Consider the following 72,089-nt stretch of genomic DNA (forward strand, 5'->3'; position numbering starts at 1 on the left):
CGCAGTTGTGTCACTCCACTGACTTCCACAAGAGGAAGGGAGGGCAAGAACATGAACCTCAGTAGCTACCCTGGAAAGTCACCTGGTACTGGGATGGAAGCTCTCAGATATAGGCCAGCCGCAGCAGAACTAACATGTCCAGGGAAATGCAGCCAGCTATACAATTCTGACATTTTTCATACAACATCTACTGCACAATAGGGTAAAACTGTAGTGCTTCCCGCCCTCCCCCCCCCAAAGCATTTAGCAGGATGTTTTCAAGTCAACAGAAGGCAGCATCATGGTGTCCATTACTGACTTTATAGGTTTTTTTATCCAGGCCAGGAGAATTCAATTACAGCTGGAAAAGACCCACAGAAATAGACATGAATGTCTTAATTTGAATACTCAGTTAATAAAACATTTTAATGGGCCAATAAATAATCCCGTGCACTGCCAGCAAAGCACAGCTCTGTCCAAAGTGTTGCCAGGCAGGCGGGGCTTGGACAATGATTGAAGGACTGGAGGGATTGACTTACAAGGAGAGATTAACGGAACTAAATGGCCCAGATCCTAGGCTCAGTCCCAGGCTTGGCACAGCTCAGGAGGGCGGTGCAAAAGTAGGAACCGCTGGAAAGTAGAGGCACTCCAGCCATATCCCCTTCCCCCCGTCCACCCCTCTGATGCTGGAGGCCAGGAAACAGGTTGGGTAGGAGCAATTGAAGGGGCTTTATGCAACCAGAGGATTTCCTTATTCAGGGGGAATCCTTCACTAACCATATCTGGAGCCATTACAACCAATTGCCACTGGTGGGTTGAGGCAAAACAGCCATGGTATGGCCGAGAATCTGAGCCAACAGGCATAGCTTGGCTGAACAATGAGACTTGGACATAACCCTCCACAAAGCTGCGAAGGGTGTCAGCATTAAGGAGGGAGAAGAACAGTGTTGGGGGTCTGAAGAAATGTGGGATAAAAGTGAGCACAGGAATATATAGCAGGAACAAAGTCAGGACATTGGAGAGCAGGATAGTCTCCCAAGGGAAGGGATGGAAAACTCATTGCTTGGTGCATTTAAAGTCAGCCTAAACAATGCTCTTGATAATACAGTAGACCGTACAGAACAATGAGCATTATTCATCATTTATGTTAGGGTAGTGCTTAGTGGCCTCAACTAAATCAGCTCCCCATGACTCTAGGTGTTGTAAGGACTCAGTAGTTCATGTTCCAAACAGCTTGCAACTTTGGGCACCAGTCAGGTAAATGGATCAAGGAGTGCAGATCCTTGTACCCTTGCAGGGCAGCCCTCAAGTCAGGCCATTTCCATTTCTGATTTCTATGATTCCATGGCTCAGGACTGGCCCATTTCTACAGCCCAAGCTTGGCAACAAAGCTGCTGCCTTCCTATCTCCTGCGCTGATTCTCTGAAGAATGAAATTCTTGGTTTCTGTGGTTGTGACCTTCAAGTAAAGTGAATGCTCCAGAACAGGCAGGAATCAAACTTCACTTTTGCATCTCATTTCATGAAAGAAACAAGAAAAGGGAAACCAAACAATGTAAAGTTCCCTAAGGGAACAGAATTTAATTATAGCAAACAACTGCCAAAAAAAAATCTTAAAATAATTTCTACCAGTACTTGATTTTTTTTTAAAAGTTCTGTGAAAGATACAAAGGAAGAGAATTTATAACCCAGAGGTTCGGAGTAGAATTCAGGAGGCTGTGTGGGTTTCTTTCAAGGTATTGAATGGGCTGATTCCAACTGCACATATTTTACTGTTTCAATTAGAACAGATTATCTCCCCCACAAGTCCACTTTCTGGGCAACCAGGCAGTAGTTATTCCTTGTGATGAGAAAGCTTTGCAGGTTTCCTAATTTGCACTGTGCACACTGACTGAAATACAATAATAAACTACAATGAAATGAAGGAAGATTATTTAAGAGCCCAGCCTCTCAGTATGGATGCATGGCTCAAAAATATATTGTTAGAAATTAATGGCATGCAAGTATCAAATGTATCATAAGGTAAATTAACAAAGCATTTACAACCACATAGCAGGAGGCGATGGTTTTTAAAATAACTTACTAGGGGAGAGGTAATTGTGGGATCAGTGCTATGGCGTATTTGTGTGTGACATACTGTCCTGGCTAGGATGGACTTCAAAGATGGATTTGCACATGACAGCAAAATTTGAGGATGAGAAGTTTCATTTGAGAAGAAGGGTGGGCTTGCTATTAAGACACTGAGCTGGGACTCAGGAGATCTGGATTCGGTTCCTGCTCTGCCACAGACTGTGTGTTCTTGGGCAAGTAATTTAGGCCGTGGTTTTCAGAAGGGCTCAGGACCCATAATTGGGACCAGATTTTCTAAGGAGCTCAGTTCCTATTTAGGCACCTCAATAAGTAGCTAGATTTTAAAAGTGCTCATCTGCCACTGAGAAAAAACAGAATTTTTGGGCTTTCTCCCATGCTGTCCTTCACGTTTGGGAGAAATCCCCTATAAACATCCACAAAACTAACCCATCGGCCTTCAAAACTCTCCGTTGCCGAGATGCCTACAAAAAACTTGACAATGGTTAGGCCACTGGTGTGCTGTGACAACTGCCAATATTGTCTCATTGGTTCCTTGTGCTTCCCCATCTGTCTAATCCATCTGTTGTCTCTTGTCTTATACCTAGGTTGTAATGTCTTTGGGGGCAGGGAAAGCTTTGTGTTCTGTTTGTACAGCACCTAGCACAATATGGCCCTGATCCATGACTAAGATTCCAAGGAACTACTGCAATACAAATAAAAGAATTCCCCTCCTTATGTGACAACAATGGGAGCCTTTGGATACCAGGTCCTTTTAAAATGTGACCCAACACCTCTGTGTGCCTCAGCTCCTCATCTCTAAAACAGAGACAACACTGCCTTTCTCCGTGTCTGGTTAGATGATGTCAGCTTACCAGCACCATGGAGCTCTGCAGACTACCAATAAGGTGTGACTTGGTCCTCTGACTAAGCCCCAAATGTCACCAAGCATTGCCTGGTGGGCCAGGATGTCCTGACCTCAAAGAAAGGGTGTGGAGAAAGGACGCAGGGGTACTTAATAAAGGGGTGTGTCAGTGTTTAGTTTAGCATCATCTACATCCGAAGTCTTTTGTCCCATTTCCCCATAAATTCTTCTATCCCTCAGGCAAGTCCAAAGTTTCCTGGGGAGGCAGGCCCCAGCTGTGCCCAGCTCTCCCCAAACTCAGTAACTTTTCTTCAAGGTGATTACCTCTCCTGCCCCTTTCTCCTCTTGCCACTCAGTCTTCCTCGTGTTTCTTCTCTTTGGTATGAGCTGGGTCTGGCTTATATAGGCCCCAGGCTCCTCCCACTCCCAGCAGCCTCTGAGAGGAGTGATTAATTGGATCAGCTGCTTGGGATTCTCCCCTCCCAGCCCTATGGCAGTTCACACCATCACTCATGAGCCCTTTGAGGCAGGCTGTCTAACTAATATTATTGTTTATTTGTATTGCGATAATCCTTAGAAGCCCCACTCATGGAGCAGGACTCCATTGTGCCAGGTGCTGTGCGAAAGCAGTGAAAAGACTGCCCCACAGAGCTTAAGATCCAAGTGTTTGTACAGCCTCTAGCATGATCCTAGTTGTGGCTTTTAGGTGCTATTGTATTGCAAATATTAATAAATATATATAATCAACTCACATGGTCAATAATTTTCTATGCAGGCATGTCTATCATCGGATCTATTTCTGTTCTGATAAGATCCGAGAAAGCTGAACCAAAACCATGGATCTACACGGCCACAAACTTCAGAAGAGTCGACTTATCTTGGTACAGGCAGGGCCGGATTTCCAATTAGGCACAGTTACAGCACATGCCTAGGGGTGTCTTACCTCTCGAACTGTGTGCAGCATGAAGGTCAGATGTAGGGGGTGAGGGGGACTGAAGATGCTGTGCCTAGGGGCACATAAGGTGTAAATCCGGCCCTGGGGACATAGAAGTCTCGTTGTGATGCTGGTACATGACATGAAGATGCACCTCGTTACAAATGACACAGGCTGCTGGGATGTGGCCAGCTAAGTTCTCTGGTGCTAACCCTTTCTGTTGGAGTTGTCCTCAGCACAAAGCTGGCAGAAGCTTTTAAGGATTAATCTAATTTAGAACCCATTTCCCTCAGTCTTTTAGGACAGGCAGAAGGTTTTTCAATGTAACCTGGAGAGGAGATTGACTCTTTCTCCTCTTGAACCGTGTCAGCTAAACCAAGAGAAAAGGCTCCATTTTCCCACCAGACACACTGCCTCTGGGCACTTAAAGAAAGAGAAACAATTTATCAAATCAGCAATTATCAATTGGCAATTATAATAATAATTACCACCATAGCCATGTGTGTGTCTCAGTTGAGATTAGTATCCTATTGTTCTAGGTGCTGTACAAAACACAAAGTGAAAGACAGCCCCTGCCTCAAAGAGTTAACTAACGAAAGAGACAAGACAGGGATGATTATTCTCCCTATTTCATGGATGTAGGATCCGAGGCAGAGAGATTAAAATGACTTGTCCAAGGTCATGCAGGGAGTCTGTGGTAAAGCCAGGAATGAAGCCCAGATCTCCAACATGCCAGCCCAACATCTTAACCTCAAAACTATCCTTCCACACAACCAACTAAAAAAGGCATGAGAACTGTTCTCAATCTACGGCTTATAACAAATAATGCAACAATCTTGTTCATTTTGCCCCTGCTTTTGGAATGACGCAGATGAAGTATCCTGCTATTTGTGCCATCTCTCTTGAAAGCTCGTCTTTTCTCTGAGGAGTCGGTGAGACACAATTTTCTGCTGTTGATAGGGACTGGAGGTCAGTTGAGACCTCTTGGCATCTGTCAGTCAAGTTAGAACTTTTCTCCTGTCAAGTAGATTCTAGGGGGCCAGACTCTGCTCTAGTTACAGCTGTGTGAACTCAGAGTAACTCCATCCTGGTATAACTATCAGCACAATTTGGATCTATCTTCATCAATATATTTCCTCCCCTAGTGAGGGACAAGGGCAAAAGAAAGCACATGTGACCCTTTCTGAGTTGAAAAACCAGCTGAGCAATGAAAGCTTGCGGCATTCATGAGAGAGAAAAGGCTCCACCTTCTAAACAGAGTTCTGAATCCACTCTGAAACACAGAGGCTATGCAATAGGAAAGCGATTCCCAAGGAGACAGGCCACAGAATCCGCAGCCACATCTACTGCAACTTCTGGCAGACACGAGAGAACAAAAGCAAGTACCGATGGGAGCACCAGCCTTTATTTATGACAAAGACTATCAGTTTGGTATCTAACCTCTAGATCCCTGCTGCCAAGCAGGATAACAAGAGACAAAATCAATCAAGGAGCTTGCCTTCCCTGTTGATATTTTCATAATTGTGCCTTGCAGTGCTGTGGCTGACAAGCAGGGCTAAAAGCTATAAATTCTGGTCCACCAGTCAAATTGACATTTAATATGATGATACAGCAGAAACCTTCCTCCTCCTCTTTTTTTTTTTAATCCACCCTGTTTTGCATTGCAGCTGAAGGACTCCAGAGATGAAGGGCATAATCAAGACAAGTCCACAGCCTTCTGGGGGCATGCATGATGGCATTAATCTACAGAGAAGTGATGTAGGCTCAATGGCTCAAAAATGCCATTGTGGGGGAGACGTGGGTTTGATCATCCCATTCTACTGGATTGTTCCTTGGGGGTGATTTTGTTGCATCCTCTGGGATCTCCCCATCTTCCTGAAGAGTCCCATATCACCAGGAATTAGGAGAGCTGGCTAGGGCTCCCCCCGGAGTCTGCCAATGATATTTGTTCTCTGGGTGGCTAAAGATGGCAGTAGATAGAGCAAGTCCATACACTTTCCCCCAAGGAGTTGAGCTTTGCTTGCTCTGCTACATTCCCAGGTGCAAGAGGAGGGACCCTCTGTCCCCATTGCCCCAGCCTTGGATTCTCTGGGTGGCAGCTCAGAGCTGCACCCCTATTCAACCAGACTAGTTCCTTCATATGAACCTAATGCACTACAGTTACCAATGCATGCAATGCAGCTCAGGAAGTAAACGCCAGTTGACATGCACTAGGCAGGCTAAGCACTGTAGCTCCAGATCTTGCAAATCCCAAGAGAGCTGTCAGATCCTGACATCCCACAGATTAGGCAGCTATTAGCTTGATGTGCCACCGCAGCCCGATGGAGCTTTCTGGTGCATTTTGTGTCACAGCTACATAGTGAGCTGGAACAGTGTGACAATGGAAAATGATGACCAGAGGCATCCATAGAGCGCGCCAGTACCTACTTGACTCCTGTCTCCCACTCCAACAGAGCGCCTTGATCTAGTTTGCTTTCGTATTAAAAGGCAAACCCGGAAACATCAGCGGGATTGGGAATGAAAGGGCCAGAGCCTGGTCTGTGACATTTCCTTAAGAGCTGGGCAATCAGGATAAAATCTGCTGCGCATTTTTAAAAGGTCCGCCAGGCATCCCAGCTTCCTTTGAGAAGGGAAGAAACCAATAAATTAAAGGGGAAACAGATAGACTGGAACACACTCGTATTTTTGGTTGTGTGTACATGCATGGGTGCGTCTATATAGTCCTGGGTAAGGCTTTTATCTTTTAAATAAACCTGATTGTTCTTTCCACTAGTACAATTGGGACTTATTGAGTTCAGTGGGCTCCTGCTATGACATTGTAACCAAACTGACAATGCCACGTGTTCCGGGGCGGAATCTGTGGGGTAATTAATAATGATACTTAGGCCTTGTCTACTCCAAGGGTTCCAGCCACCATTAGCCAGTAATTGGGGTCGGCTGCCCCAATGTAACCCCCGCTACAGAGAGGCACTATCTTTTTGCTCTGGGGGAGCTAACACCCACTTAAAACCTGGCAAGAAGGGTATGAGGGAGGGATGAGGATTCATACATTCATCTCTCCCAAGTATGTTGAGCTCCTTAAAATGGCAGGAACTATGGAAACAAAAATTTTCTCATCAATGAGGGTGATTTAAGAATGGAACAAGCCACCAATGGAAGTGATGGATTTGCCATCACCTGAAACTTTCGTATCATGCCTGGATGCCTTTCCGAAAGACTACTTTAGACAAAGACCAGTTGCTGAACTCAGTACAGGGGTAATTGGAGGAGATTCTCAGGTCTGTGTTGTACAAGAGGTCAGACTAGATGGATCTAATTGTCCCTTCTGGCCTTAAAATCTTTGAACATAAAATCCAGGGCACCAGCAGCCACCACATACGGGAAAATAGCTGAGGTTGGAGAGCAGTATTTGCTGCTGCTTACAGCAAAATGGACCAAATTCTGCTCCCTGTTTCAACAGGGTGACTTCATTATTTGTGTGGGGTCATGCTGAACTTGCACAAGAGCAGAATTGGACTCTGTCCCCAGGGTGCTGGAACAATTTGTATAATGGGGGTGCTGAGAGCCATTGAATCAAACTGTAAACCCTGCACATGATAGAAACCACTTCAAACCAGGGGGTGCAGCAGTACACCAACACCCCTAGTTCCAGCACCTATGCTTGTCTCAGGACAAGTAAAAAGGACTCTCTTGCTGTTTGTTTCAGGGTCATTCACAATGCAGCATTTCTGTGGTGAAAGGAGACATGTCTTTCACTACCAGGGAGATCTATAACTCACTGATTTGCTCTTCCACGAGAAAAACAATGTGGCTGGAAATGACAAGTATAAATAGATTTAACTATAACTGCGCCCCTTCTTCCAGCCTTCCTAATGGACTGTAGGAAATAACTCTCAGCAGTGGGAAAATATACAGAGATAAAAATACAGCCTGGCAAACAAACCAAGAAAGCACAGAAATTGGGGACCGAATGGCTGTTCATCACCTCAGCCACAATAGATAGCCAAATAAATAAAGGCAAGTGACATCTTTAGAACCCTAATGGTGAATGATTTCATCTAGAGAGTGTATGCATTTATCCAGCTTTCTTAGTCCTACTTCATGTTTTTACAAACCTGGATAATGTATTTTCACTTAGAACTGTGGGAACAGCTGAAAGATTGAGGCCTCATGGTCATATTGAGCATCTTATTGGGTTGGAATCTCCTAATCTTTCATTGGGAAGTGTTCTGATCAGGGCTATAGTATTTGTTGGATCACACAACTCTGTTCCTTCCCACAGTTATACGGTCTTCTGAAATTATTAATATTATTTGTGATAGCACCTGCTATGTCCTAGATACTTGCCTAGCACTCAAGGACAATCTGTGCTTATAATCTAAGGTCCCGATTCATCATCGTACTTGAGCATGCCTCTAACTTTAAGTACATGAGCAGACCCAAAATCTTAAACAGAATCATGGTCTAAGGACGGGGAGACAAGTTGGCAGATTTTAGGGGAAGGGGAACAACAATAGGCAGGCTATATACAAGTCAACTCAATTCAAGAAGCATATTAGGAGTAAGTCTTTAAAGAGGATGTAAACACAAAATTATTGTAGTTGGGTTCTTTGCTACATCAAATAACCCTCATAGCATCTCTTACATGACCTCCCCTTGTGCCTGAAATGATTTACCTATGTCGTCTCGTCATTCAAATCACTTCTAAAGTATTATTGGTCCAAAAAAACCTAAGTAAGCTCTTTGGCCCAGGGATTGGTTGGGATATAAATGTCAAACATTAATATATTAAAAAAACAAAAGAAATTAATATTTTTTTCCATTTTGTTTGACATTGTCTTTGCATCTTTTTGTTTCTCAGTGAAATATTTCATTTTGTTTCCATGGGCAAAATCCCATTCTCTCACTTTACTTGTTTCCATTGAAAAAAAATGGAAACGTCAAGTAGTAAGACAGAGTGGATTTTCCTCCAACATCCAAATATCAACATTTCAAGATGAAATGAACATTTTTGTTTTCTTGTGTTCCAAGTGGCATTTTTCGCTTCGGTTTGGTTTTTGAAAACTAACGTTTCAGCTTTTGAGAAACTAAGCGAAAACTTAATTACATTTGAATTTGAATAGAAAACGTTTGTTTAGATTCACATTTTAAAGTGTCATTTTTTCTTCTTTCCAAAATTTTCTACAAAAAAAATTTAAATTTTTCATTTGAAAATTTTCACAGGAAAACCGACCAACCAGCCATGTTACAGCCAGCTCCAGCTGGGACTGTGTCTAAAGCATCTGACACCCATTTCCCCTTCAGAAATGGATCCACATAACCTCCCCAGTGTCTGCCTTCTTCACTGACTTTTTGCCCAACTACAATTGCAGTTCAAAAATGTCTTCCTTCTTAAAAAAACAAACAAACAAAACAAACCTCAATGCACCCTCTCTGCCCCATCTCTCTGACTTCCTATTCATCTCCTTCTACATTCACCAACTTTTGTCTTGCCTCTGCTCTTGGCCCCCCGTCCCCATCTCAGATTCCTCCTCTATTGTTAGATGTGAGATAGAGAAATTGCTCTTTCAGTTGTGTGCCTCCTAAGCCATCAAATTGCTTCTCCCTTTAAGCCTTCCGGAAAATGCTCTTTTCTTTGTAGCTTATGTATGGCTAATACACAGACTCCACATACTGCCCAAAGGCCACTCTTTAAAATAAAAGGAGTACTTGTGGCACCTTGGGGACTAAAATTTATTTGAGCATAAGCTTTCATGCATCCGATGAAGTGAGCTGTAGCTCACGAAAGCTTATGCTCAAATAAATTTTTTAGTCTCTAAGGTGCCACAAGTACTCCTTTTCTTTTTGCGAATACAGACTAACACGGCTGCTACACTGATTTCTGATGGAAAACTGTACCATTGAAAATTTTCCCATCAGCTCCTCAAATTATAGGAGAAAACAAGCCCTTCCAGGCCTCACAGAGTTACTGTGCTCCCACAGAACAGAGTGTTTATCTATATAAGTGCAGTTAAGGCTCCCAGCTTCTGCATACCTATTCAGCAGATCTGCCTGCTGTAAAAATGGATCTTTCTGTTTAGTTGCTGCCCATTGTTTCCCGTCAAACAGATCCATTGCCTGACATCATGAGAACATGCATGCATATGCCGGACAAACACTCCAGACACCTGTGAGAAATTTATTGGCCCTTTGTTGAGGGAGAGAAGGCAACTGGAACAATTCTATCTCTTCTGGTGGTATCTCATGGTTGCCTGGTGTTTTGATGGGCTGCCATTCTTCTCCAAATAAATGTGATAGCTCCAATGTGAGTGCTAATAACAAAGGGCTCCGAAAAACAAAGGGCTCTGATTCTACACGGCAATTGTGCGAGACCCTTATCAGCCTCTTTGCAGTGATTATTCTCCCAGCTCGAGATGTCACTGCTTTATAGTCAAGAAAATCCTGTGTGGAGCTCCTCTTTCTTGGCAGTCTCCCTGCCAGTCACAGGACTACATCAGGTGTGGTACAAAGAACAAGTAAAGAGCCTCAGCTGGTGTTAATCAGAGTACCACCGCTTTCTTCAATGGAGCTATGTCAAGTTACACCAGTGATGGGGATTGTCTCTTTGCAGCCAAACACCCCTGGGAAATTCAGAAGTAAAGCAATAAATATTTGACTTTCTCGTGGTGAAAACATCACTTTGATGGCCAGGCCAAATGATATGAATCTTTGCCTGCTGCCGTGTCTGTCACTTCAGCAAGCCCTCATGGGAAAGGAGGTGGGCAGACACTAGGTCTGCGATTTTCTGCTCCCGGCCATCTGTCTGTCACTACCTTTCTTGTTTTATACTCTGAGCTCTTTGGGGGCCTGGATCATCATATCTGTGTTCTATATTTGTACAGCACCTGACACAGCAGGGCCCTGCTCCATGACTGAGGCGCCTAGTCACTACCACAGTACAAATAATGAGGGACAACCAAGTGACATAAGGGCGCCTTGTCAAAACCACCCTGGGGAGCTGGGGCTAATGAAGGTGTCTGCGCAATGCTAGTAGCAGGGAGCAGAGAATCTACCACAATCATTATTCTGCTGTGCATTTGGCTACAGTAGCTTCAGCAGAGCAGGGAAAAAGACCCTTCCCATGTTTGTCCAGGGACACAAACTGTTGGTAGAAATAGGTTTCTGCCTCCTGCCTCTCTAGGGCCAAGGAAGCTGATGGCCGATTGCCTTGGCTGTGGTTTACCAAGGGAGCAATGGCTTAGCACAATACTATATCTCAAAAGATAGAGCTTAATCTTCTTTTTCCCGGTTCCTTATGGCAGTGAGACCTGGTTAATCTGGGGATGAGTTAGCTGCAGATCTGGGTAGCTGGAAGGTTTAAGCAGTAATCAGGCAGAGCACAGTGTATGCTATTTCCTGACTTGGCCAGGATGTGGAGAATACAGGAGACAGTTGGGATGCATCAGCTGAGGCCCTTACTTTGCTTTCATCAGCTTGGGGGTAACTGTTCTAATTTTATCCCTTTGCAATGCTGGTGCCCTGTAATTAAGGCTCCAGCTTGCTGTTTCTTCACTTTTCTTTTTGCTCTGAGCTGATGTTTGCCAGGAAGGGAAGAAGAAACGCCTGCTTTAAAAAGGTGCCGATTGAGAAGATGTAGGTTTTAAATGTTTGCGGCCTGTGAACCACTCTTGATCCCTTCCAGTCTCTGGCTCTTGGCATCATTGTCAGGTATGGGGCAAGTTAGTGATGAGGAAGAAATTGGGATGTTGGCAGGACCCAAGAGATTTGGGCTCAATTTCTGTCTTGTGTAACCTTGGGCAAAAAAAAAAAAAATCTCCGTGCCTCAGTTTCCCTACCGATGAAATGGGGATAATAATCTTTCCTTTCTCTTATCCTTCTTCTTGTTCAGTATATTTAGATTGTAAAATCGTCAGATTCAAAGGCCAGAAATGACCATTGTGATCATCTAGCCTGACCTCCTGTGTAACAAAGGCCAGAGACCTGCCCCACAATAATCCCTAGAGCAGAGCTTTTAGCACAACACCAACTCTTGATTTCAAAATGGCCAGTGATGGTGAATCCACCACGACCCTTGGTAAATTGTTCCAGTGGTTAATTACTCTGACCAATAAAAATTTGCACCTTCAACTTCCAGCCATTGGACTGTGTTAGACCTTTCTCTGCTAGATTGAAGAGCCTGTTATTAAATATCTGTTCCCCATGTAGATATTTCTCGACGGTAATCAAATCACCCCTTAATCTTTTTTTTGTTAAGTTAAATACATGGAGCTCTTTGAGGCAATCACAACAAGGTATGATTACTAATTGTTCTCATTGCTCTTCTCTGAACTGTCTCCAATTTATCTGGATCTTCAGGGCAGGAACGGTCCCTTATTGTGTTTGTACAGTGCCGAGCACAATAGGGCTCTGATTTCAGCTAAGGCCTTTAACTATTACTGTAACACAAATAAATACTACTATAATCTCCAGTCATATGGCTCTAGAGGAGCACATAGATGGATGAGGAGCATAGGACCTGTGTTTTAAAACCTCTCACCACTGAACTAAAATCCTGGAAGCCTCTCCCAGGATATCAATGGGTCTCAGGTCCTTCACCAGATGTTAACTACTTGTTTCCTACCAATACTGAATCCACTAATAAATTATTTCATTCAGTGACCTGCCTGTCACATCATTTCACTTTCCCTGGGGGATAATGATACTTATTTTCCTTTGCAAAAAGTGTTTTGAATATTTGGGATGAAAAGGGCTAAAGTACATAACAGCTGAGCTAAGTATTAAGATTGCGGGACACTAGTTTAATCTACAAGAGCACATTGGGATGCACTGCTTTTGTGTCATCATGACTGATGATTTACAACTGTGAATTACCAAAATAGATGATTAATTGCCTTGCATTAGCGCCGCATTCTCCAGTGAAATTAGCACTTCAGCCATGGAGTAGAAACATATTTCATCTCTTCCTCAAAAAGGGAAAACAGTGGCACCTTATCTATTAATCAAGCCTTACATTAATCAGGATCACACACCATAATTGTGATTACAGTTAGAAATCAATTAATGCTCACCTTAAAATAAAGTGTAGAGAGGGAAGCAATTAAGGTAATGGAACCAGAGCATCAGGAAGACATGAAGTGTATTGACAATTATGAAATACATATTGAACTTTTGTGTTTCCCTAAAATCTTGCAGAGGCTAGGGAGGGAGAGGAAAGGGTTAGATCACATCTGTCCTGACAAGGCCAGATACGCCCACCTACTATATTCTGAGCTAAATAGTGGCTTTGCCACAAATGCTGAACAAAGCCCAGCTATGGGCTGCCCTAGGAGCAGGCTAGGAACCAAGCTGTGATTCAGAGTCAATATCTGGTTCCTTATGTCCTCCTGGCTTAGGAGGCCAGGGCAATAATCTGGACCAGCACGATACCAGCGGCAGTTGGCTTCCCCTTGGCATGTTGGGGGGAAGGAGCCAAGGCTCCAGCTGTTCTCAGCCCTGCCCACCTTCTCCACACCCACCTACATAGGAAAGGGAGCAGAGGTTCTGCGGTGGCTGCTATCTGCACTATGATGCAGGCAGTGAGTGTAAGGATGGGCTACAATCTGGCCTCTCTGTTCGGGCTGCAGTCTTATCCATAGCTTGTTTTAGCCTGTATGGATTTTGGCTCCTTCAGATCTTGGATGCTTCTGTCAATTAAAAGACTAACTAGAAAATGGAAAAATGTCCCAGCCAATCAGAATGGAGCAATCACAGCTGCCTTAAGCAACTGGACGAAAGCACCCCAGCTGGCTGTGGCTGCACAGTCTGGGTTATATCCATGGGAAATCAAGTCCTGACAGATAAGGACCAGCGATGGTCCTGTATTTAATCAGGAATTTGGAGATTAGTGTACGATCCTTCCCAAACTCCCGACTCCTAGGAGCTGAAAGGCTAATTCCACAGATGGGATGTACAGGAGGTCTGGGTATCTTATACATGCCTGGGTATCTATCCCCTTTGCAAGAGCCAGTTTTCAATGACTGGTAGGTTGGGGTATGAAGACCTCCGGATCGCCTAGATGGCAACATTCAACTGACCGTAACTGGATAGGAGAGGCAGCCCTCCTCTGACAGCAAGAGCATCCCACCGCTGCTGAGTCATTAAACCAAGTGTATGGAAGTGTAAAGGGTCTCTGCTCTACCCCACTCACTAAGGAGTGGGGGTAAATGCTAGGGGCTGTTTCTAACACTTCACTCACAGCCCCAGGATTGATGAACCAAATCCGTATGTTGTGACAAGGAATGATGGTCGTGCAGTTAAGGCACTGGATTGGCACTCAGCAAATGTGGCAAATCTGGGAACTCAAGCCAGAGCCTCCCTCTGTCTCTTGGGAGAGTACCACGGCTCTCCTCACTGCAGAGTTCGCTCCAGCTTGCCCAGCTTGAGTGAGAGCAACCCAACCACAACACACTCAGGCTGCTGTGCTCACACTGACACTGCTCTCAATTGTGTGTGGTGCTGGGACTTCTGGGGACACATCCCCTGGGTCTTCACATGGCAGTGAGCTGAGCTGCTCTATGAATTCTTTCCCAGTGGATTGTGGGAGAGAACTTCTGTCCTTTAAGGCCACATGGGGGGAACCGTGGGGAGGCACTGGAGGATTGGCAGCACTCGAATGGCGTTAGCCTGCATCCACAGAATAATCTGGGTGTGTTAGCAGCTGATGAGATGTGCTAACTTGAGACTCAGCCTATATACCCCCCTCTCAGGCCAATCACCATGAGTTAAAAATACCACCACACTCATGTTAAGGGTTTCTGTATGTGAACACCGATTGAGTTAGGAGCAACATTCCTGTTAACTCTGCAATAAAGGTGAGTCCTTAGTTTCCCTGGACTTCAGACTCCCTTCTGTCAAATAAGGAAAATAAACCTTTTTGACACTCTAGCTCGACTGTTTAGATTATACATTTTTTGGTGCAGGGAGTGTCTCTTGCAATACATATGTACAGCATACCCCAACTGTTCTTAATTGGGATCTGAGCACTCTACTGTAAAACAAATAATCTGAGCTAGTCAGTGTCTTTGTCCCTAAGGCAGAAGCAGGCATCTCTCACCCTCTGACTTCCCCTTCCTTTCCCTAAATCCGTTCTCTCAGTGTTGCCTTTATTTATTTATTTTTATTCATTTCCCTTTTCAAAACACGTTGGCCCCATTTCCAGCACAAACATTTCCATAATGCAGACATATAAACACTCTTCAGTTGCAGTGAGATTAACTTTTCATTCTAATAGCTGTAGAAGCTAAATGTGGGTTTTGTCTCTCTCTGGAACCAATTCCTTATTTGGCATTTTGGTTAGTGCTTTCACTCTTCCTGGTTTCCGTAGTCTGATTAATAGTCTCATCATCTGGGTTCACAATTCAGTGGAATCCTTGGGTTTAATGTAAACATTTACAGTCGGACCAAGGAGAGGGGTTGGCCTTGAGTTTGGGGTCTCAGGCCAGGCTGAGGGGACATTTGTACATGTCACAAAACCAGTACATAATCTGGCACGGTTGGCTCACTCTGTTCAGAAAAGGCCCCAGCTACACGGCAGCAAAGGGAGTTGCAAATCAGGATTGAGGGGCCTGGTGGCAGAGATGCTTGTATGGTCTGGTACTGAATATTGGGGCTGCTGCAAGTCAGGATCAAGCTACAGTGACAAGAGGCATTTGCAATTAGGACTGGAATAGCAGGAGGTTTTTCAGTTCAGCATTGACTGACTTACTGGACTAGATCCTCTACTGGTGTAAATCAGCATAGCTCCTTTGAGCTAACAGACTTCCCCCAGCTGATGACCTGGCCCTTTACTTATTTTAGGTGAGTGTCTGAGAACCTTCCTTTCCTCCCCCCTCCGACACACGGAAAGGTTTGGGAGACATCCCAGAATGCACAGAGCCTAGCGGCGGAACATTGCACCACAGGGTATCTGCCAAAAATGCGGTGAGGTTATTTTGAAAAGTGCAGATCTGTGTGGATTGCATGATCATTGCAATGTAGGGCTGGGAGGGATTCGAGAAGTCATCAAGTTCAGCCCTGTGCTGAGGCAGGACCAAGTAAACCTAGACCATCCCTGACGGGTGTTTGTCCAACATGTTCTTAAAAACCTCCAGTGATGGGGATTCCACAGCCTCCCTTGGAAGCCTGTTCCAGAGCTTAACTAGCCTGCGGGTTAGAAAGATTTTCTGAACATTTAACCTAAATCTCCCTTGCCGCATGTAACAGAGGGGTGCTCTCTTACTGCTCTGGCAACTCCTAGTAACCCATCTGGGGATTAGCTCGCCACATGGTCTGACACCCCTTCCTGCAGTTGCTCAGCCCGTCGCTCCCCTCACTCGCTCCGTGGCCCCTCTCATGCTTCGAGCTGCAATGCTTTCCTTTCCAGGGCTTAGCTCTCCAGCCCAGTCACAGCGAAGTTCTGCCCTTCTGGGGTTCTATCATAGAATTGAAGGACTGGAGGGGACCTCGAGAGGTCATCTGGTCCAGTCCCCTGCACCCAGGACAGGACTAAGTATTATCTAGACCATCCCCGACAGGTATTTGTCTAACCTGCTCTTAAAATTCCCCAATGATGGAGATTCCACAACCTCCCTGGGCAATTTATTCCCGCGCTTAACCTCCCTGACACTTAGGAAGTTTTTCATAAATGTCCAACCTAAGCCTCCCTTGCTGCAATTTAAGCCCATTGCTTCTTGTCCTATCCTCAGAGGTTAAGGAGAACAGTTTTTCCTCCCTCCTCCTTGTCACAACCTTTTACGTACTTGAAAAGTGTTCTCATGTCCCCTCTCAGTCTTCTCTTCTCCAGACTAAACACACCCAATTTTTTCAATCTTCCCTGAAAAGTCACATTTCCTAGACCTTTTATCATTTTTGTTGCTCGTCTGGACTTTCTCCATTTTGTCCACATCTTTTCTGAATTGTGGCACTCAGAACTGGACACAATACTCCAGTTGAGGCCTAATCAGAGCAGAGTAGAGCGGAAGAATTACTTCTGTCTTGCTTACAACACTCCTGCTAATACAGCCCAGAACGTTTGCTTCCCCCCCCCCGCAAGTGTTACACAGTTGACTCATTTAATTTGTGATCCACAATGACCCCCAGATCCCTTTCTGCAGTTCTCCTTCCTAGGCAGTCATTTCCCATGTTGTGGTGTGTGCAACTGATTGTTCCTTCCTAAGTAGAGTACTTTGCATTTGTCCTTATTGAATTTCATCTTATTTACTTCAGACCATTTCTCCAGATCATTTTGAATTTTAATCCTATCCTCCAAAACACTTGCAAACCCTTCCAGCTTGGTATCGTCCGCAAACTTTATAAAAGTGTACTCTCTACACCATTATCTAAATCACTGATTAAGATACTGAACAGAATCGGACCCAGAACTGATCCTCAAGGGACCCTACTTGATACGCCCTTCCAGCTTGAATGTGAACCACTAATAACTACTCTCTGGGAATGATTTTCCAATCAGTTATGCACTCACCTTATAGTAACTCCATCTAGGTTGTATTTCACTAGTTTGTTTATGAGAAGGTCATGCAAGACAATATCAGAAGTGTCATTAAACTCAGGCTATACCACACTGAGCACTTCCCCCAATCCACAAGGCTTGTTACTTTGTAAAAGAAAGCTACTAGGTTGGTTAGACATGATTTGTTCTTATCAAAGTCTCCTTCTGAACTGTCCCAGGCAGTTCCCAGATAGGCTGCCCCTAGTCTGCCACTCCCACAGTGGCTTGTAGGGGAACCCAGGCCTGCCCTCTACAATGAGTTTCAAGTCCAAAACCCTCAACCAAGCCACTCAGGGCTTTATTCTCCCAGCCCTCATGGCTCCCTCCCTGGACTGCTTCCTACAGTGCCTACCACAGGCTCCTACTCCTACTCCCTCCTCGCAGTATCAGGGAGTGTGACTGCAGACACCCCCGTTACCAGTTCCCTGACTTTATAGATGCTCCATCTGTTCTGTCCAGGTGAGCATCACCTCCAATTAAGCCTTGTTGCTCCCCTCCAGCTGCAGCCCATGGCTAATTAGCTTCTCTTGCCTATAAACCCCTACAGGGCTAGGGTGGGGTGAAAACCCCATCAAACTGCAGATTAAGCCCATTTCTTCCTGTCCCACCACCAGTGGGCACAGAAAACAATATCACCAAGGAAATGCCTTAAACCAAGCTGTGCAGACACACTCTGACTATAGATTTCAGAGTAGCAGCCGTGTTAGTCTGTATTTGCAAAAAGAAAAGCAGTACTTGTGGCACCTTAGAGACTAACAAATTTATTAGAGCATAAGCTTTCGTGAGCTACAGCTCACTTCATCAGATGCATCTGACTATAGTTTCACTATAGTTATATTGGTATAGTTATAGTGATTAACCAGACACTAGAAAAACTTACATGTTTAGACAAGGTCTGAGACAAGACGACCATCCCATTGGCCATTTGTGCCAATAGGAGCATGGAGTTAGGGGACAATGCTCATTCTGAGGAGCCTGACCACCCCTGAAGCATGAGGGAGGAACACGTTTCCCCTCACATTATAAAGCTGCGGTGTTCTCAGCTAGTGCCAGGGGATCAAGGTTCTACCATTTATTGGAAAAGAATTAACAAAAGGAATTTTGAAAGGGCCCCATCCAAAGGATGACTGTGTTCAGCAGAGATGGAGACTGGATGCAGACAACTAGATGGTGGGAGAGAGCTTCTAGAGAAAGGAGCAATGGTACTGTTCAAATAGCTTTGTTAAAGTGGCTGCTGTCTGGGTAATTTCATACACATGCTCCCAAAGGAAAGAATGCAGTAGCCTCTAGGGAGAGGTGATGAAGGGTAAAAACACTGCTATGTAGGATCTCCACCCCCACCTCAATCTCAGTCAAGGGGCATGGGCAGCCTCCCAATGAGTTGTGTTATCAGGCTACAGCAGGCAGAAGACCGAGGGGGAGAGCTGAGGTGGAAGGAGAGTTGGGCACCAACTGGTTGTGTTTAGATAAAAAGATTAATTTGGCTCACATGGATTTTTTGGTGTATACAAGAAAATCAATTTTATTTTAAAGCGTAAGGACCCTTGTGATCTTCTCTACACCTTACATCATTTCTCTCGCTGCGAAGTGCTAGTGCATCTGAATTGGGCTTAATCTCTCTCAAACAAACATTTCCTTGCACAGGGTTTTGTTCAGAGTAAAATGGAAGGGCACAAAGTTCCTAGGTACCACCGAGACAAAATGTAATGCAGCAGCTAGTGTGACCGATTGACAGAGACAAAAGTTATGTCACATTGCAAAGAGTTTTGCTGACTTGCTCTAAAACTCAGCACTACATTATTACAGCAGCCTAGAATAAAAAAATCCATGTCATTTGACAAGGTCTGAAACGACTGATGTTGCTTTACTAATAGCCCTGGGTTAAGACTGATACTGTGCAGCATGTTGCCCGACATGCAACTTGGCCAGAAAGAATGCTTTGCAAAGGTTTTCAACAGTGCTTCAAAAGATTCATCCCTCAAGACATTGTGGATCAGATCCTCAGCTGGTGCAAAGCAGCATAGTTGCATTGAAGTCAATGAAATAGGAGGCAGTGTTGCAGGTCAAGAGTGAGGTGCGCTAGCAGAATTGTCCACGTGGGGGTGGAGGGAGGAGGACTGGTATAGCAGGGGTTATCGTGTGTGGTGGGCCAAAATTGAGTGCATTGACAGAACTGCATGTACTGTACTGTACCTGCTATTCTAGCCCAGTACTGGAATAGCAGAAGGGGCTGCTGGTCAGGAATGAGGTGCATCATCGGAGCTGTGTGTGGAGTTCTCTTTGCTATCTGGCAGGCTCCCTGCATTGGTGCTTTGGGATTTATTTGCAGCAGCTACTTCCGATTCCTTCTTTGTCATCACCAGTCAAATCCACCCCCTTCTCTGTCCACCAGCGAAAACAGAGTCATTGTATAGCAAACTGTGCATGAAAGTTTTTTTTTTTTTTAATTAAAATCCACCCAAAAGCAAAACCAGATTGTTTATATATAAAAAGCACGTAAAGATGTGAGGGTGGTAAGAGCAACACTTTAAGGGAGAGAGAAAGCAATTAACATTTGGCAAGGACTATGCAGTTATCATGGCAACAACTGGAGTTTGCAGAGGTTGTCTGAGAACATCAGCTTCTCCGGAGACCTGTTCTACTTGTACGTGAAAAGCAAATAGGGGAAGCCCAGTTTGAATGGCTTATTTAAAAGGAGATGCTTGAACAGCAAGATGTGTGAAACTCACCAGGCTAGCTTAGGGGTTGAGGTTTGGCCTATGTTTTGGGACAGACTCACAGTCAGAGAGAGCCCATTTCTCTACAACACTGGGGTATCAGTAGGAAAGCTCTCAGATCCCAAGATGATGATAACGACAAATAAGTCATCTCAAAAACATGAGAATGAAGATCCCAGAGACAAGGAAAACAAGGAGGGCGGGAGCTGATGTGCACAGGAGACAATAGAGGACTTGGTGGAAGGAAGAGAACAGGAATCTGCCAGATGGGTTAAAGGAACGAAGTCCGAGGGTGAAGTCTGGCCCCATTGACATCGATGGCAAAACTCCCGTGGGAGATGCCTATAAAAAGGGAGAAAACATGGGTTGACATTTTGCCGATTTTCCTTTTTCCCCCTTTTTATTTTTCTTGAAATATAATTTTTTTTTCCATGGCGGGAAGGGGAGTTGCCAAAATCCCCCCCCCCCTTTTTTTTTCTTAAACCAGCCCTGCAGCTGGTATAACCCCAAATTTGTGAACATTAAGTCTTACAGAGGAAAAAAAATTAACATTCTACTTTTGTTGAATCATTCCCCCCCACCAAAATGAAGAAAATTTTCAACCAATTCCACCTGAATGAAAATCAGGAGTCATACAGTAAAGGAATGGAAGGGCCTCATGGCATGTGGCATTCACAACATGGCTAGAGCACCTCTTTCTCCACCAGCTATGCTAGACAGAGCATCAGAAGTTTGAACTCTAGATCCCCATGAGGTTCCAGAAGGTTCTAAATGCATTCTGGATTTTCCCAGGCTCCATCTCCCACTTGTTAAAGTTTTAAAACAAGCCTATCCATTCTTTCTCCCATGTACCCCTCATGCTTGGGAGATGATCCCCATAAAGATCAGTAAAGCTATCTCACTATCTATCTTCAAATCCCTCCTCAAAACTCTCCTGTGATACCTACAAAACCTAACAATTCAGCTGCTGGCATGCTGTGACCTTGGCCTGTCACCATATTGTCTCATTTCCTTGTACCCCTCCCTCAGTCTGTGTCTAGCGGTTGTCTCTCATTTTATACTTAGACCGTAAGCTCCTTGAGTCAGGGATCATCTTTTTGTTCTATGTTTGTACAGTGCCTAGCACAATGAGTCCTGGTTCACGACTGGGGCTCTAGGTGCTACAGTAATACAAATACATAATAAGACAACTAGAAGATTGGGGCTGATTCAAACAGTAGTTCAGCTTTGCTACCTGGAAATATTGAGGCTGCTAAACCACACTGTGGAATCCAGGATACAATATATGTTAAAAGAAAAGGAGTACTTGTGGCACCTTAGAGACTAACAAATTTATTAGAGCATAAGCTTTCGTGAGCTACAGCTCACTTCATCGGATGCATTCGATGAAGTGAGCTGTAGCTCACGAAAGCTTATGCTCTAATAAATTTGTTAGTCTCTAAGGTGCCACAAGTACTCCTTTTCTTTTTGCGAATACAGACTAACACGGCTGCTACTCTGAAACAATATATGTTGAGGACCAAAAATAAGGGTCGCATCTTCAGCTGTGTAAATCAGCAAAGCTGCACTGGATTTATATCTGCTGAGAATCTGGATCAGAGACCAAACTTGGCAAAGGAGGACTTTAGGGAGGACTCATTTTGTCATCATAAATACCATGTGACATGATCTCAGCTCCACCTTTCAGCTATTCTGTTGTCATCACATTGCAGCATTAGGGAGGAGGGCAAGTCTGGAGGCAAATTTAGAGTCACCCTTGTCATAATAGGGAGTAGCTGAGATCATGCAGCATCGGGGTGCTCATTGTTCAGCTATCATTCTCCTACAGTGACTATTTTACTGCTCTGACAAGGGTTAATGGAGCTGTGCCTAGTGACAAAATGCTGAATCAAGGGAACCTGCTAAAACAGAAGCTAGAGTATTGTAGTGAGAGGAGAGTAGGGGCATGTTCAGAAACCACCTCCAGGAAGCAGACTTTTCTTGCTCATCAATTTATCAAACGGAACTTGGCAGCCCCCCATATTGTTGGGAGAAACACATTCATCTTGACATGAATACAGTAAATGAAGTGAAAACGGGCTGAAATAGCTTTATAAGAAGAGGCAGAGCCTTATCATGGAAATGACTCAAAGCAGCACTTCTCCTGGAACAGCAAGAGAGGAGACAATAGCACAGAAGACTATTGAACTAACCTCTCATCTCTGGTATTTAAGTTTAGCTCACCCTCTGACCAAAGTGACTGCAAATCAATTAGATCTGATGGGTCCTACTTTAAGTGCATCAGCGGGGCAAATGGTAATGTCTCGCTATTAAAAAAAATCCCGAGCATGTTTGACCTTGGATGAAGTAAAAACCCCACATCAGCTAGTCAGCCTTCAAGACACTCTCTTTGTGAGGACAGAAGGATAGTGCTGGCATGCAAGACCCACCGATTATGGAGCACAGACAGAAAGAAAATATTTTTCTATTAATAGTCTCCTCCAACTCTCCTATCTCCCAAAAGCCCTTTGAAATAGCAGCCAGCTCACTTCAACTTGGACGTGGCCACTTACTCGATCAGCCATTTGGAGAGAGAAATTCCATTCACAGCGTCTCTTGTTCCCATCTGTTCTCCAGAAAGGCCTGGAGAATGCGTCTCACACACACACACCCCCACCCCGCTCCACCTCAGGGAAAGGATCAGTGTTCAAAATGCCAAATCACAAGAAATTAGGAGATCTGGAAAGTAAGAATAAGCCCTGGCATGTGCCTCTCTGGAAAGCAAGAGCAGCAGGGCTAGAAAGGGAAATTCAATTCTAGTTTTCCTGCTTTGAAGCTTGTGACACTGGAGCTAATAGAGGAGAGTTCATATAGTTCTTCTCCAGGAGCCCTGAGCAGCATTGTTGCTGTCAGTGCAGTCCCGTTGTGCAGTCTAGCTGTCAATAGCTCAAGCAAAGAGCTTCCCAACCCCTCCCCCGAGAAGATTGTTCCACAGTCTGATAGATTTTACTGTCCAAAATATTTTCCTCCTATTCAAATTAGGGCCAGAGGGTGTAACCCTTACTGAGCTTCGTGAAAACTGACTAGCACAGTCATTGGTATCAATGAAACTTAGGAGAGCAAGTATGCCACCCTTAGTCATATGGGTGAGCAATCTTCCTTATGCACATAAGTGCTCACCACTATATAAACTGCACATTAATCTAGTCCAAACATTTTTCCTTGGCTTCATTTCATCCCATTACCCCATTTCCATCCCCTTCAACCAAGCTAAGCTCTCTGGGTGCTGGGAGCAACTGATGATCTCCTCCCAATTTTTTCTGCTTTCTGGTACTGAGATGCCTAGAACAGGCCCTGGATTTGATCCCCTTGTGCTACATATCTTCGCAAAGTCAATACCCATGCCTCATGGCACCTGGTGAATGCAATTCAGGCAGGGGGAACTAAGAGGAATGCTTTTTCCTTTAGGGCAGCTCTGACTTTCCTCCCTGAACCTAACAGGCCATTCCAGTCTCCAATTCCCTTTATGTTTACATGCCGTTTCAAAGTGTTTGCTCATTTATGGACTAGACAATTGATTTTGACTCTCCAGCTATGACAAATTGCTGCTTCTTGGTATCACTCTGATGAAATAAGTAAAGCCTCAAACAGGGAAAAGCTTGTATTACTTTTTAATAAGATTTCTTTAATAGAAAGACTTAAATGCCTTTCTATTGCTTGTGGTTCAGCACTTCTGGGGTCATAAATTCTTCTCCCACCAGTCTGCTATTACTGACATATCAAGCCTGTCTACTTCTGTGACCTCTAAAATTGGGGGCAGGGGACACAAGGTTGTGGCTTTATGCCTTTTTAATTTAATGAAATTCAGCTTGATGTTGTGGAAGTACAATACTCTGTCTGGAAGAGCAGAGCCCTTGGAAATCCCTCACTAAATCGGAGCAGTGGGAATGATAATCAGTATGGCTCCTTCTCCAGAAATATGCAGGGTTTTCCTTGCTGGCTTTGTCATTGCATGGCTTCCTCTCTAATTCCAAACAGTCCTTTTACACGTTAAATTTTTGTTGCTCAAATTTCCTGCTATCTGAGTACCCCATACGGGGGCAGGAAGTGTGTGGAATCCCAGTTTCATTCAGGAGCTAGGTTAGAATCAGAGATATGGGGCCCATTCTATCTAGGTACTTCTATGGGTCCATCACGGCAGTAGCCACCACCATAGTATATTTAGACTCACAAAACACTTGAGACACAGAAGGATTAATTAAAGTGGAGTTAGTAATTTATTTCAGTTTGGTGGCTGAAGCAATCTTTAAAAAAAAAAAAAACTTGTTTCATTTAATTCAAAAGAATATTTCATTTCATTTGTGAGGGTTTTCAACCTTGGGATTTTTTTCCCCCCATCTAGCTAAATTTTCTAAAATGACATGTTGATATATCTACATTTCAAAAATATCACAATTACAAAGAGGTTTTCCAATGATTAAACCATATTACAGTGATGGTCCGACATGAGATCCAGGCTAGGAGATTCCCCTAGCATGGCTGGGAAAGTGAGTCTCTCCTATTGAGCCCTTTTATTACCACACATCTGCTATGTGAGATCAGCCACTGTTTGGTGACTCTTTCACAAGCAGCTCTGATACCACAATCTTCTACTTCATCTTGTATGAATAAAATTAATTATAAGCAGGAGAAGTGCTTACATCAAGAGGAACTAAAGGCAGGTACATGAAAAGAGGGAAAGTGGCAAAGAATGATTGAAAAAACAGATGAGATAAAGGAAGGAAAAAAAACAGCAAGCTGAAATTTCTCAAGGAGCGATATTCTGTTTGTGATAGAATGCAATGAAGAGAAAGATTACACTTGCTATAGCAAGCTGTAGGCCAGTCCCAGAGAGAAAAAGTGAGGAGGAAAGGGATGGTACGAATGCCATTGTGTACATGTTCTAAAAGCTCATACAGCCACAAACCAGGTGGAGTGCAATGGAAATGATCTCACATGGAAAGAAGCCCTATCAAAATACCATGGAAAAATTCATTATGTCTGATCTAGTCCATTCCCCTGATGTTCAATAGGATGTTCCCCCCGCCCGCAGAATTTCCATTCTGCGGAACTTTGTCCAAGTGAGCTTTACAAATCTGAGCAATACGGCTTCCACCACTTCTGTTGGAAGACAAAGAAGAACCACCACCAAGAACTGGGGGAGCTCTAAGATTAAGAGATTCAAATATGTATAAAAATTCCTCTCAGGGGTGTGTCAGTTCTTTATTACTCCCACTGCCAATGCACAGTATTGCTGGTACAACTGCATAGCTACATTCACATTGTTTTCTGGAGTTTTCACAACATCCACATAGTAACATATTAATGGAAAGCTGGATAAAAGTTTGTACCATAGTAAGGGGGAAAATGTCCTGATCAGATCCTTTCCAGCGTTCTGACCCAAGCTTTGGAAGATCCAAAGTAGAGAAACCATCTCCAAAACCTCCATTGACTGCTGAAGTTGGGATTTGGGAATTTAAAAAGTGTAGTGTGGATGTCCACAGGGTAGAAAATCAGTGTTCAAAAAAGCTGATTTAATTACCCTAATGCCAGTTCATTTGCCATATTAATTCAAGCAGCACTCAGTTACCAAAAGGACGGTGGGCTTCAGAGGCAAAAGCTAGTGAGCTGCAGGGGCCCCTGGAGAGAGATGCAAATCAGGAGTTTTTAAGAGAAAATTACAGGAGTAAGAGATAAAGGAGGGTACCTGTTAGGTTGGGCAAACCTGTCAACCTGTTGGCCAGTTAGGCATTTGGAAGTCCCTTCACAACAACCACCAAAGATTTTGCTTAGATGGTGAAAATGGGCCAGATGCAGCCCTAGTTTCAGTGACTATCTAATGAAATACATTATAGTCAGTCAGAAAAACGTGGGCTGAAGAACCATATGCACTTGGAAAATTATAGCTGTGAAGTCACCTCATGAACTTCAGCTATGATGGAATCCACAGTTGGCAGGCCAGCCAAGCTGCCTAGCCACCCAAACAACAAGTCTTCAATTAGTTGGTCATTACTGAGTTTAACTGACTAAATTGCCCTGTGCTCTCATCCAAAAGCCAAGTCAGGGGAAGAGCTAAAACTGCCACACTAATCACAGGGACCGACTGGCTAAGCGGCAGTTCTGCAGAAAAGGACCTGGGAATTACAGTGGACGAGAAGCGGGATACGAGTCAGCAGTGTGCCCTTGTGGCCAAGAAGGCTAACAGCATATTGGGCTGCATTAGTAGGAGCATTGCCAGCAGATCGAGGGAAGTGATTATTCCCCTCTATTTGGCACTGGTGAGGCCACATCTGGAGTATTGCATCCAGTCCACTACAGAAAGGATATGGACAAATTGGAGAGAGTCCAGCAGAGGGCAACAAATTGATTAGGGGGCTGGGGCACATGGCTTATGAGAAGAGGCTGAGGGAACTAGGCTTATTTAGTCTTCAGAAGTGAAGAGTGAGCAGGGGTTTGATAGCAGCCTTCAACTACCTGAAGGGGGGTTCCAAAGAGGATGGAGCTCAGCTATTCTCAGTGGTGGCAGATGACAGAACAAGAAGCAATGGACTCAAGTTGCAGTGGGGGAGGTCTAGGTTGGATATTAGGAAACACTTTCACTAGGAGGGTGGTGAAGCACTGAAATGGGTTACCTAGGGAGGTGGAGGAGTCTCCTTCCTTAGAGGATTTTAAGGCCTGGCTTGACAAAGCCCTGGCTGGGATGGTTTAGTTGGGGTTGATCCTGCTTAAAGCAGGGGGTTGGACTAGATGACCTCCTGAGCTCTCTTCCAACTCTAATCTTCTATGATTCACTTCTTTCCAGTATGGGATGGGGCATGCAGGGGCAAGCTGGAAGCTAGGTGCTCATTTGCACTGGAATGGAAATGCACGTCTTACTGCAAAATAGAAATGTTAGACTATGGCTAACCCCAGGAATAAAGTAATTGCAGCTGTAAACACCATTGCCAAAGTGCGGAGCATTCATATTTCTTCCTTCCAGGATTTGCAGATGAGCCAGCTGGTTGCATTAGATTTCAGGTTGGAAGGGCTAACTGGACTGCCAGCTGAGTACTAGCATTAGAACTTGCACCAAACAAAAAACCACCTTTCTGCAAATACTCTACTTTTAGCATGAATGTATTTGTAACGCTCAGAGGAATAAATGTATTGCTGCTACGAAGCACCGTTCCCATATAGAACAACAGACTTCATAAATTGTAGGTGGGTCCAGTGGATGCTAGTTGGTTGTTTATCTTGAAATAAAAAAAAGGAAATCAGCATGCCAGTGCATTCCTTTCCACCTCTCCTTCAAGACAATCATTTTGTTTACTCCTAGCTGAGTTGCACACAACAACCCTTCTTCAAAGTTGTATTTCAGAAGAGAATATCAGATCCTCAGCTCATATTGCTCCTTTGACTTCAGAGCCACGCTGATTTACACCAGGTGAGGATCTGCCCTGATTGAGAAATTCTATGCAATACATTTATTTTAACAGCCTGTTATGGATCAGAACACTTGGTTTTCATACAGTGCCAATTGAGCAAAGAAGAGGAAATGGTTACTGTCCAGTTAGAAAATCAAAACAAAATTAAATTTCATTTTGAAACAGAGACCTGTTTGCAAAAATCCACCTGGCTCCAGCAGGATGTGTACATGCGGATGCATACCTGTTCCTTGGATGCGTGAGAGCAGAGTTTTTATAAGCTCATTTGCTGCAGTGCAGAAAGTAAAAGCTGCTGATATTGCAGTCTGAAAGTCAAACATGGCAGGATATGCATGGTGCATGCTGGAAGGAGTGGGGCTCTGAAATGTGTACTAGAATGGCTTACCTGGCAGGTGCCAGAGACTGTGGGGCTCAGCCTCTGCTGGGATTTGAATGAATGGCACCTGCTTAGAGGGATGAGGCTGCAAACCATCTCTGGGGAAGGGGCTGAATGTGACTGGAGGTTCTGACTTCAATGGCACTTAAGGGACAGGGAAGTACCTGCTTTTACAGAGCTGCATAGTATAGGCCAGAACCAGGAATCAGCTCATTACTGATTTATATGGTAAACAAAAAGGGATGTCATTGTTTATTAGGCACTCACCGGGCACTTAGCACTGGGAAAGACCTAAATATACTCCCTGCTCCAAAGAGCTTGTGATTTAAATAGTCACAGAAGACCAAGTATTCTGGGTCAGGTTAATTTAGAGCATTCAGTATACATCTCACTTCCACCAAAATAAGGGGGAGCCATCAAACTTGCACTAGGGTTCTTGGGGCTTGCTGGAGAAGCGACTATTTCGGAGAAGTTGGAGACTCAGACAGAGAGAGGGCTCTATCCAAGGGGCAGCCTTAAAGATGGCTCCAAAAACCAGAGGTGTCAGAATGAACTGAGCAGGGGTCAGCAAGGCTGGCATTGATAGTAGAGCAAAGTAGACGAGATGAAAACAAAACTGGAGATGCATAGTGCCTGTCTCTCTGCAGCAGGACGAGGACCGGGCAGGGAGGAGAACGGGGGCTTTGTAAAGCAACATGTTTTTGTGAAGCACAATTCACGAAGCAGTGGCAGCAAAAAAGAATCTAATTAGTGTGGTCCTGTTAGTATAGGGATCAGCAGCCTCAATAGGCAACAGAGCCATTTCCATCCAGAGCAAGACTGGTAGGGTAGGGTTCTGTTTCTGAATTTCTTTGCATCCTGCATAGCACAGGAAGGAATCCAGGAGGAAGCAGAAACAGAAGGGAAGGAAGTGCCTTCAGTCATGCTTTAGAGAGGATTGTAATTACATTGCAATTACAGAGTGATCACACCAGGCTTATGCTTTTCATTATGCAATTACCACTGATTCCTATTACCAGAAAGTGAACTATGAGTGATTTCCTTATTACCCGTTAACACATTTGAAAATCTTAGCCCATGATATCTGTATTACTAGAGCCATGAAAATCATTCATAGAGTTTGTGGCCAGAAGCCACCTCCAGATCTAGTCAGACCTCCTGCATACCACAGACCACCACTACTACCCAGCCACCCACACACTAAACCCAACCACCAAAATGAGACCAAAGTATTACAGCCCACAATGGCAGGGAAGTGATGAAGTGAGATAGAGCCAGATAATCCTGGGAAGTGACCTGCTCCCATATGTTGCAGAGGAAGGTGAAAACCACCCAAAGTTGCTGCCATTCTGACCTGGTTGGAAATTCCTTCTTGACTTCACCTATAGTGATCAGTTAGACCTTGAGTACATACAAGGACCAGCCAGTCAAGCCCCTGAGAGCATGAATGCTTGGTACCATCTCAGAGCCCTGGCCCTCTGTGTCCAATGTCTCATCTCCTGCAGTGACCATCCCTGATGGATAGAGATAAAAATACCCTCCTTGAATATGTGGTGGTGGTGGGGGGGAGAAGATGGAATATCCCTTCCTGACCCCTGCCAGTGACCAGCTGAAATGCTGCAGCATTAGCTGTTGGAACACAAGACGTAAACCTGAAGTGTGCTACAAGGCTGTTGAGCCCTGTCCCCTATCATCACAAACAACCCATTATACAACTGCATTCATAAATTTGTCCAGCCCAATCTTAATTTCAGAATTGGTTGTCCAAATCTGTTAAGTGGCTATGAAAATTTCAACTGTCGTGTCTGGGTGCATCAAGGACTTTTATTTACACTCCAGTTATTTCCCACCAGATAGGTTTCAGAGTAGCAGCCATGTTCGTCTGTATTCGCAAAAAGAAAAGAAGTACTTGTGGCACCTTAGAGACTAAAATTTATTTGAGCATAAGCTTTCATGAAGTGAGCTGTAGCTCACGAAAGCTTATGCTCAAATAAATTTGTTAGTCTCTAAGGTGCCACAAGTACTCCTTTTCTTTTTCCCACCAGATAGTTAACTTCCTGATATATGAATTAGTGGTCATTATAGATAACCAGAACCACCCGATAATTGCACTGAAATTACAAATGCGACTACACTGTAATTAGGTTACCTTTATTACAAAGTATGATAGCATTAAAAACAATTTCTCAGGAAATATATGGTTACAAATGTGTTATTACAATGATATAGGGTTAAACACTAAAATACATTACCTGAATGTCCCATTGGTTTGGAACAAGTTATTTTGAAATAACCAATTTTCATTGACTTTCAATGGCATCTCCCCTTGGCAATCTTTCCATTTAGCCCTGGGCTGGGGATGGAGCCCTTGTGGAGCATTTAGAATCTGACTGTTTCACTCAGAATCGCAAAGGTCATTGTTTGCATAGTGATTGGACCAAGAGGTAGCACAAAAGGGGATTCAGACCAGGCTGCTGCAGATTGAAGGAACCTCCTTTAGATGCGTGTCTGATTGCTTTGAGGTAGGCAAGACAGCCTCCCGGGGGCCCCAATTTGGAAAAATTTTAATTAAAACAATTGATTTTTTTTATGGCAACTAAAAATAACAGCACCAGATACAATAATTCTAGCTGTTTACATAATTCCCTGAGAGTTTGTTCAGTTGGTCTTCACAGCTGTGGCTTGTTACAATTGTTCCAAAGGCCAGGAGATAAATGTATATTTTAATAAGAATGTTTCTAAAGAGAATTTGGGCCCTTGTGCTATATCTAAATAAACAGTTGCATTATATTGCTGCCAAGGCAGAAAGATTCTATCACATAGCAGTCTTTCAGCCTCTTCCCCGGCAACAAATGAACAGAAGTGATACAAAGCGTGAGGAGCAAACCGTTTGCCTTCATGAAGAGGCACTAAGCAAAGTCATGTGGTTTCAAAGCCAACATGCATGTTTCTGAATGGTGAGTTGTCCAGGTGTAAGGGGACCATTCCCATCTCTGAGCCAAAGGTTCATCTCACCCAGGAGAAAGTGCAAAAAATGGAAAATTGAAGTGAGGGCAGAAAAAGTTTCACTTTCCCCCAAACCTTTAAAAACATTTGTGAAGGTGTGAGGTACGAGTATGTGTTTAAATGTGCACGTGCGACTGTTTCGGGGTAAATTTGTACATGTGTGTCTGAGGGAGCACAGGCGAGTTTGTGTGTATGTTTGCAAGAGCAGGGGGTGTTGGTGTGGTTTTCAGTATATACGCTATACATGTGCGTAGTGAGCTTGTCCAAGCAGTAAGAATGCTAATTACAGTAGCACTTAGGAGCCCCTATAAAGAACAGGTCCCCACAGGGCTAGGTGCTGCAAATACAAAGCATAAGAAAGTCCCCAGAGAACTCAGATACACAACTGGTGGATGAGACAAATGGGGGACAGGACAGAAGGAGGAGGACAAAACAGCAGAAAAGAACATTTCAGACAATTCTTGCGGCTGCTGCTCAGGCTGCAGAGACCACTGAGCACACGCGCTCTTCCCACCAGCATCATTTCTAGTTTTCATTGCTCCCCCCACCCCCCCAGCTGATTTTTGTAAAACAGCCCCTTTGGCCCATGGGTGAGCATCTGACTTGGATGTTTCTTTGTGGGAACATACTTCCCAACAGTTCATTTAGGGAAATGGAGTTACAGCTATCCTCACCCATGTGGCGGGGGAGTTTAGGATTAGTTATAATTCACATCAGTCGGCACCCAGATGCTTCCATCTACTAACGCCGGCTCACGGTGTGAATGTTCCAGCATTGGGCAGGCAATCCTCTCCTGGCAGACTTGTGTTCCCACAAGAGTCACGCTGCCGGTTGTGTAAGAGCTTGGGAGAGAGTCACTGGCTTAATGCAGAAAAACACCCAGCAAGCAATAACGTGTTTCATAAATGAAAGGAACCGAACCTCACCCCTCAAGGAGGATCCTGGAAAGAGTGAAGGTTTCTCAGGAAACCTCTGCACTGTGGTGACTGCACAGCTAAGCAGAGTAACAGCTTTTTGGAGTGATGTCATCAGTCTCTGAGCAGAAAGCACTTGGGAGCATTGATTGCCTGGGCACATTTTGCACAACCATGGCCAAGCCACTCAGCCACAATGTGAGATAAAGGGACCTTTCTAGTTCCGTTGCGGGACAACCTTCACCTCAGAGAAACCGGATGCTAAAATAAACTGTTCCAATGCTTAGTGCCAGGGTGCCATGTATATTCCACTGGCTGGGGCATGGCTGTGACGTGAGCCTGGATTAGCATCTCTGCTGGAGTTTGAAATGTAATGCGCTGTCCCTCCAACTGCCTTGAAATACAGTAACCTGTGGCACCTGTACCACTGCTCAGCAATTCACCTCTGTCTGCCTCTATGCCATTTTGCTAAATGCAGCCCTAGCATTGGCTGGGGAAGAGATTCCCCCGCCCCCAAAAGGATTTTTTAAAAAATGGCTTAGAAAATGAAGCAGGGAGGGGAGGGGGAGGGTGAAGAGAATTAGTTATTTTTAACAGTCAGGAGCTGAGCTGAGGAAAGCTCCCTGAACATCTGCCATATGAGCTGCTGTCAGCAAAAGCAATGGACTCCATGCTGCTCTGCAGAAGGGGATATTACGCTTGCAAGGAGGAATGGCTGCGGCCTGTCCAGTTTGGCAGGATTAGGGCCATGTAGAAGGTTAGCGAGGTCTCCAAAGTACATGGAAAACTGCTACAGTGTCACTCCCCAAACTTCTGTCTCATGTCACAGAGGGAAGAGCTTAGAAGTTTCTTCCTTAAGGCTGGAATTTTCAGAACAGATCAAACACCCACAACTGGGGACAGATTTTTAACAGTGCTCAGCTCCCATTTCCGGTCCTTACCCCCCATAATTAGGCCAGATTTTCACAAATGAGGGGTTGAGAGCTTTTGCAAATTTGACCATACGTAAGTGTCACAATTGGAGCTGCTGGGGGTTAAGCGCTTTTGAAAAATCTGTTCCAATTATGGGGTGTGAAGACTGGAAAAACTTCAGCTATTTTGAAAGTCTGGTTCTACATGTTTTCCAGCCACTGATCACATATGCACCCAATGTGTCCAGTCAGAAAATGCCGTCTGCTTCCAAAGCTCTGCAGAGCTGTTAAAGAAATGTATACCAATACACACATGTTAACAAGTATAGTACAGGAAAAATCCTGCATCCAAATAGAATCAGCATGGAAGTAGCTTACAGCAGGCTTGTTGATGACAGCAGCTTTCTTTCTAAATGATGCAGGAGCCCCAAGATCAGCATTCATGCCGTGTATCCATAAAGGACGCCCAAAGGTTAATAAGCACATGCAATGGCATCATTACCAGTTTAGCCACAGCACCACATGCATCATGGTCCTAGCTGGCTGCCCGTTAGGGGCAATAATTGAGCAAATTGAACCATCATGAGGATATTGTACTATCAGGTAATGAAGGATGCAAACTGAATCTTAGCAATCACCATCTGGAGACAGGGAACCAGGGCAGAGAATTTATTCAGCACATGGGAGGGAAGGCAAAAGGCCAGAGATGACTATTCGCACATTCATGTTGGCGCTCATGCTCTTCTTGTGCAGCCCTAAACATGCAAGTTTTTGACCAGTCACTAACAATGGCATCTATTCATTTGCACTTTGGTCTAGCTGTCTGAGCCAGGATTGTCAGTGTTTGGCTCACGCTTGCTACAGGCTCCTCTCTGCTCTCTGGACCTCTGTCAAATAGGAACAATACTGACCTGCTGCCCCATGGGGCTGTGAAGAGTGGCTAATGTTTGCAGAGTGCTCCATAAATGCTACCAAGGTTTAGAAGGAATATAAATCCTCCAGCTTCAGGGTATAAGCCAGCTTCCAGTTGAGAGGGATCAGGACGGAACTTTCCCTGGGAACAGGTTATCCCATCACTGCAGAATTTCTTATGCCTTTCTGTGAACCAGCTGGTGCTGGCCCTTGCTGGTAAAAGGATACTGGGCTTGATGGACCCTAGTCTGATCCAATCTGGCAATGCCAGAGTAGGATTGTGTGCTATGGATACTGGCAGAGTCCAGGATGAGATTCTCAGTCTCACTCCAGCCTCTGCCCTGGAGTGAGAATAAAGGGGCCTCTAAAGGCTCCACATTCGACAGGGAAAAATTCCCTTGGCACAGAGATGGAAGACGACAGGCTGTCCCTGGCATAGGGGGTTTGCAAAGGGGCAAGAGGGGTGTATTGGGGTGGGGCCAGAGCACATAACCCTGCGGAGATTTGGAGCAGTGCTACTGTCTGTAAGGAGCTGGGGAAGACTGCTGTAACTTAGGCAGTCCCCCAGCACTGTCTGGGTTGTGCTAGGGAGTCCTTGGCCTCTTAAGGCAGTCCAGAAGCTGGAGACAAAAGTGGCTTGAAAACACCTAAAGTGCTTTCTCCTCAGCTGCACCTCTAGAGACTCACAGACTTCCATCCCAGAGGACCTTAATCAGACCCTCTGAAGTTCCTGCTCCAGACCATTAGCCCACTGTCCCAGCTGAACTTAAATGTTCCTTAAATTCTCATTTCCTCCAGCACTAAAATGTTGCATTCAACATAGGCCACATCCCCTCCGTGCTCCAGAACTGCTGCTGCTCTAAAACAAAGAGGAAACTTAAGACATTCGTCCTTTAGCATCTGTGAGTGAGTCTCCACCCTTTTAAAAGGGCATCTCCTTTAAACTGGGAGCCAACCACTCAGCATCCCCCTATGCTGGCGTGATGCAAATCTACCAGCTCAATCAAATTATGGAAGCTCAGTGTAAAAATTACTGCCACTTTGAAGCCAGCATGACCCAGGATGCATCAAACTTGGGCAGAGCGCCAAACTACCACTTAACGCAACAGTGTTGAAAAAGGTGGCTAAATGACAAGAGTGAATCAGTGTCTCATATATATCACACACACACACACACACACACGTATGTACGTGTCATCCCCTCCCGCGGCACAGGTCAAACTCAGCACTGCTGAAAAGTATTCCAGTCCTCTTGCTATGGCCAATTTCCAGCTGTGTTTTGGAATGGGGGCAAAAAATGAATCATGTCCAAATGAATCCAGATAACTACATTAGGTCTCAGTGTTATCTGAGACTTTATAGAGGGGATGAAGAGTTATTTCAATAACCCTCATGGCACCAAGTTGCTTCTCCCCACCACACAGTGGGTGTGGAAAGAGGGGCGGGAGAACAAACAAATCAGCAACTCAAATGCATTCACTTGATTAGAGTGTGAGGGGCTAATACCATTCATATCCAAATACAGTGTGACTGGTACGGCCTGCGCATGACTGATTTTTACTAGTGCACCTCATTCCTTACCTACAGAACCCCATTCTATGCCACCTTCCCACTCTCCCAGTCGAATTCACTCGTAGCTCACAGCACCCTCTGTTGTTCAAGTGCTGAGCTCCACAAAATTCTGCCTGTGTAAGCCATTCCCCACCTGCAGCACCACCTGCTATTCCAATCCTGGGCTGCCGTAGAACAGAAACTGCCAAATGGCTGAACTCTGTGTGCTGTTATGATATGCACAACAGGAAACCAGCATGAAAACCCAAAGTCAAAAGAAAAACTCCCCCCATCCTCCCCCCAAAAGAATGCAGATACCTTTAAACTTGGCAAATTCCTTCCCCCTGCAGATCGGATTAAGGAGCATCCAAATAGCAACACGATATTAAAAGATCAGAATGTCTGCATCTTGAAGCCTATGAGACAGCATTTCACTCATCTTAATTGCTTCCAGTTTAAATCACTAGCAAGATGTGTGTTCATAAACAAACACCACTTTCCTGAAACAGCAGGGATCGAGGTGTTTGGGAACAACTATAGCAGCAGCCCTGGAATTTCCAAGCCCATGTTTCCAATGGATTCCTGTCGTCCCAGACTTAACACCATTTAATTTTAAAGCTCTATTTACTGTTTATTGCAATTTAGAGTTTATATTCCACATTACCAGTTCCGTGAGTTATTAGTGTCACTTTCATTTTTATTTTGACATGGATGTGGTGCTAAACATTGGGTCAAAACAGGAATATACTTAATCAGAGGGTGAATAGCCTTGCAAAATTAGCATAATTAACTGCTTTAATGTAGGTGAATTGTTTCATATATGGAACAAGTTATACTCTAGACCAAGGGCCTGAGTGGGCACCATACAGAACAGAAAAAGGTGTTAAAATTATACAAAAGGACTGATCCTGATTGACACCTGCTGAGGATCTGGTCCAAAAAGTTAGCCACATGGCTTCTGGCTTCAGAAATGATGGGACTGGGTTTCCCAATGCTTGTCCAGTGAATCAAGATACAAGATCAGCTTATTGATTCATCATGTCCAACAGTGGTCTGGGAAGCAAAACCATCCATGCAAGGTAGCTAGGCTGTTTTGTGCAGGGGTCGGGTGAGAGTCTAATTTCACCTTATGGAGAAAGATGACAGTTGTGTATGTACAGTGAATCCTGTGTCTTGCATCAGTGTTGCATTGGGCATATTAAAGTAGTCTGGTTATTTTTTCTGGCAGCTGGAAATTCTTCAGTGAGTTGTTAGAGTACAGTGCTGAGCATACACCCTTCTAGTCTGTTATCCTGCAGCATTTCTCTGAGTCTCATTTGAGCTGGAGTGAATTCCCAGTATTGCTATAATTCTGTCTCAAGGAACAGAGTCCAAACGTACATCTGAACTGTCTAACATCTCTCTGCTGCTCCCATCTACTGTTAGAACTAGTGTTGCTGCATTTCCTGCATTCCCTGAGCATAAATATTTAATGGCCATAATGACGCTGTGGTGATAATTCATTTAATTAATCCAAATGCCACCAGACTGCATGCAGGTGGATTTGAAGGCTAAATGGTGCTTTGTATGTGCATAGCTGTAACTGGGGGCTGGAATCATATCAAATCTCACATGGCTAAGCCCAGGCTGGCTTTGTGGGTATTCAGATGGGGGAATTTTGAGCATCCTATAAGGAAGCAGTGTAGGTAATGCTCTTCCCACTATCATGTAAACAGTGCCCCTGCTTCATGGTAGGGGGTCTTTGCTGCCTGAGGCTCTGGGTTTCCCTGTTGTATAAAACCCTTAAAAATCTCTTGGACCTAAAGGCAGAGTCCATCCAGAGGTAGCTGCATTTCAATGATGGGTACAGTGATGCACTGAGCCCTAAGAGACAATTTCCAGAAGGGCTCAGCAACCAGAATTGGGGCCAGATGTTTTCATAGGAGCTCAGCCCCCAGCAGCTTCCCAGAGAACATAGATTCATGTATTTACTTGACTGATCTATAGGCATATTTATGGTGCTTGTCACCATATCACCAGAGTTCTTAGCAGAGTGATTTGATGATGCATCTCCCAGGGTTTGTCATCATCTTTGGTTTGGATGGAATCCATGCCCTCCCCCTTGAGCCCTGCACTGTAACATATGCATTCATAGCCTACATGGTGGTGATGCCCCACTTATGGATTTTCATTGGTCATTGCCACTGATCACCACCTGCTTCTTTTCAAGTTTCCACTTCATGCACCTTGCCTGGTCTCCCCATTGGGTCTTCATGATTAGCTGGCATACGGAAAGCAATCTCTTCCCTTTGCTGAAAACCCCAGCTCTCAGCTCTGTCCCCAGGATCTTCTGCGTGGTGGCTGGCAGAGCTCCTTAATGGCAGCTTGAGGTTGCTTGTGAATGTGAAATGACTAGTTGATTTGAAATGCTTCATTAAAGGCCTTTGGGGTGGGTCTGCTGCACAAATGCATAGCCCATTACAGTCAGATTCAATGCTTGATAGGGTGACGTGACAACTGCCTGCGCTGGTAATCTCTTTTCAAACCTTTGCTAGCTTTAATGATGTTTTTGGGAAGCCTCTCTCCTGCAGCATTGAGTTGGGCAGTTGCTGCAAATGGCACAGAATCCCTCCCTCAGGCGGTCTGGCTCTTCACAGATCAGTTCCATTTTCCTTTCTAGTTATGCCTTTGACCCTAATCCCAGCAGAATTCCTCACATTTGCACTCCGAGGTAAGGTTACACCAGTAGCTTGTTTCGCTTCTGTGATCCAATCTGTTAGCAGTTACCAAGATATCAGCACTCAGGCCAACTGCAATAGGATTCCAAGCCAGGACACTCATCTAACCACAGAACAATGTCCATTAGTGCTTCCCATGAAGACAGAAAGAAAGAAGCAATTTGAGCGAGTGCATTTTCCACTAAACCTACCAATAATCTCTGCAGGCTCAGATGCAAGCAAGATCACCCTTCATACCCTGTCACAGGAGGTGCCATCTCACAAGGCGCTCATGTCAGAATGGGCAACTAGACATCAAGTAGTCTCCCAAGGGAGCTGCAAGGAGGCACCATCACTTGACTTATTCAGAAGTAGCTTGGACAAAGCACTTTAGAATGTCTTACAGGGAGCCCTCCTATATCTGCTGAGAATGCACCAATACAGCTACATGACCAGTCTTTTGAGACTTCACTATCATTGGTTTGTGTCACTCAGGCCTCCCTCAGCAATGCCTCTGAAACTTGGTTGGTTATAATTCAGAAGACATTCACTTGAATCAGTCTGAGTAGCCTGCTGTAGTTCCTATGGCAACCAGATGGCATTCTCCATTACCACAGGAACTTGCCGCTGTTTCTAACTACACCTTAATACCACAACAAAAATCAGGTTTGTTGTCATGGAGATAAGTTTTTCCCTTTATTGCAGAGGTGCTTAAGAAATAGGGCAAAAAGCTACCAAATGGCACAACAGCCAACAAACTGCACAGGTACCAAGTAACATGACTTTTCTAGATGCAAGACACAGATTTCCTCAGGCCAAGTTCCATGCATGCAGGCAGACCCAGAAACAGGTCAGTAAAGCAAAGGTTCAGATTTTTATGGAGAAGCCTTGTTCTGCTATGGGACAGACTCAGGTTTCTTTATGAATTGCATTATAAATGAGCAGTGCACAATGCATCCATATTCAAACATCCCAAACAAAGCCAAGAAGCAAAGATCTGTGCCTTGATGGGTCATTTACATCCTAAGCACTGGATCTGCCCTATATACTCGTGTGAACTGGTTGCAGCTGAATGGACTTATTGTGCAACATGGCTTGATTTCAGAATCAATGAAATATGCCACTGTGTCCGCTTCCTGGAAATTGGTGACTGTGCGTCTTATCATAGCATCTAGGACATGGGCCAGGACCCATCGTGCTAAGCACTGTACAAACAAACTAGACTGTTCCTGCCCCCAAAAGTTTACAGTCTAAGTATAATACATTGTTTCAGACCAGGGGATAGCAGGCATCCATCCCTATGACGCAGAGCCGTGGGTCCACCAGGAACAAATGTGATGGCAATGTTCCGCTGGCTAGCCCACCAAGAGAGCTGTCCAAAGGCACAAAGGGGAGTGAGGGATTCAGACCTGCTTTGGCTGTCAGTGGGAGCTATGAAATCTCCCCGACTGCTACACTGTTACCATTAGAGCTGGTGGGGAAATTGGTTCCCCCCCACACAAAGTTTAGATACTGATTTTTTCTCCCTGCATCTAAAAAATGTTCAGCTTTTGACACACACACACACACACACACACACACACACACACACACACACACACACACACCCCGCCGCCAATGTTTGACAAAACCAAATTTTTCTTTCCAGTGAAAATTTCAATTTTTACCAAACAATTATCCATTGAAAATGTTTTCATGGATTTTTTTTTTGACCAGCTCCTAGTACCCACAGCTCTGTGCTTCCCTAAGGGTTAGCACAAGAGAGGAACATAAGGCACTAAGGAAACAGATGAGAAATTATGCTAATGCATCTGGCAGTGAATCCAAGCTGTGTGCATGAGAAGAGCGGTCACAGAGTACGATAACATGGAGCTAGCTGTAAGGGAGAGTCAGGGTGGTCTACATTGGAAAATTAGGTAGACCCAGGTACTGGTCAGAAATTCAGACCCAAGAGATGTCGTTAAACACACTTAAGCCCCCAGCGTAGACCATGCTAGGTCAATGGAAGACTTCTTCTGACCAAGCTATTGCCTCACGGAGAGGTGGATTTACTACAGGGATGGAAGAGCCCCTCCTGTTGCTGTTGAAAGTGTCTGCATAACAGTGCCACAATGGTGCCACTGTAGCATTTCTAGCTTAGATGAAGCCTTCAGCTGAGATGCTTGTGGTGATACAGCCCAGTAGAGAAAAGCACCAAATAGGCACAGGTTCCTTGAAGCATGCTGGTAAAGCTGGCAGGCATCTGACATGAGGACAGGGGCATATCCAGGGCAAGCCCAGCACTTGCTGACTTCAGTGCACATCAGGATGTGGCAAGGCAATAAGCCTCCTGACACGGTCTGAGGAATGTGTGCAACAGTGGACATAGGAGTACAGATTGTTTCTGCTGCTGCTTCTCCTCTTCCTCATAACAATGACAAATCCCTAAGCAGTTTAAACAACTGGGGTTTACACAAAGGGCGAGCCACAGAATGGGTTGGCAGAAGGGCTATGGCAGACCTGTGCGTGAAGGAAGGAAGCACTAAACTGACAGTCTAAGATTGTTTCCCTCGCTGGAGCTCTCTGTTTTCCATCACTGTGCAACTAAGAAAGAATACTCTAGGTAAACATCGCATCCATCACTTTATGTTAGATTTGGAAGATAGGATAGGAGCCCAAATTGTATTGGCTTTATACATACGGTTAAGTTACAGACAATAGGATCAGAGAGAGAAATGGCCCCCACCATAGTCAGATGCTGCCACACCCCTAGGTCAGCAAGGTCACTTGATAATGGGGTTCAGGGAAGTCAGTAGGGTGGACGGGTGTCAGAAAGAACAGAATTAGACCTGGTGCACTTTGCCAGTCACCTGGATGGGAATGTTTGCGTGACAGCCATCCTCTTGGCCGGCACACTGAGAACTGAACCAGGGAACTCGAGAGCAAAAAGCAGGAGCGGTGACAGCTTCAACTAAAGTTCTGTAGCTAGGGGCTGTGTCAGACTCATCACCTGCAGAGCAGCACAGAGGGAACCTGTAACTCTCACTCACAGAATGCATCTGATGAAGTGAGCTGTAGCTCACGAAAGCTTATGCTCAAATAAATTTGTTAGTCTCTAAGGTGCCACAAGTACTCCTTTTATTTTTACTCCCCAGTGAGTTACACTTGTTACAACATGCTGTCTGGATCATCAGGAGATAAGAGCCCTCATCATTGAAATAGAGCTCAATGGGAGTCATTCATAAGGGTTTAGGCTGTGATGTGACAACACCCTAATGCTTTCCTTGCAGTCAGGGCATGGCATACCCCATGTGGGTCACGTGAATGCAGCACCGTCTATCCAGGGACTTGGGGCCTGGTGTAAAAATAATAGGCAGTGCTGCTCCAGGGATGGGCCCCTTTGGCCAAGCTTCTTCAACTCTCTCTTCCTCAGTACCCTTGTCTGTGAAATGGGGATAATGACCATCATCCACCTCTGTAAAGTACCACAGAGCAGCTTTTATCGTGGGGGCGAGACAGCAGCAGAGTGAGTTGAGAAAGCCACTAGGAGAAATGGGGAGTGGCTGCCAGGCAATTTAAGATGTAAGCACCCAAATGAGATCAGAGCACTATGGTCCAGGCACAAAGATTCATACAGGTTGTAGACACAAAGCTACCTCAGTCTGCAGAGCTCTCAAAATAAATGATTTGCTAAGGATACAAAGGATAATGTAGTAGCTGGAATGTGACTCCAGCCCAATGAGTGTGAATGTGATTTGCAAGTAGAAAGAAGCAACCTGGTTTACATCAGATAAAAGAAGTGATCGGCTTTCTGCTTTTTCGCTTTGTTTAAATGACACAAAGAACGAGAGATGAGGCTGATTTCAAATTGTATGGGTTTTGTTTCATTTATAGCAGCTGGCCCTGGTCTTCTAGAACAGAAGCTCTGAAAATCTGCATTTGAAACTCCAGCCTCCAGAATGATTATTGCCCTCCTTGCATTTCACCTTGTTCTTGGGAAAAACATTTGCTTTATAGCAAAACAACCAACCATAAAAGCCCCATTACTTGCTTAGGAGATGTTGGGATAGATCCGCAGCTCATGAAAATAGAGGAAGCTCCATTGACTAATGGATCTACACCAATTTACAGCAGCTGAAGATCTGTCCCTTTAGGTACCATTATATATGTTTTAATCTCTCCCAAATGTACTGTGAAAACAAGCAACTGTTTAGAGCTCGTTTGTTCAAAGGAAGCTTCAACTCTCCCTAAACTCCATAATACCAGAAACAGACTGGATTTTTATCTCCTGCTATATTTATATTCCAGCATGTTTAGAGCATTAACACTCTTGGTATTTAACTGGTTATGATTCCTTTCAAAAGCATAAAAACCCAACTGTGTAAATGTGCCCAGCTCCCTGGTTGCTCCGGACAAATGAGTTGCAGACATTTTCCTAGGCTATTTAACAACTTTGCCTCCTGAGCTGCATCACCCTGATTTTGAACTGTGACCCTTGGCTGCTAGCAGGGGCCTTATGTCAGCACAGACGAGGAAGATAAGCCTAGCCACATCTAACAGGCAGGGGCCAGGACTCCCAAAGGAATTCTGCTGGCTCATACGTCATAGCATTAGAACACCATTTTGAGCACCAGACCCATCTCCCTGAATTGTAATGGCAGGAACGCTTTTGTTCTATTGGCTCCCAGGCATCACGCATGCAGTTCAGCTCACACTATTCCTAGAGTGCTTCTCATGGAAGCCATTGCTAGACATTATGAGAGGCTGCAGAGAGCTCTTCTGAGCTGCATTAACACTCTTGATCATGGGCACGTGACTTTGAAAACCCCAGGAGAAGTTGGGCTCAAAAATATAGGCCAACTCTGCACAAGTGTCCCTTTGCTATATATTTTCCAGACAAACGTCTGCCTCCTGTGATCCACCAGCCTGTGCAGACGGGTTCCCTACCCCCACCAGAACCCAGCCAGTAGTATTTTGGCAAAATGGAGTTATCTACCACACATCAGCAGCACTGTAGTTATACGGTAGCGCCTCAGAAAACAAGCCACAATCAGTGCCCCATTGTGCTAGGAGCCATATAGATACACAATAAGAGACAGTGCCTGCGCCAGAAAATCTATAGTTTAAGCATGCAAGACAAAGAGTGGGAAAAAGAAAGGCTTCTTAGCCCCACTTTACTTGCCCAACGTCAGACAAAGCCTGTGGCAGAGCCAGAGAAACTGTACCCAATCTCTCAACTCCCCGTTCAGTGCCTTAACTCCAAAGTCAGCCTCTCCCTCTCAATGCTGTGCACAGCCATACCACCAGCTTCCAGCTCAATCGCTCACAACTTTTCTATCTAGAAACTGAATTTCCACAGATGTGACAGGTTGACAATATCCTGTCATTTCCTGAACAAACCTTCTGGAATCAGATAAGCCTTACTGAATGAAAGCGGACCCCTCTGGGGTACATTGTATTAGAAAAGCAATTGTGCGTGTGTTGTGGCATTGTATGCACCTTCTCTAGTAAAGAGAGGTGGATGCTAATGAACTTCCTCCATTACCAACCTTTGAAGCTACCCCCAGGAGATATGTATATACCCATAGTCCCAACTGGATTCTCCAGAGACCCACAGGCAAAAGGACTTTTGGATTAAAAGCCTGAGTTTAAGCTGGCTCAGGGCCTTCATCCTGATCCAGCAAACAGCCAGGACTTCTGGTTTACCAAAGGGACTCACTCCTTAGAGTGGGGTTGGAAGGACTTGGTCTACTGAGGCCTCATCCAGTTATGTGCTTGCTCTGCGCTGAAGCGTGATCAACTTGTAACCACAAGGGAAACCCTAGGGCAGGTGTGGTCTCTGGTAAGCTTATTAGCATGCATGTAGGCTCTTCTGTTTGTAATATGTTGCCTCTATAGTGCTTTGTACCTTCAGAAGCAAGTAGGCTTGCTTAGAAAACTCTGGAGTAACTTATGTCTGCAGCAATTGCTCTAATCAGGCACTGAAGAGAAAAAGCAGGTCTGTTTAGGCAGACTGTCTTTGCTGGGAGATGCACAGCACAGGCAGGGAACAGCACAGCCCGGAAATAGCCTGGTCAGAAGGGACAGAGATCTGACTCTGCCCAAGAGAGGCAACAGCTGGGGAGAACTAGAAGTTGAGAGCAGGTGCCCTTGCTGAACCGTCAAGGGGAACATCAGGTGCAGTTGCCCTAAACTGTGAGAGATGTGTCAGAGCGACTGGTCTTTCTGTGGAAAGGGGGGGTTCCAGCCCTACCTACACATTTGCTCTTGAACCCTGATTTCCATTTTCCTCCTCACCCCTTGCATTGGAAACATAGGGTGACAGAATTACCTTGAGACCTGGAGTTCAAAATAATGAGTCCTTCACGGGTTCTGAACTGAACCAGTGCCTTAACATGGGAGCATATTACATTGCCGAGCCAGAAATGCTAGTGGAGCCAAGGACACATTCAACCTTGGTTATTAGGATGCTGGCAGCTTGTAGGGAGTTGGAGGGTGATTGTAGGTTGGGAAGAGGATTCTTAAGCTTTCCCAGGTTTTCCAAAAGGAGAGCAGCAATATTTCATGCTTAATGACACCTCTTACTGGGGGTTTATTAATTTTTATTACATATTTGTGTTCAGTAGTACCTGCAATGTGCTAGCCCCTTTCCAAAGGGCTGTCCACAATGGTGTTCCAGCCAGGAGACAGGATGTTCAAGGGAAAGGCATCAGTACCCTGATTCTGGGCCCACTAAGAGCTTGTCTACACTTGCAAGTTTACCAAAATTGCTATTCTGAAATAGCTCGCCATGTGGAATAAGAGTGCCCACCTGGGAGCTTATACCACAATACATATTCCAAAGAGTGACATCTAGTGTAGACAAGCACTTACATTCCTGTAAATCTGGAGTAACTCCACTGAAATCAAGGCAGTTACACAAATCTAAAACCTGGGTAAGCGACAGCAGAGTCAGGCTTTCAGATTAAAGGGATGGGGCTTGCTCCACCACTGCATTACTGCATCTTAATGCCGCACTGTTTTCAGTTAAGTTATGCCATCAGAACACTGGAGCAATGCAGTGGGGAATTAAGTAAAAAAAAATGCAGCTCTTGCTATGGGCTTTTGAGATAGCTGCATCCCTACTGAGCCCTGCTTAGCTCAAGTATAGAGACATACTCTCTGAAACACAGGCTTTGAACTCAGCCTGAAAGAGTGCCTACCACGAACGCTGCTCTAAGGATAGAATGGTGCTGCTGTGCCTGAAATTACACCATGAGCTCAAGCAGGTGGAGATGGAGGCTACTCACTCTCCTCTCCATCTTTTAGCTCAGCCTGAATACAGACATTGTGTCACTCATCAGTAGACAAAGGCTCTTGCCTTGCAAGAGGCAGGGAAGTAGTTTTCCCAGTTGAAGGCAATTCTAGACACTTGCAGTCTTGCTGATTAGCGCAAGAATGACACTACCTTTACGTAGCACCTTCCATTATGAAGGATCCCAAAGCTCTTTGCAAACTAGGGGCCTGAATCACAGCCCACTGAAGACAGCATTAAGATTCCCATGGACTTCAATAGGCTTTCGATTGAGACCTTAGACAAATACAGTATTCGGAAATGTGACCACCTTGGGCTGGAGGGTAGCAGCCAGCTGGTGCACAATGCATGACTGCAGGATGGAGGGGAGACTTTGGCCAGGGACACGTATACTCCACATGAAAGCACAATTCATTAGCTCTCAAGGCACTGGTACCTGAGAAGCCCCCTTCCGTCAGCTGATATACGAACCAAACATGAACTGAAAACTCAGCATTTATTTTTTATGCAATTAAAAAAAGCGTGCAAGGCTAGGAAATCACATGCCATAGACAAACTATGGAAACCCAGCTTGAGCATTACTTCCCACCTTGGAGTGTACTGCCTACTGCTGCCTTCTCTAGAAGCGAACTGCTAGATATTATACCCTTAATGATGCACTGAGGAACCCTTAATCACCTTTAAATGGATCTATCTGAATTGATCTAATTTTGTTGGCTGGGTTCATGTCCGAGTGTCACATCTAGCTGCCTATTGGCAACGGAGAGAGGACACAAGGACAGTTGCGGGGAGCCATGCATTTGGGGCTGATTTTCCTTAGGGGACTGTAGAGCTGGGTAGGAATGGTCAGAAAACACCAATTCATTGAAAATGAAACCATTAGTGGAAGAGGATCTGTGTCAACAAATCTCCCAATTAAAAAAAAATTGGGAAGAAAAGGTTTGAAATTATTGCAACCTTCCATTTTGATGTTTTCTAAATGAAAAGCTTCATTTTCCAGTTAACTTATGTGAAAAAAGTTTAAGGTTAAAAATGGTCAAAATCAAAGCAAAATGTTTCAAAATTATCCATACAAATAATTTCAATTACCCATTTGAAATTCTTCTTTGCTTATTGGTTTAAGAAGGTTGAGATTTTGACTTTGCATCCCATTGGGGTGGGAAAAAGTGTCAATCTTGAAAGCTCATGGGACTGGCAATCCATTTCCTGCCCAGCTGTAGCTGACTGTTTGCAGGCAAAGGCTGGAGCTAGAGAGACAGACAGCAGATTTAAGCTGTGAAGTTTGGGGAAGAGCAGGAGGCTCAGGGGAATTGGGAGCCCTTCAGGATGGGTAGGATTCCCCTGTATTCAACACACCCTCAGTAGTCCCTGCATGTCTCCAGTTGCTCCTCTGGCATTTGATTTCTCTCTGCATCCCGGGCAGTGGCCTGGATAGCAGTCATCTCCTGTTCACCTCTGATTGTGAATCTAATTCACCTGCTTTTGCCAGGGCTGCATTTGGTCTGGGACTAAAGGGTGAGCTCATTATCCCTTTAGCTTCTTCATTACCTGCTCATTCCCTCTGAAGCACCTGACATCACAGTGTGCAAACACCCACAACGGGAGCCGATTTCTGGTAGTGGGAGGGCTCTATAACCTAGCCAACAAAGGCACATCAGGATCCAGTGGCTGAAAGTTGATGCTAGACCAATTCAAATCAGAGATAAGGCACATACTTTTAATGGAACACCTTCCTAAGGGCTCTTTAGCAGTAGTCTGGGTTTGTTTCTAAGAGATGCGAGTTAGTTCAAACAGAAGTTATGGGCTTGAGGCACAAGTCACTGGGGTGAAATTAAATGGCTTGAGTTATAAAGGGTCAGACTAGATCATAGAGGTCCCTTTTGGCCTTAAAAAAATATCCATGATCAATGTCAATGATGAAATCACCAGCACTGTGACTCAGAGGCAGCTCTGTTCAGTTTCCCAAGTGTTCCTTTCTGCTTTGATTCCTCTATTCATCCAAATTTCCCCTTTTGGAACAGCACCTGGAATAGCAACATTCTCTTGTGTCATTCAAAGGCTGGGCCATTCGCTCTTTCCCAGGAGTTTCTATGACATTATCTCAGCATAGGCAGGGAGATACTTTTTCAATGGCTTCACCCCTCTTCTCTCAACCAGTTGATCTAATCTGTCCCAAGTATTTTTAATCTTTTGTTAGAAAGAAATTAAAAATTCTCTCCATTTTTTGTCCTCTTTAACAGAGGGAAATGGTTATCGCAGAATTGTAATAATCAGTCTGTTCTTGTTCCCTTTGTGCTAGATATTATTAATACTTATCAGTTTATTGTGCTTGGGAAATTAAAAGGACTAAACTAGCCCAATGGGACAGAATATGTTATTTGAGTGAAAGAAATTCAGCATAGGGAAATTTTCTTCGTTGTTAGCATGAGAAATTGGAAGTGAATACGTTCAAGTTTGAGAACTAAATTACATATGGATTTCCCCCCCCCCCCCCAGAAAAACTTAGGTCCCCTATAGAGAAAAACAAAAAATTGCTAATCATGCCTAAAATGCCATTTTCACATGCATAACAATGGGGCTAGATTTGTTGAAACTGATTCATCTGCAATATTCAGACTTGAAATCAACTTAAAAGTGAGGCAAATGTTTAATTTGAGATCTACCTCTGGGTTCCATGTAAAAATCAGGAGATGGGCTTTGGCAGCGACTCTCACATGTTTCTAGACCATGATCCCATGTCATCATGATCCACTGGTGAGCGTATGCTAGGACCTCTGAGTCCTGCTGCTACCAACTCCGCTATGGAGCTTTAGCAGCTCATGGTTTTAACTCCAGACACCCCCAGTGTATCAACCCATACAGCAGCTGTTATATGGCAACAAAGAAGTTCCAGGACCCCTCTTCCTTCTAGACATGAGGAAGAGAAGGGTGGTCATGACTCCATGATACCTGTTCATGACCTTCAAGTTGAAGTAATTGCCATGCAAGTGAGCAAAAGGAGTTATATTTGTCCTGCGAAGTGTGGACGGAAAAAGGGCAATGGAAAACTAACATGTTACTGGCTCAACTTAGTGATTTTGGGGACCCAATTTGAGACACCTCAAAGGGGTCTAATTTTCAGACTTTGGGTGCTCAGGACTCAAGAATCAGGCCATTTTAAGGTGTCCCCAAAGTTGGCCCTCCCCAAACTAATCCATACAAAAATCACTTGTCATATATGGAAGTCCTCACATTTGCCTCTTGCTTGTAACCAAAATGATCCTAAGGCACCAGCTTTCACAGGTCCCCATCTTATTTACTCCAGTTATCAGATCACTTGTGTCTCTCCCAGGCCTAGGAACTGATTCCGTCTCCATTTCTCCACAGCTCCCAGTTGAGAGAGATTTGTTCAGCAGAAGCGTTTCCGAAATCTTTTTTTCCTCATACTTGGCAAACCCAGTGTTGGCCCAGCTCTTGCTTAAGGGGGTTGTTTGCTTCATAGGGGCAGTTTTTTCTTACGTTTGTATATTGTTTGCGATAAGTTGCCTCTCTGACTAAACCCAGAGACAGAATTCCTTTGAAACACTGAATGAAGAGTGGGGAATACAACAGTGTGATAGATGGTCCCATCATCCCCACACAAACAAGACGAGAAAAGAAATGCAACTTACTTTTGTCTCCTAGAAACGACATAAAGCCTAAGGGGATGGGGGGGGGGGAGAAGAGAAACTGTAGGCAGTTATTCGTGCGAGTGGGATAAGATGATTTACCATAAAGGTAATTAAGCTATAGGCTGGTGGTTAATTTCAACATGACCCTCTAGGGGAGAAACTGAGGATAGGGAAGCTGTCACAAGGGAGCAATGGCTTCTTTGCCATTGTTTTGTTTTCCCTCAAGATACACACATCCCTGCGCGCGCGCATACACGCTCACCCCGGCAGCTACACTCCTCTCTCAACATCAGTAACTAAACTCCCTGCCATAAACACCATTGCAGCACATTTGATTGTTCTGTTTCCTGTTCACAGACGAAGGACAAACACTTCAATTCAGCCCTATGCAAATAGAGCAAGCACACTAAAAATCATCATCCAAATGCAAAAAAAAAAGCTCTCAATGCAGTCCCAAGACTGAACAGGTCCCCGATGACTGACTGCCTGACCCAGGTCATGAACTAAATATATCTAATCAACAATATGCTATGTTTTGACTGAAAGGTTAATATTAGCCAAACTGCCCAATTAATACCAGCCCCTGAGGTGAAAGCTATTGGCACTCAATATGCCAATATGATAGATTTCATGATTCTTAGGAAAGAAGTGAGAGAGGACAATGGACTTCACAAAAAAAAACCCATCATTTGACAAACTTAGAACTGGTAGGAAAGGTTCTATGGAAAGAAAATCTAGGGGGAAAGAGTTCAAGAAAGCTTGCAGTTTCTCAACAGTATTAAAAGGTAATTTGTGTGCCACAAACCCAGGACAGAGAAGGCCTCAGCCCTTAACAATAGGGGATAGTTAAAGAGGCTTTAATTTTTCAGTGATTAAATGAGATGTCTCCTAGCCAAACTATCTGACTGTCAGAGCTGGCAGTTTACCACCACTTGTGTTTTCCAGGAAAGCAGAAATAGAAAGCATTTTAAGTGTAAATATATTAAGCTAAAAAATACTGTACATTTAAAGAAAACAATCTGATAATCCAAAACAGATTTCGGAACATAGCTTCCCCCCCAATCTTGCAAAATATTCAGGGCTCTGTGCATCTCTCTTGGTTATTAAAACATTTTTAAGCCCTTTAATGTGGTTCAGCCTTTGCTGGTATTTGGAGAAGAGAAATGTTTGCTAACAGCTGTGGGATGGTCTTTGGCACCTAGTGATGTGAAGCAGCCACATGGTGCACAGCAACTGCAAACTATGGGCTAGATTTTCACTTTCCTTGTGATGTTCTGAAGAGTGCACTTAGATGCTCCCTACAAAATCAACCTTCCATGGGCATTCACATTTCCCATTGGGATTTCCCACTGGGAGATGTGAATGTGCGAAGAACACAGGCCCAGATCGATTACAACTGCAGTCAATTCCTCTGGCCCTCCTCTGAGGATCACAAAGTGCTTTACAAGCATTAAGCAACTTCACGGGGCACTAGTGACAAACAAGTATTGGACTCTGTGTAAGGGACTTGGACTAAGATTTCAAGCGTCTCTCCCCTGCTCTAGCCATCCAGGACAACATTTTGCTCATTTATACAGGTGGAATTACTCCAGATTTGTGCCAGAGCATCCGAGGGGAGAATTTAGTCCTGGATCCCACCAATACCCACAGTGGTATTTTGACAGCATAGCATTCCTCTGAACACCTATTAAATACTACAAACACAGCAACGACAATTTGTGCTACTCTAGGGCCAGCACTCTGACATTCCTATTGCTAATAAGTTCAGCAGAGGGGAGAGATCCATTTAAATTATGCTGTGCTTTTGAAAGAGCTACATACGAGACCCCCTAACCCATAGTGGGGCTTAATCCAAAGCCCACTGAAGTCAATGTGAGTCTTTCCATTGACTACACTGGGCTTTGGGATCAGAACAATGGTGAACAGTAGGTGGAAACTCCTTTCTTCAAAGGTAGCTGACTGAGATCTGGGTCATTGCAAAGTTAAGAGGTTCCATGGCATTAATCAAAATGGCTTGTTGCTTCAGGAGGAAAAACAGAGTCTGGTTATTTTATATTTAGCCTTCAATGTTTTATAACTATTTCCTCAACAGAAATACCCCTTACAGTGAAGGGAGATCTGGTGTTGCACTCAAAAAGCTCAACTCAAGGCTGCACAAGAACCTCCTCCTGGTTTCAAGTGGCAGTCCCAAGACCCATTTCCAGTGCCATTATGATAGTGTTAAATTATGACAACAATACCAATTTATTGCAGGTCTGCAAAGATCCCAGTGGCAAGAAGAAAACAGGTCTGGGCTAGTAAGTTAGAGAGATGCCATTAAAGAGAGATTTAATTGAGCAAAGAGTTAAAACATCCTTAGTCAAGCAGAGACCAGTAGAATAGGAGACAAAGTGCCTAGGTAGATGAATACTGGAACCAGCTAAGAAACTAATAGGTGGGGATAAGACCACTTGACTCAACCACATAAAACCTGCTCAATGCTCCCTGATGGGGAAACCTGCCCAAATAAGGAACCTGGGTTCCATGAGTCACGTGCATGGTGCTGAGACACTTGTCCAACTCCTAACCCATTTGTTTTGCCCACCAGTTGTGGTCTGTCATATACATGCTCCAGGTTGGATCAGGGAACTGTACGCCAACATAACCAACCATATACCCTGGTGCAAGCCTTAAATGCAGACACACTGCAATGGATCTTGTATCACCACAAATAACTGGTACATTTCCCTGACATATGCACAACCCCTAAATTGTTGCCTCTTTGTGGGCCCCGATCTCTTCAGAACTTTTAGGAGCCACATCATAATAAAAATAATCCCTTCATATTTTTATCTTTCTGAACAGCAGCTGGAAGGATACTGTGAAATATGTAGAAGATTTAAAGTACATGTATGCCACCTGCAAAACCCCAGCACACCTGTCCTTAATATTAGCTTTTGATAGACATGCCAGATTTGTTAAATGTGTAATCAGTTCAATAAAACAATTAGAAATCATATGTCATAGGCGTAGACACACTAGTGCTGTCATATAACACCCTGTTAAATAGATAGCTCTGATGTATATTTCCCTAAACAAAAGCTGGCTGTTGATTGTTGTGTCTGATATTTCCCTGGCAAGGATTTGTAAACCTGTTGGAACTTCTTAAATAAATAAATAAAATAAATATAGTGTTTTTAAAAGTACATGCATTTAGTTAAGCTCTTAAGATTCTACATGTCAGTTTTACAGTGCTTTACACTGGTTTCATGCCAGTGTAACTCAACTGATCCAATGGAAAAAATCATAGATTCATAGATACTAAGGTCAGAAGGGACCATTCTGATCATCTAGTCCGACCTCCTGCACAGCACAGGCCACAGAATCTCATCCACCCACTCCTATGAAAAACCTCACCCATGTCTGAGCTATTGAAGTCCTTAAATCATGGTTCAAAGACTTCAAGGAGCAGAGAAGCCTCCCTCAAGTCACCCATGCCCCATGCTACAGAGGAAGGCGAAAAACCGCCAGGGCCTCTCCAATCTGCCCTGGAGGAAAATTCCTTCCCGACCCCAAATATGGCAATCAGCTAAAACCTGAGCATATGGGCAAGATTCACCAGCCAGATACCCAGGAAAGAATTTTCTATAGGAAAAAATCCACCCTCATCTGTAAATTGCAAGGGTCAAAGACAGGTTTCAGAGTTGCAGCTGTGTTAGTCTGTATTCACAAAAAGAAAAGGAGTACTTGTGGCACCTTGGAGACTAACAAATTTATTTGAGCATAAGCTTTCGTGAGCTACAGCTCACTTCATTGGATGCAACCGGTCAAAGAGAATCTTTCCACTGGATTTGCAGTTAGGTTAATTTCACCAAAATTCCTTTTATTGCTTTCCCCTTCCAAAGCAATAAATACTGACCAGAGAGAAGAGTCTCTGTCATGTGGTCTATAAACACAGCCTTCAAATCACCAGCTCCAGTACTGACCCTAATTATTCAAAGAAACACTCCCCCCAGCAATCTTCTGAATTAAACCAACAGGACCAACGGTTTTGTTTTTAGCATCTGCCAAATTTTGCTAGGACTCAGGTAACAGCCTAATTGCAAATATGTGCATTTATTAACATTTGACTCCAAGATGAGTTTCCTGCATAGCTGTGAATGCTCATGGAACTTAAATGAGACCTTGATACATTGGTACAAAGCAGCAGCACTATTAGGGACCCTCATTAGGCCGATGCCATCCATCGGAGCTGCTTGGCTTAGATCAATTGAGCTCTGAGAAATCTCTCCAGGAATAATATGGCCCAGGGACGCTCAGCAGACATGCCACTGGTATGGAAACCCTCAGTGGGCAGGCAGGAGAGAAGAATGTAGGGAGGTATCTGGCCCGGAGAAGAGGAGGATGAGGAACATGAAGCATAAGCAGCAGGACAGCGGTATCATAGGAGCAATGGAATTCTGCCCTTCTCTAGGGAATATGCAGTGTAGGGATTTGAGTTTATTCCTGTTGCAGTCACTGGGCATTTTGCTATTCAGAGCCTTAACTGTGTAAGTGAAGCCTGGCCTTGGGCTAGTTCTTGAGAGATAGGGGTGATCTGGGTATCCCCCCTCTCCTCAGGGAAGCTCACGCTCCCATTCTGCAAGAGGGAGAAGGCGGCTCCGAGGACGAGGGTGATACATACACCGCAGCTGGCCTGCCAAGCAGTATACAGAGCAGGAGTGTGAAATGTTAGCGAATAAGCTTCTACATCAGCGTGTGATAAATGCCCAGCTAAGAGCGAGTGCCGCACTTGGGTACTGGTGATGCAGCAACACTTATGATACGAAAGGGATTCTCCAGGGAAACCCAGTCCCTGCTCCAGGGAGTTGAGTTTCTACACTGATCCCAGCTGAGACAGACCAGGCTACAGCCAAACAAGCATCAATCCTTTTCAGCTTTTCTGCCTGCATTAAAGCAGCTCCCGAAGGCACAGCTGAGCCCTGGGGCCGGCCACCCCTTAGGTTGCCCCAGAGCACAGCCTGCTTCATTCTTTACTGGCCACCCACTGTGGGCTAGTGTGGAGTGACTGGCCCCAGGGCCAAGGTCCCACCACTGTCCAACTTGGGGTGGGAGGAGGGAGAGGTGCCCCGAGCACAAGGGCTGCGATTGTTAAGAGCTGCTGTAAAAAGCTGCCAAAGGAACTCATTTGTAACTGGCCCTTGTGTATGGAGGGGCATGCTTGTGCACACTGCCCTCCATATCACTGTGCAAGACCCCCTGGCAATTTTGCCTCCAATATGTGCAGGGGGTTCAAGCTCTTCACCCAGGATTAACCCAAGTCTGCTGCCTGCCACATGCCTGCTTGTTACAGCCTTATCTCCAAGCCATACAGTAGCTCCAGTATGCCCTGCTACATCCCTGATTCTAGAGACCCTCCATGCAACAAGGAGGCTGTTCATGAAGCTTCCAGTTATCCAGCTGCCCACAGCTGTGCTACCCTCCTTTGTTCCTCCGCCCACCTCTCTCTATGCCAGGGCTCATGCTTTGTAATGTTGATGCCAGACACTAAACAACCCAGTGGTAAATCCTTGTGACTCCTGCCATTAAACATTTCTCCATTAATATAAAATCATCCTGATAAACAGATTAGAGGCACATTAAACACCATAGCTAGGAAGACAAGGAGAAGGGTAATCCAAGTCCCTAGGGACATATGCATTTGATCAGAGTTTGTTTCTAAAAAGAAAACAAAATCTTAAAAATAGAGACCCTGACTCTCTTCCTCAGCTTTATCTGGCTTAACTGCAGCTGCTCTGTATTCTAAGCATCATAACTCACTATCACTGCAACTTGTAAATCGTTACCTATTATTCATAATTAGGTTCCGGAGCAGGAGATTTTTGCACATTTAAGCAGATTGCTGTTCTAAGTGTGCTGATGTACGCTGGAAATAGAATAAGTCAATGTCCATTACGATAACCAACCAAATTTGGAGAAGATTACACTGCAGCTCAAGGAAACGATTAGGGGCTAATAAAAATATAAGACTGGCAATCTAATAGAAGGAGCACCAAGGACTGAAAGGGGGCATCAGGCAGGAGAAGGGGGAGGAGGAGAAATGGTGAAGTCGGAAGTAGCATGCCTTCTACATCAGGGGTCTTGCAGCCTCTGAGTTTGCAATGTGTGCATGTTTGCATGTGTGAGCACATGCGTGTGTATTGCTGCCCTGTACTGTCTGGAATGTGTTAGATCCATTCATTTACCTATTCATCCCCTGGCCAGGCACCTTGAGGATGAAATTTGCCCATGCAGAAAAAATACTATCCACCATGCAAGTCCCTTGACACACGATTGAGGCCCTACATGAATGGCAAGTAATGCACAGTCCTAGTGGTGACTTTCTTCCCAAGGGTGTATTTCACCCTTTGAGAGCAGTGCTTTTGGTGCAGAGGTTGTGAGTGTGCCCTCTTGCAGGAATACACGCTGTTAGGGGGTGACTGTAGTGGTCACCAACTGATATCAGAATCCAGCTGGAAGACACCGTGTGCACAAGACCCTTTTGATCATGTCACACCCATGCACCAACCTTGGTGCAAAGGCAAAACCTCTGTGGATTATCAGCTCACTGGAAGAAAACATGGAAAGATGGATACATTTCTTAGCTTTAATATAGTCTTGAGCTGCCAAACCTGAAAACTTCCACCCACTCCTCACCAGCACTTCTAGAGCACATCCAAGGAGCTCAAAGCACTTTGCAACCATACATTCACTCAGCTTCAAAACACACATGCGGGACATGCCTTTCAGTCCTGTGCTCTAACCACAGGTCCACCAAAGAGGGTATGTATGCTAGCTGATCTGCAGGAGATGTAGCAATACGTGAACAGGATTATGTCCCCAATGATCTTTAGGAAAGGGGATTATATTACGATTGATAGCTGCTCAGTAAAAGCCTGGTAATGTTTGCAGTAATCTATTCCATTTCACCCACAGCAAAGAGGGAGCTTCCCCCCCGCTCCCTCATTTGAAGATTTGCAGGTGCTACTGCTGTTTCCGTGCTGGAGCAAAGAGAAACGATCTATCCTCTCTTCCTTTCAAAACCATTTCCCCCGCTAGCTATGACCCTGCTCCAAGACTACTCCAGCCACCATGTACAGAGCCAACACTGCCCCTCAATACTATGCACAACAGGGAGCAAAGCTGCCCAAGCAGAAGCTGCTGGAGACATTCAGAATGCAAGAGAAAGAGGCTTACTGGGGTACCTGGTATAAAAATGTAGGAGAGTCCAGAGACACATTCAATTTACAACTATCTCCACACAAATAACTTTTTTCTTGTTGTTCCCTGTCTAAGCAGATGAAAATGGATATGGATCCTAGGTGCTCCTTAAAGAAAAAGCTGTCATTTCCTAGGTCTCATTTGTGCACTAAATGGAACTGAAAGCTCTCTGCTATAATTTAATGTCCCATTTTAGAGGTTTCCACAGATGCCATATGAATATATATCTATGTTTCATAAACCCTGCTCCATAAAGAAACAATCAACTAAAAACCACCAAAGACCCAACACACTCTTATTTAGGGAGAGGACAGGCAGAGGAAAGGCATTAGGAGAGAGAATGGAGATGCACTGAAGAGTGACAGGTTTCAGAGTAGCAGCCGTGTTAGTCTGTATTCTCAAAAAGAAAAGGAGTACTTGTGGCACCTTAGAGAGACTAAAATTTATTTGAGCATAAGCTTTCGTGAGCTACAGCTCACTTCACGAAAGCTTATGCTCAAATAAATTTGTTAGTCTCTAAGGTGCCACAAGTACTCCTTTTCTTTTTGAAGGGTGACAGTAAGTCTGGCATTGGACTAGAATTTGGGAGATGCAAGTTCAGTTCTTAGCTCTGCTGCGTGACCTCGTACAAGTCACCTAATCCCTCTGCACAATGGGGTTAGTGATACCTCCCTCCCTTCTGGGGATAAATTCATTAATGCTTCTGTTTTAGGGCCTGATTTAAAGCCTGTTCAATCCATAGGAGTTTTGGCACAGACTCTAATGGGCTTTGGATCAGGACCATAGCCTCTCAGTGCTTCAGTTCCCCCATCAATGCAACGGGGGTAAGAAACACTTGTCATGAGGATAAACACATTAATGAGCACTGTCATTATGTGCTGGGGGCCTGTAATCTACCCTAGCTTCACCTGTGGACACAGGTCTCTTGTAAATTCTCTCTGATTGTAAAAAAAAATCCCACATGTGGTTTTTACAGTGTTCCCCGACCACCTTGACCATGTTATGCAACACGGTGTTTATAACAGCAGAGACCACCCTCAGCTTCCTAAGTCAAGGACAGAAGAGATAGGAGACCTCTTCCTCAGATCTCTTTTGGGACTTTAGAGTCTGGCACGCTCCCCTGCAGCACCCTGCCCTTGGTACTTCCTTGTGCCTTTACCACTTCCTGGAATGGGTTTATTAGCATTGTAGCTCTCTCCAGCCATCCCCACTCTAGCAATTAGGTTTGGCTGCCATCATCAGGTTTATTCCCAAGCAACTAACTGGAGTTGCAGTGACCAGGGTGGTGGTTCAGCTGGTCTTGCCCTGCATTCTTTCACAGGCCCGACAAGCATTTAGACAGATAGGTAAATAGAGTGGGGAGTTTTTATTGCCTAGTGGAGCTCCTCTAGTACCCCACGTTTCCACCTAGGTTTATGATCCAGGGAAGGTTACCCTGGATATGGAAAGCTTCCAAAAATAACAATTGGGCAGTCTGGAGATAGACTGCATGCTGTAAACTCATATCTGGTGCATGAACTCAATTGCAATGCATAGAAACCAGAGCACGATTCTTTGCAGGCTCTTAGGACTCCCAGCCACATATACAACAGGGCATTTTTCCAAACACTTTCCAGCCTTGCTATGGCTGAATTCACACCCACTAGTGCTAGCTATGTTGCTTGCTTTAGTGTGTGTGTGGGGGGGGGGGGGCGGGAGGGGAAAGAGAGAAGAGAGGTTTGGGTATCTTTGTCCTCTTCAATGCAATACCCTGTAATTTTGTTCAGAAATATTTAGTCAGCAAGGCTCAAAAAACCCAGGGGAGCCACCAAATTCCCAACTTTCCAAAAAGGGGGGCATCAGACCCAGCTGTTAGCAGCCTTAGGAGCCATAGTATAGACAGGGCCAAGAAGAGCCCCAGAAGGGCTACATACAATTCAGTACTGGGGATCATCATGGTGTGCACTTACCACTAGGGACACCTCCTCCTGGCTGCTCTGGGGAGTAGCTTCTTCCAGGCTCCTTTCTTCTGCTTACTGCACACCTTCTCCTGGTCTCACTCTGTGGTGACTCCTTCATGCCTTGGCTCTCCAGTCACCTCACTAGACAAGTTTCACCTGCTGCAGGGGATCAAAGCCTTTTCTAACAAAGTCAGACAATCTTCCCATTCACAGCCCAACCAGCAGCTGGTATGGGAACCCAGGCCCACACGCTGCTCTGGGTTCCACCTCAGGGACCCTCTAGTCAGCAGTCAAGGTCTTCCCCTCTGAATCTTATTGCCTTTTCCTTGAGCCTTTCCTAATCTTCTGGTCCTCCCCCCTTCTCTGGGTTTGCCAGCCCCACAACTCCCTCCCCAACAGGGAATAACTGTAGGCTACTTGCCTCAGTAATCTGAAACACCTCCTTTCTCCTCCTAGGCAGTGACTGCAGCCTGTTTCCCAACTGTCCCCTTTGCTATCAGCTTCCTGCCTTTATAAACTCAGCCCAGCTCCTTCCTCCTCAGATGGACTCCCTCATTATTCAGTCAGGGGATTAGATAATCCACCTGATTCCCCTCAGATGTGGCCTGTCCACTTAATTGACCACCTTCTTAGCCCAGATTAACCCTTTCAGGGCAATTATGAGGTAAACACCCACCAAGGGATGCAAATGAATTACTCAAACCCTCCTTAATATACAAGCATCACAACCAGTTGTTTCCATTCCCCATAAAGAAATGCATGGAGTGATGGGCACTGCTTACTTGTCCCCAGTGGACCCAAAGACTGAGGGATCCATCTTTAATCCAAGCTTTTTTGCTCCAAACTAAGAACGTCTTCAGGTTTGGAGAACTTTACCCACAGCACAAGGATCCAGCTGTTCTTCTCTTGCTATCCTTGCATTGCTCTCTTCCAGTTGCCTAGATGCACTGGTACCATCATTCTAACATTAGCCGCTTTCTGCTGAGCTTTGGGATCGAAAGGAACAAGATGGTTTATTTGTAGACACTCATTCAGTTGGAACATTTCAATAGAACATGAATAAATGCAGATAATAACAACCCCAGTGAAGAGTCAGACTGATGCATTTGTCTGAGTGAAGAACTCTCCTAGTTAGTATGGAAATCTATAGAAGAGATCTGAAGGGGAAATTAAGGCTATTATAATTAGAGATGAGTCAACAGCCTTGCTCAGATTTAGGCAACCATGCAAATAGATTGTCTGCCTGGTGGAAGGCTGAGAAATAGCTCCCTCTATGTGTGTTATGCGCTGTCTATCTGGTACTCTGGTATTGCCAGCAACCATCTATCAGGCTGTGTCTAGCAGGGAAACAGGCAACAGAAAATCTGGCAGACAAAGAACAGCCTCCACTTTAGAAACAAAAAACATCCCATGTGCTGAGAGTTTAGAAACTTCTCAACATCTACAGCCCAGGGGCCAAGGATTGGTAAAAAGGAGTCACGCAATCATTGGTCCCTTAACGTTCCATATCATGGGTGACTTATCAAGAAAAAACAGACATTTCCTTCCTGAAGTTTCAGAGTAGCAGCCGTGTTAGTCAGTATTCGCAAAAAGAAAAGGAGTACTTGTGGCACCTTAGAGACTAACAAATTTATTAGAGCATAAGCTTTCGTGAGCTACAGCTCACTTCATCGGATGCATTCCTGAAGGAATTTGAAGGCCCCAGGACTGTATATTGTTTAATGGCTACAGAGCCTTTCTAACATGCCCCAGTTTGGTCACAGTGGTTTGAATGTTACCGGTGGGTATCACGTGGCTGCTGAGTGGGGTGTATTAAAGGGCAAGGTGATGGCACTCTAGTTCCTAGCAGACACGTGTCCCCATCACCGCTGACACTAACTGACCTGCTTGTTGGCAGTGGCAATAGATAGCCATGGATTAAACAGAAGGGCCACGCCTTGCCTCTTGCCTTCATGGAGGCATTCACACTGTCTTGGGTTCTGTCTCCTGTTCACTCTCTCAGTTGTGAGAAGCTGCCTTATTATAATCCTGAGTCTCCTTCAGCTTCTCAGGCTATAGGTTTGCAAAGGCCACTTGTGTTTGCTGAGTGTGCTTGTATGCTCCTTTTGCCGAGCTGCTTCACTCTAATTTATTGGCAGGGACATGGATACCTGACGCCTTGCAGCTCCACCTGCCCCTTTGGGGAGATGTTCCCCAGCCATTGTGCCCAGGCTCCGAAAAACTACCCATAACTGTCTGTTGGTATCAAGAATGTCCCAACTTGGACCCTTGTCCCAAAGGTTTAAACAATCACTTAGCAGCCCCAAAAGTGTCTGAACTAATCCCTACCCCTGAGGGATGGAGTGGCTTTAATTTGAACAAGACCATAAAGAACAGAGAGGTGCCTCAGCAGGAGTCTGAGTCTCTGTTTGACTCTGCGGGAGCCTCTGGTTATGGTTAGACATCTATACAAAGAGAGGGGCTGGATGGCGAATACCAGACCTGTGCTTGGAGGGGAATCTCTCCGACTACATGGCAGGGATGCGAGACACCTTCACAGCACCACGCCCAGTCAGGAACCAGGTGGGGGCTTGGGTGGTGAAGGCTGGGGGTGGGGAGTAATGGGATGGGTTCATAGCGTGCAGATCACCCCCTCTGGCCCTGTGGAAATTCCCTCGGATGGATAACGCATCCTGCAGCTCTGTTACCTGTTCCACTAAGTTCTCTCCACAACAGGGACTTCACTTTAGGTGCTCAGACCCTACAGGGTGCAGGTGATGTAATTATCTACATAGATGCTTAAATGAGAGGAGTGCAGGGGGTTCCTGGGCAGCCTCGTCCAGGGATCTCGCTGGTAGCACGGCTGCCCTAGAGCCACGCTGCTGGGGAACTGAGGGAGGGAAGCCTTGGACTGCACACAGCTGGCTCTAGCTTGATAGATATCCTGGTCATGATTCTGCCCACTGATCCTTTCCCATCAAAAATACACCCTCCCTCCACTGGTATCGTGCATGCAAAGGTCCAATCTTGCAAGATCAGGACATTCAGAGAGATTACTTTGGCTTTTGGAAAGATGGCAATGAAAAAAGTCAGGAATAGTAATTCCTCGCCTCCATCCACAATGATTTCTAATAGTCCCATACCCTTATCTGTCCAGCGGCATGAGAATAACAGTGCTTCATTCCACCACAGTAATATAAACCAAACCGTACTCAGTGAATGAATATTGGATTTTTTTTCTGTATTTCATTGCCTGTTATTTGTGAGCTCTCATCAGATGGATTAGACTGCATCATTCTGTGATATAACTTGTCATGCTTGGAGGTTTTGTCAAGGAGCTAATCAACGGGCCAGAAATGGAATCACTTCTCCTGGTCAGATGCAGCATATCCAGTAAGATTCTTGGGGCATTTACAAAGCAGAAGGGAAAGTTTGCTCAGACGGAGGTCTTTCTGTTTAACCCAGGGGATAGTTTCCAAATAAAAAATAACTTGATGGTCACATAGTTTTCATTCTTTTTTTTGGGAGCAGTGTCTGCATTCTAGGCAACTGACTGCCGGAATAGGAAAGCAGTCAACTTACGTACTACCCCCTGGAAACATGGGGGAAAGAGAGAGGCTCCCTGAGCTCCAGTTCCTTACCTGGTGTGTTCCTAGGTCTAGCAGCTATGGGCTGTCTCCTAAGGACATTGTCTAGCCCAATGCAAATGGGAAGAATGTAACATACACGCCCAAGCAGTTAGACCTCAGTATCTCTTGACATGCTCCATTTCCCTACTGAGGGGTTGTCCCCCCACTGGTAGTCTGCTCCCCCGATCGCATAGACACTGTCTACACTGCAGGGGAAAGTCTTGTACCATGGCATGTGTGACACAAGCCCATCCTTTCCTGCTCAAACTGTTGGCTTGGACCCTGCCATGCTACATGTGTGCTGAGCTCTGATCCTCTGTTGCCAGGGAAACACAAATCCGAACTCAGATCTTGACTACAAGCCAGGGGAGGAACCTATTTTGCCAGTGTTTTGTTGTCGGCTGTAAATGCCCAGAGATGTGGCTAATGATTCAGGATCCTAAACAACAATTTTTATTTTAAAAAAATTATCAAAGCTTTGCTGTTCTGCTTGAAAATGCCAACAACAGCTGCCGTTATGAGCTTTATCTCACTGAACTAAAGGCTGTTTTTAAAGTGGCGCATTGTTGGCACCGGCATGAGGTGGGAATTAACAAACACCCCCATTGACAAGGTATCATTGTATATTGCATCTCCATAATGAGATTTTATGAAACAGCCAACAACTCAGAATTAATGCAAATGACTGCAACTTCACATATTCCGAGAGGATTAAAATATCATTAATGTGGGCATTAAATATTTAAACAATATCTATATTTAAGAATTATGAGGCTTCAAAGCTAGTCTCCGTTTTATGGCCATATTAAAGCAGTCCCAGTGACATTTTATATGCTGAGACTGAGCAATAAATAAATAAAGTCTATTATCCAAACCACCATTGTACTGGATAGACAGGTTTTGCATCTCCATACTCCTTTCAGGTTATCCAAGGGCCAAAGCCATGTGGTAGGGCAGATTATGGGTGGTGTGGTTGGATATTTGAACATGCCCATTCAAAAGGAAAATATAATAAAGCAAAGAGATGGGACATTTGCTGAGGATTCTCAATCCATTTGTATATGGGGAGGGGGACTTTCAGATTCCTTGACATCTAGGCACATACTCCAGGCAGTTGGTATTCAGGGTTCACTCTGCTGAGGTGCGAGTCCCATGGGACTACAACATACCCATCCTGGGAAGTATAGCTGCAGAGTGTTTCGGTCTCAACAGTGTATGGTTTGAGGACTTATAGCACCTGATCCAGCTCCCATTGACTACAATGGCCATTGGATCAGGCCCATGGAATGTAAATGCAACCCACTGGTTAGTAGGTTACAAGTCCCCATCTGTGCCAAATTCACAGAGACTGTGAGGCTGTTACAGCAGTGGTTAAGAAGGCTTGGGTCTCTAACTCAAGCTGTAGCAGCTCTTGCTTTTATCTGTGGAGGTCCCCGGTATATATATATATGTGCCATACTGTATATACATTGGGTTAAATCTGATCCGGCCACGTCTGGGGCTGCAAGTTAATTAATTATACAGTACCCAAAGCTGATTTTTTCAGTGAGGGGAGGGATCTAGATGCTTGATTTCTATTACCTGTAATGGGAAATGGGTGTCCACATCCCTTAGACATCTTTGAAAAGCTCAGGCCAGAAATGTGCTAGGTGCTTTCATCTCCCTGAGCCAGCATGGCTCTCTGCTAGCAGTGGGGTCGCCCCTAGAGAAGGGCCGATCTCCCACTGCTCTTCCTTGGATGGGATATGCCAGAACAGTGCAGGTTTAGTTTGGTTTCGATCCTGTAAAGGCTGCAGCTGGACTGTGCTGAATGGTGACATCCCTTGGCCAACTTTTCAGGACATGGTGCCCCTCTGCGGTCCCTCTCTTGCCACAGAGGTTGCAGCCATCGGGCACTGCCATGACCTCCGCTCTGGCAGCCTTTCTGCTCCTGCAACTCTTGTGCCATTTAGTTCCATCAGAAGCTGGTACAGCCATGCTGGATGCTATCCATTCAGTGCCAGCCTTGTCTCAGACTCAGTGTACAGGAGTAACTGGGTGAAATTCTCCGGCAGGTGCTATGCAGCAGGTCAGGTTCGATGATCACAGAGTTCCTTTGGGCCTTAAAAATCTATGAATCTGTGAAAGTATCTGCTCTAACACTGCCTTATGTAAGGCCCCAATTCTTGGCAGCCACTGTAAACCTATCACATGCCACCTTCTCCTTCTTTGTCTATATTATAACAGCATCTGTCTATATCCAGGCATGCAGAAGGGCTTATTATCAAAAGGGGTTTAGTGGAAGCACCCAATTAGCCTGGAAAGTAGATAGAAAAAGGCACTGGGGAGGAAGGAACTTGTTTACATGCACTGGATTACACAACATTAGCAATTTGTTCTAATAAATGATGCTGCTTCTGATTCACTTTAAAATGTGAAGCTTGGACCTGCTTGGGATCAGGACAACAATTTATTTAAAATAGACCTTTGGGTGCTTCTAACAACAGTGATGATTTTTAATATTAGCTAATGGGGCCAGATTGTGAACCACTCACTCAGAGTGGTGGGATCTTTTTCTCACACGAGTAGCCCCCATCTGCTTCAATGGAACTACCTGGGTGAGTAACAGCTCATTACTCTGAGCAAGGGATTACACTCTAGTGCCAAGTTGGTTAAAATAAAGAGCCAGATCCTGAAAACATGTGTGGATCAAAGTCATAGATCCAGCACATGGCCTAGCAAGAGGAGCTTATGAACAGGACCAGCAAATGGGCGGGGGCAGAGGGGGTTTCCAGGGAGTGCGAGAGGCAAATACACTTAACAAAGAGACTCTAAGCTTAGACCAACAGTCCCCCCAGAAAATAAACAAAACCCCTACAGAAGTAAAAATAATGAGGGCAGAAGTCCAGCAGCAGAGTGGGGCTCTCCAGTTTAATGCACTGAATGCGGCATGTAGAATTACTTGCATCGTGGTCAGGTGGCATATGTGTGCATTCATACATTCAAACAAAAAAACACATTAGAAAGATTCTGGAAAGGTTACAGCTGATGAAAAAGACTGCAGAGAAGAGCTACCCAAGTTCAATACTCAAAACAGCTGGAGATGTGAGCCAGTGATTTAAATAGCGTATGCAAAACTTACACCCTTTGAAGATATTTTTAGCCTCAGAAATTCATTTTAAATACACCCCCCTCCTGGCCAGAGCTTGTAACTGAGGAAACCAAAACACCTGGTTGTATATATTTTACTCAATTAAAACTCATTACTTTTTTTTTAAAGTCCTCACAGCAGTATAAATATTTTGGCTTGTTTAAACCATGGTCACGAAGGCCCCAAAATGCTGACTGAGCCAACCTGGGCTGAACTCTGTAAGACAGCCTCACAGTACAGAGGACCAAGATCGGGGCTGAATCCAACTACAGACTGTGATAGAACGTCACAACAGCAGTGCAGCCTACCTGGAGCATGTCAAAGCTGTGGTCTGCTCTCTGAGCTGGCTTTCTGTAGAGTGCCAGGTCCAACTCAAGACCTAGGTCCTTCTCGTCAATGAACTCAATGATTTGGACCCAGGATATCTAAAATATCATGTACAAATCTGGGATGAGGACGTGGCCCACAGCTTCAGTACTCAGGCCCACTAAAGTTAACAAGCAGGAGACAGGGCCTTTCTCAGGGGCTAGTCCCGGGCTCTGGAACCATCGCTCAAATGCACATAGAATAAATAGGTATAAATTGACTCGGAATAAATTTAGGATGGAAATTAGAAGAGGGTTTCTTACCGTCAGAGAAGTGAGACTCTGGAAAATCCTTCCCACAGGAGTAGTTCAGGGAAAACAATTCACCTAGTTTTAAGATGGAGCTTGATACATTTATGAACAAGATTTTATGATGGAGTTGTCTGTGATAGCAGGCAATTGGACTCAGGGACTCAGGAGATCCATTCCAGTCCTATGTTTCTAACCACCACAAACCTCCCCACTAGAGCTGGTTAATGGGAATGTTTTCCATCAATTTTGTGTGTGTGTGTGTGTTTGTCCCTTTTTCTTGTGGGAAAATTGTCAAATGTGAAATGTTCTGGTCAGCCACGTTCTCCACCTTCCACTCCATGTACACAGCACACTTCTTCCACCTTGCCTTTGCTAACGGAAACAGCACAGTGCTCATATCAATATATTAAACAAAAATAAAAAAAAGTAGAAATGAAAATATCACCCTACAGTTTCCCCTGGGAAGAGGGGGAGAGCCACATGTGACAGATACTGTTCATGACACTTAATGCATTTCTGAAGGTGCTCACATACTACAATGAGTATAAGAACGTATATCAGATAGAACAGAATTGCAATATGATCCTGATTCTCATCCCACGGAGTCAATAGAAAGATTCCCCTTGACTTTAATGGGTTTTGGATGAGGCCCTTGATCCATTTCTGGCGTCTTCTTATTTTGCTAGGCACCAATTATTCCTTCCTAGGGTGCTGCAGATAAAACTGTTGGGATGGGATTATTTCAAAAGCAACTGAATCAATGCTAGCCCCTGTTCCCCAAGATCTCGGTTGCTATCAGGGCTTGTCAAATAAACTGTAGCCAAGTTTTGCTAAAGGAATCTCCTTTGAGTAATGCAGATAAATAAGTTAATAAGAGTTCCCTCAAGATCTGTTCATCCCTGTTTTTCAGTAAGGTGATGCAAGGTAGCTAAGGGTTTAGCAGATGTTGCATTATCACATGATTACTGCTTTTCAGGAAGATCCCTTACTGTACTGAGCAACAGAAAACAAAGGGAGGCTGTATGACTGCAAGCCACTGACACTGAACAACTTTCAGGGCCAGATGCTCCACAGTTGTAAGTTAATGTCATTCCATGGAAGCCCATGGATCTGTGCTGCTTTATACCAGTTAAGAATTTAGCACTTCCGCATGTAGCATCCTGCATGGAACTTGGAGAAGCTCAGGTTGCAGGAAGGATGAGTTTGGAGGAGACACAAGGAAGTTAGTCTGTGGACAAATGGCTGGAATGCTAGCATCTCTGTAAATAGTGCTCTTAAAAGAGAGCTGGTTTAGTTTTACAAGCATAGAGTCCTTTCGTGTCATAACCCAGCACATTGTACATAAAAACACCACATCACACATAAAATAAAAGACAGTGAGCTATGCTCAGACAACACAGAGCACAAAGCCAAGCAGCACCAGAAACATACGGCCTGAATTTCTGCTGCTTTGAACTTAGAGTATTCATTTAAACCTGTGCAATGCAGGTGCAAAAGACTTCCACCTGGGTGAAGGGAGAGTTCTAGTTTGTAGTATTGTACATCCAGTTTCCATTGACATCAGTGCAAACTGACTCAGACCTGTGGGGAAACAGCAAGTCTAACATTTAAGCTCCTGGACGTTTCCATTTCTTTACAGAGGGACACACGCCATAGTAAAATGCTACAAAAATCAATTAATCACGAATCTAATAATTTTCTAAATCTATTTCCCTTCTCCGGCAGTGGGTTTTCTATAACTTCAGCAGCTGTTAATTGACTACGGCATGATGTAATTACACACAACGTATGAATGACCCCTACATTCATTCACGATCTTTTAATGAGTGACAGAGCCGATCAGAGCTCTCTGAGAATTGATTGGGTTTCAGGGTTGAGAATTATTGCCTTATCTTTAGTGGCTAATTGATTAATGATGAATTAGTGCTTGACATTCATGTTATTTCCTAATAAAAATTGCTGACAGGCGACATCTGAGCAGCTCTGCTAAGGTGTGGGAAGTGATAGTTCCTCCAACTCCTGGAGTAACAGTTGTTAAGGAGCGAAGTTCCCTAATGCTCACATTCCCAGCCGGGGGACTGATGAGCTCATCAGCAACTCCACACTAATAAGGGGAATGCTCCTGGAGCTGGAGAGACATCAGTAGTGGATTTCTAAAAGCTAAAGGCTGTTGTTTACTATAGTTCCAGCCCTGAGGTTTTGTGTGGGCTAGTCTAACCCACATGTTGGATACAAGTAGTTTAAAGATTAGAGACAGAATTTACAGTAACTGAGACACATCACAAATATTTATTTATGTACATCTGCTCTGCATGTGTGGCTCACAGATTCCTCCAGCTGAGACCATTCCCCTTCCTCACTCCTTGGTGATCACATACAGGCAACTCCAAAGCCCCCCAAAAACTTCAGTCTGCACTGATTAGGTGCAGGGGGTTCTCAAAGGTTGTGGGCATGATGACCACATCATAAGAGAGAGACAGTCCCAGGGAGACCTCCCCTCCCATTCACTCCTGTACAATACCCCCCCGCTGCAACCACAGCAATTGCTGATGTGGAACTGTGAGTCTAGGAAAGTATTTAGGGTGAAATGCTGGCCTCATTGAAAGAATGGGAGTTTTGCCTTGGGCTGCAATGAAGCCAGGATTGTATGCCTCCTGTATTTTCAGTGGCATTCTGCGTGGTAAGTGATCTGTGGGCAAGTTGGTGCAGTCTGCTTGTGCTCTCCATTTCATCTCCCCCCTCCCAGCTATTCTTTTTCACTTAGGTGGAAACGAGGAAGCTAGCCCACACCAAATGACGTGCCAGCTCGCTGCTGACCACTGGCAAATGCTCCACACACCACATGTTGATTCCCCGACAGCCTGAGGAAATCCCTCTGGGAGGGATGGCTGAGAAACCTGCTTGACAAGTGTTTGATTGGTTTAAGCAGGACGTTGCTGAACCTCATGAGACTGTGGGATCTAGTGGATAAGGCACTACACTGGGACACGGATTCTAGTCCTGGCTCTGCTGCTGACCTGCTGGGTGGCCTGGCCACTTCCTCTCTCTTGTGGCACCTTAGAGACTAACAAATTTATTAGAGCATAAGCTTTCATGAGCTACAGCTCACTTCATCGGATGCATTTGGTGGAAAAAAGTTTTTTTCCCACCAAATGCATCCGATGAAGTGAGCTGTAGCTCACGAAAGCTTATGCTCTAATAAATTTGTTAGTCTCTAAGGTGCCACAAGTACTCCTTTTCTTTTTGCGAATACAGACTAACACGGCTGCTACTCTGAAACCTTCATCTCTCTGTGGCTGTCTTTCCTTTGCTGGTCTTGTCTAACCTGGCTCACTGGGGCCTCAGACCTTGGGAGGGTTGGAGCTACCATAATAATAATGGACCTCATCTCTATCCATGGGGATGGTATGTTTAGACTGTTCTGAGACATGTAACACATTCAGGCAGAGTCCTTTCCCCACATGCTCCTTTAGGAAAGCTGATGATTGTCCTGATTAAACTCCTTAGTTCTCTAGGTGGTTCATCCCACTGCAAATGGATTTAAAAACTTACTGCAAAACACACCCGATTTTTTGCCTCCTGAAGTTTTGAGCCCTAAATTGTGAGTTTCTTTAGCTGCACCCTGCATGAGTTAATCTATGTGCTTGGCAGCCTAGGCACTTTTTCTTTACTTGTAGAAATGGAAGCTGCTCAGAGATCGCCTCTGAATGAACATCTCCCAAGTCCCAGTGGAACAATGCTGTTCACTTCATTTCCAGGTTTCCTTGCCTGATGGAAGAATGAGCTCAGATAATTAGATTGAATTCCACTCTTCAGAAGAGTGGCTGCATTCCCATCCAACAGATTTTCTGGCATGTCTGCAGAGAACTTATATTAAAGGACTGAATTTCTCAAGGAAGTAAACGCCTGTCCCAATAAAGCTCATTGTACAGTCTGATGTTCTCGTCAGTATTGGGGAGGAAAGCCTGAATAGGGATCACTCTATGCAATGGGAGCTGGCCTCTTATTTGATCCTTTGTGGGGAGGAATCTTAGTCATTAAGGGAAAGCATTCCTTGTGCATTTGTTTAATGAAGTGCTCTCTGGTTTACCATGGGATTAGAAGATTCAGAGTGACAGATGCTCTGCACTGAGTCTTCTCATTTTTAATGTTCTAAGGTGCTCTCTGTTATGCAGAGGGGAGATGCGACGGTTCCATCTGAGAGTACGGCTTTACTGCCAAGCTGGAGGAGCAATGAAATTTTCCCCCAAATACAAACACCCTGGTTTTGCTCAGGGTCTTCTCTGCTACATCCTCTTGAATCTTATCTCCAGAATCTTGCTCAGCAAATGCTTCTTCCTTTTTCTACTTCCTTTGATGGAACCCTGTTTAGTGTGGTGTATTGAGGACTGAACTGGAATTGCAAGCTATCACTATAAGAAGGGGTTAGGTGGTTCCAGGTCTTGCTTGCAGGCTATGGGGCTCTGTAGCAAAGTGTGTGGGCACCAGGTGGTGTCAATCAGAAAGAGCCAATTTAAAGCAAGGTAGGATGAATTGTGCCTTGCTGCCTCAGGAAGTAGCCTGTTTTCTCTCTCTCTGTTTTTGCTTCTTGTGTTATCGTTCTGAATTCTAAAGAAATAAAGTCAGGTTACGCGGCGACCTTCCCGCAAGATTATTTATGTTTATATCTAACTTCTTTCTATGTGCTGTGAACATAGCATTTAGTAGACAATGGGCCATATTCTCCTCTCAGTTACATACATTACTGCTCATTAGCCCAGGGGGTATGGTGGGACAAAATAGATATTACTGTAGAATCTTAGTTTCTGTATTTTTTCTCCCACCTTCTCCTAGTGTCTCTCCTCTATTATTACTGTATTTCCCTTGTTTCTCTTACCATTTCCTGAGAGATGTTCACTGCCATGTCTCACCTGTGACAGTCCCATCTTCTGAGATTCTCAGATTTATGTCTGACAATTATGGACATTTTTGAAATTTTTCTTAGCTCTCTTTGCAATGCTCAGCAGAGGAACCTATCATGATTCTTCCTATAATTTAGTTTCTTCTTTAGCTGTTTTGTCTTATCATAGATCAGTTAATTAAAATGTTCATTCCAGAACCAAAATGCTTTGGGAGATGCACTCAGTGAAGTAAGTTCTTCCAAACTTTAAAAACCCTTCAGTCTTTGTTTGCTGGGCACAGATGTGCTAATATATTGTGTATAAAATGAGGCAGAACCATCACTGGGAGGGAAAAGTTTTGAAAGAGTTCTTCACTATACAGCCCATAGTAATCTCCCAACTGTTCATAGCAAGGGCAACTGGTTGGGGAACCTTTGTTGCCAAGAGATTCATCATCACTATTTTAATAGTCTTTAAAGTGCTACGGATAGCTCATAGAAATATATGAAAAGCTCTATATAGGGAAAGGTTTGCTTTTATATCACATTTTGCATTTATATCACAGTTTTCTACATGTTGGTGTTCTTAATTACTGCGGATGTTGCATGAAAACAAGAGCATTGCTCCTGTGGCATCACCCTCAGTTGAACTCACAACCTTTAGCATGTGACACGTCGCATGACCACACATATAGCGATGTCACAGGCAAACAGTCCCTCTCAGGCTTGGTTTGCAGATGATCCAAGCGCAATCAAGTTGAATTAAATAGGTTAATACAGTTGTCAAGGTTCCTTCCCCACTCTGAACTCTAGGGTACAGATGTGGGGACCTGCATGAAAACCTCCTAAGCTTATTTTTATCAGCTTAGGTTAAAATTTCCCCAAGGTACAAACTATTTTACCTTTTGCCCTTGGACTTTCGCTGCCACCACCAAATGTCTAACAGGGATATAATTGGGAAAGAGCCCGTTTGGAAACATCTTTCCCCCCAAATCTTACACCCCCTTTCCCGGGGAAGGCTTGATAAAAATCCTCACCAATTTGCATAGGTGAACACAGACCCAAACCCTTGGATCTTAAGAACAATGAAAAAAGCAATCAGATTCTTAAAAAGAATTTTAATAAAAGAAAAAGTAAAAGAATCACCTCTGTAAAATCAGGATGCAAAATACCTTACAGGGTAATCAGATTCAAAACATAGAGAATCCCTCTAGGCAAAACCTTAAGTTACAAAAAGACACAAAAACAGGAATCTATATTCCATTCAGCACAGCTTATTTTCTCAGCCATTTAAAGGAATCAGAATCTAACGCATCTCTAGCTAGATTACTTACTAAGTTCCAAGACTCCATTCCTGTTATGTCCCCAAAAAAAGCATCACACAGACCAAGAGAGAGAGGCTTTGTTTCTCCCTCCCCCCAGCTTTTGAAAGTATCTTGTCTCCTCATTGGTCATTGTGATCAGGTGCCAGTGAGGTTATCTAGCTTCTTAACTCTTTACAGGTGAAAGGGTTTTTCCTCTGGCCAGGAGGCATTTTAAAGGTGTTTACCCTTCCCTTTATATTTATGACAACAGTCATCAGACTCATTCCAGCTGTGTCAGAAAGGCAGCAGCACTCACCTACACAGGGCTTTGGCCTTCCCCCTTCCTGACACTTGGACTCCTTTTCTCCAGCTCAGTAAGCAAGCGACTGTGGATATGAATGCCCTGTAAATAGCCAGCTGTCTGCAATGCTGGATAGTGTTGGAATCCCATCCTTTCCTCAAACTGCAGCTCTCTAGAGACTTTCCCAAGTTAATCTCCCTTCAGTAATGCCTGTTGAAGAGGCCACTCTGTTTGCTGAAGGACTATTTTGATAT

The 72,089-nt window shown here is 44.6% G+C and overlaps 1 long non-coding RNA gene across 1 annotated transcript; it reads right to left on the minus strand.

Annotated features, from left to right (window-relative positions):
- Positions 1 to 19,796: 19,796 nt before the first annotated feature.
- LOC119846675 lies at positions 19,797 to 58,155 on the minus strand. Its single transcript, XR_005289938.2, has 2 exons — positions 58,006 to 58,155; positions 19,797 to 20,428 (listed from the first exon to the last, which is right to left on the minus strand). It is a non-coding gene; the product is annotated as an uncharacterized LOC119846675 (long non-coding RNA).
- Between the last annotated feature and the right edge of the window lie 13,934 nt (positions 58,156 to 72,089).

This window comes from Dermochelys coriacea, chromosome 22, assembly GCF_009764565.3.
Source record: "Dermochelys coriacea isolate rDerCor1 chromosome 22, rDerCor1.pri.v4, whole genome shotgun sequence".
NCBI classification, from domain to species: domain Eukaryota; kingdom Metazoa; phylum Chordata; order Testudines; family Dermochelyidae; genus Dermochelys; species Dermochelys coriacea.